At 44.6% G+C, this 72,089-nt stretch overlaps 1 protein-coding gene across 6 annotated transcripts; it reads left to right on the top strand.

Moving 5' to 3' along the window:
- Window positions 1-14,037: 14,037 nt before the first annotated feature.
- On the top strand, window positions 14,038-69,902 carry GNB4 (G protein subunit beta 4). 6 transcript variants are annotated; one of them, XM_053307365.1, is made up of 10 exons: window positions 14,038-14,214; window positions 52,406-52,512; window positions 53,053-53,091; window positions 54,239-54,345; window positions 55,938-56,001; window positions 57,382-57,544; window positions 60,047-60,113; window positions 60,217-60,418; window positions 61,125-61,341; window positions 63,129-69,902. In XM_053307365.1, the coding sequence occupies exons 2-10, from the start codon at window positions 52,456-52,458 to the stop codon at window positions 63,233-63,235; spliced, it is 1,023 nt and encodes a 340-aa protein (XP_053163340.1). In that variant the 5' UTR covers window positions 14,038-14,214; window positions 52,406-52,455; the 3' UTR covers window positions 63,236-69,902. The 6 variants fall into 6 exon arrangements, with proteins under 6 accessions (XP_053163340.1, XP_053163338.1, XP_053163341.1 ...); XM_053307363.1 differs by having other exon boundaries at window positions 52,403-52,512; XM_053307366.1 differs by having other exon boundaries at window positions 14,038-14,310; window positions 52,403-52,512.
- Window positions 69,903-72,089: the final 2,187 nt, after the last annotated feature.

Here is a 72,089-nt window from a genome sequence, read left to right as displayed (position 1 = left end):
ACTGAGGAGCTTTTAGTGAGAGAGAGCAATGTCAGGCCACACATGTGGTGTTGAACCTATTCACCTTTATTTCTTCCACAGCAAACCAAGGCGCTCTTCTCATATCAGCTCAGTTGTTTTTCTCCTCGAATTCAAAACATTTGTGATTATGCACTTGAATCATAGCGTTGGTTTCAATGAAGAAGATTTGATTGATATTTGTGGGAGACAATATGAACTCATATGGACACTTGATAAAGTAGTTGGAAACATCTTTATTTAGGAGAGGGAGAGCACCTGGCCCTATCCAACCCCAGCACACCATCCCTCCAGTGGTTGTTGCTGGTGTCTTTCTTATGTTTCTTTTTAGATTATGAGCCCTTTGGGGACAGGGGACCATCTTGTGTGTGTATGTATTTTATTTTATTTATTTATTTAAATTTGATTTCTATACCACCCTTCCAAAAATGGCTCAGGGTTCCAAAAATGCCTCAGAAATGGCTTACACAGAGAAATAATAAATAAGTAAGATTTATGTAAACCGCTTTGGGAACTTTGGTCGAAAAGCGGTATGGAAATATTCATTGTATTGTATCTTATCACCAGGATGCTGTCACTGCAGGATGCTGTCACCGCCTTGAGCTATTTGGAAGGGTGGTATAAAAGTTGAATAAATAAATAAATAAGTCAATTGTAATATCTATTACAGACTACCTAGTTCTCCTTCCTGATCAAATATCCTTTAGTGTATTATGTTGTGTTAGCATTCCTGCCTCGCATGATCCATCATTATCCTTTATGTTTATATGACTTTATAATTTACAATATCGTTTACATTTATATATTCATTCCTTATGTCCTTTCCCCCAATTGTATTACAGGATCTGTTGTGTTGTGTCTTGGTCTTCTAGTCCAGCCATTTCTTCACTGCACAGATCTGCCACAATATCCCTAACAGATGGCTCTCCAGCCTCTGTTTGAAAATCTCCAGTGAACGAGAGCCTACCACTACACAAGGGAGACTGTTCCACGGTCAAACAGCTCTTACTATGAGAAAATCCCTTCTCATGCATAGCCTGAACCAGCTTCCTTGTAATTTAAAAGCAACAGAGAAGACCTCCACTCCATCTATGTAACAGCCCTTCAGGTATTTGAAGATGGCTATCCTATTTCCCTTTAGCCTTCTCTTCTCCAGGATAAACAAACCTAGCTTCTTTAACTATTGGCGTTCAAGGCAGGGCAAACTGCCCTGGGGCCTCACAATGCTGAAAGTCTCCAACCTATTGGTTCACGAGGAGAGCTGGTCTTGTGGTAGCAAGCATGAATTTCCCCCTTTGCTAAGCAGGGCCGTTTGTATGTGAATGGGAGACTACATGTGAGTGCTGTAAGATATAAGGCCACTCTGGGAAGAGCACCTGCCTGCTTGCATGCGGAAGGTTCCAAGTTCCCACCCTGGCATGTCCAGATTGGGCTGAGAGAGACTCCTGCCTGCAACCTTGGAGAAGCCGCTGCCAGTCTGTGTAGACAATACGGAGCTAGATGGACCAATGGTCTGACTCAGTATCAAGCAGCTTCCTATGTTCCTATATCCCCTCAGAATTTATCTTGCCCCAGGTCCTAAGTTACCTCTCTGTAGCCTTGGAAATTGTTTTTACCTCTCTGTAGCCTTGGAAATTGTAGCCTTAGAACTTGGTTTCCAGACTCCTCAACATCTTTGTTGCCCTCTTCTGAACCCATTCCAATTCCTTGGTGTTCTAAAAATTCAGCACCCAGAACAGGACATGGTAGTCTAAATGTGGGCTGACCAGTGCAGAACACAGCACAGTTATTACTATTTGTGATCTGGGCACTATGCCTCTGTTAATGCAACCCAAGACTGCATGAGCTTAAACCCCCCCCCCACACACACTTTAAACAATATATGAGAGAAAGCAGCAGGGTAGACACAGCTGCGTTGTTGGTGCTCCTATAATGCATTGGAAAAGGCAGTGGGAAGCATATCCCACTTCTTGCTAGTGCAGATCAAATACCTGTGAAATGTTCCTCACTGCAGGATCAGAGGCAGGGCACATGGCGACAGACCAGCATTCAGTGGACACAGCAATCCGATTCAGACATTATGCTGTACAAGTGTACAGATGTCTGTACACTCACCCATGCAGAGGCGCTCTCACTCCCGGACCTTTGGCCCCAGTCCGTGGCCTCCAAGGTCCGGGGGGCTCCAAATGGCCGGGGGGCCTCCTACAGCCGCCTCCACCTGCCCGCCACACCGTGGCTAACATACATGCTGGTGGTTTTTTTAAAAAACAAAGCCACTGCACAGCTGAGGGGTGGCTGCAGGGGGCGGGTGAGCGAGGTGAGTAGCCGATCTCCTCCCCCCTGGTGGTGGCAGCAGTGGGGGGAGTGACCATTGGGCGCATCCCCTCTACCCAACAGTTGCTGTGAACTGCGAGGCATGCCTGCACAGTTCACAGCAACCACTGGGCAGACAGGATGCACCCAGCGGTTGCTCCCCCCATCGCTGCTGCCACTGCTGGCGGGGGGGGGGAGGCTGACTACTCAGCTCGCTTCCCCTCACAGCCCCCCTCGGCTGCATGGTGGCTTTTAAAAAAAACAATGGTACATAGGTTTGCCGCAGCAGGAGGCCCCTCAAAAGTAGGGGGCCTTGCGGTGGGGGGGGGCTTCTGGAGGGGGGGGCTTGTGGAAGGGCTGGTCCAGGCACCAAAATCATCTAGGTGCGCCATGTGTTTGTGTGAATGACTGTACTGCACCTGGTTTCATTTTAAAAATGAACCTGGATACAGGCCTTTCAAATGGATGCTATAGACAGGAAGTGTACTTCTGTACCTTCGTTCAGCATAACAACATACGAATGACTGTCCCTGTGTACAGATCTGTTCCTGTGTACACTATACACTCATGCAGATGTTGAACATAATGTGTGAATGTCCTAGCATTCTAATGCAATTCCCTAAAGCAGATGAATATTGTCTTTATGGTATGATCTCCTCCATCGAGTGACTTCCAAATATAGACACCAGGTGATTACTATCGGTTATACATTGAAAGGGAGAGTAGGAAGCCTGGCTGAGGCACATGCAATGGAAAAGCACCTAGGCCAGGGAGGGTCAGCCTGAGATTCTCCAGCTGTTGTTGGACTACAACTCCCATCATCCCCAGTTGCAATTGCCGCTGCGGATGATGGAAGCTGTAGTCCAGCCGTAGCTGCAGAGCCTCAGCTTGGCCCTTCCTGACTTAGGCAATGGCTTTTACCCAATTAACCATCAACAGGCACTTAGTCACAGGTAATATCTGTTACAAATGCCACACATTCTTCATCACTATCCCATATTTCTCTTGTCTTTGCACAGGAAACCACAAAGCCATTCGACAGGCAGCAAAGGTAGCTTATTTCCTGTTCTCCCCACCATGCCATATGACTCACAAGCAGAGTCTACAAGAGCAGCAAGGAGCACTGAGAAGGCAGCTGCTCCAATATAGAAGTTGTAATGTTTGAATATGACTTGTAGAGTTAAATATTAAGCATTGAGCATATGGGAAGGGAGCTAAGGACTCCACCCTTTAGATGGTTCTGTTCGTTACTTTCTTTTTCCCATTCTGTGGCCTGGTTCAGATGTAACAGCTAACCGCAGTTAAAGTTGGCTGAGGCAGCGGTGCACCTAGGTATTTTTGGCACCCGGACCTGAGGCTGAAAGGCTTCTGAGGGGCCCCCCCCTGTGAAGGCCCCCCCCCACTGTGAGGCTCCCCTTAATTTTTTTCCAATACTTCTTGGGCGGCCGGCTGCTCCACCGCTGCCCCACCACTGCTGCCTGCTCCCTGCACTGTGTGCCACTGCTATTTCCCCCTCTTCACCACCAGGGAGTTGATTGAGTGAGTGGAGCAGGACACCACCCCCACCCCCGCCGGTAGCAGCTGGCGGGCGCAGGCGGGCCTCCTCGGCCTGTGCAGTTGGAGTATGGAGTGTTGCATCTTGCACGGGATGCAACACTCCATACTCCAACTGCGCATGCACACAGTTCTGAAGAGGCCCTCCTGCACCTTTTGCCACCACTGGGGGAGGTGGCCTGCTCCACTCTGGTCAGCTCTGCTCACCCCACCCCCAGCGGTGAAAGGGGGGAAATAGCAGCGGTGAGGGGAAAATAGTGGTGGCATGCATTGCGGGGGCCGGGCAGCAGTGGTGCGGGCTGGGCAGCAGCGGTGAGGCAGTGGGGCTCTGGGGAGACCCCCCAGTTTGGGGGGACTCCCAGGAGGCAGGAGACCATAGACCCCCGCCCTGTGTCCGTTTCTAAATGCGCTACTGGGGCAAGGTTCCAGTTCTTAACTCCAGAATGCACCACAGACGCTCACCAAACGCCAGTTACAGGAGAGGGGAGCCCCTCCCTGCTGCTTGAACTCTGAAGCTGATCCCACGGCTCCATGGCCAGACTGTGGGCAAAGTGTCACCGTCTCAACAGGGTGGCCATGATCTTGAAGGGGCATGCTGAGCGCAACCATGCGTTTTCGGAGTGCTCTGCCCACCCTAGGCAGGGAAAGAGCGTTGAAAGCTCTTTAAATGCCCTGCAATGCCAGCACTACCACTGCTGCCTACCCAATAGCCCTGCACCCTGAAAGCACCACTCAAGGATGAATTATCTGGTGGTTTTGGGGTGCAGGGGTGGGTGGGTGGAATCCCGCTTTCATTACAGGAGGGATGGGGGAAATCCACATTTGCTAGAATGGAATATCCCAGAGAGGGCCACGGTCCCACGAGCTCCCTTCTATAAAGTTGTCATGCATCTGCTCTTACAAACACCCACACACATGTCAATTCTGTGCAAGTGTTCAATGGGGCTTAATCCCAGGGAAGCCTGCACAGGATCGCAGCCTTAGACTCCTTTTCAGTTGGGGATGAGAACTAAGGAGTGAGGCCAAAGGCTTTGACACTCCAGGCACTAGATGGATACTGCATTCCACAACAGAATGAAACAGTAGAATGTTGTTGTTTCTTTATGAGACAACAGGGTACTGAAGACGGTCTGGATGCTTATGTTGCTGCATTAAGGACACTTGCTGCATCCTGTAACTTTGGAGGAACTAACTGACTCTTTAATCTGGGATAGAATTGTGTGTGGAACAAGAGATCAGCAACTCCATGGAGTTCTCCACACAGCAGGCTTTACACGAGTTTTCTGGGAGGCTTTACTGTGAACTTAAAGTTATCTCAAAAACCCGACACAAAAAGTGGCTTTTTAAAACCCTGGATATAAATCAGGCTGCACTCTAATGCACAGCGAAAAACCCAAATTGTGTGTGAAGTGCTCCCCGATTGCTCACAGGGGACTTTGCGGTAAATCTGCCTGATATGTGAACGCACACCCTCCATTTCAGAGAAGATGCTAACTGGGCAAAGAGGCACCTTTTAATGTGGTGATTCTGTTTATTTAGCAGGGGGAGAGTAACTGGCCCTATCCGCCCCCAGCAGCATAGTACCTCCAGTGACTGTTGCTGGTGTCTATCCTATATTACTTTTTAGATTGTGAGCCCTTTGGGGACAGAGATCCATCTTTATTTATTTGTTATTTCTCTGTGTAAACCACCCCGAGCCATTTTTGGAAGGGCGGTATAGAAATCGAACAAATAAATAAATAAATAAATAAATAAATAAATAAATAAAATAAAATAATTTCAGAGAAGATGCGATTTAAAGGGCTTTAAAAGCCCTTTGTGAAAAACGTCCATGAGCGATTGCAGATTAAATCTGTGAGAAGCAGATTTCACACTGAATCGCTGCCTGGAGATAGGGAGGGCAGCAGAAGCATCTAAAAAAGAGAGTAAAACTACCAGCAGGCACACCAGACAGGCAAGTGCATGCTGTCCAACAGAAGTCTGGGTGCCACCAAGGGCTGAATCGGCAGCCTCATGAAAGGATGCTCAAGATACAATGCCTATAATGTGGGGAACATCGTGAAAAGAGAAAAGAAAAATGCCCCACCTTCTATGGGCAGCAGTGCAAAAGGTGTGGCAAGCCAACCCACTTCCAAAGTCAATGCAGAAGTATTAAGCGACCTCAGAGCCTAAGAGTGAAGGGGGTGTGGGCAGCATGAGAGGAGGGAGGCCAGCGGCGACCCGGGTCCAGCCCGCCGCCATGGCCCCCCTAGCCCCGCCCCCTCAATCTGACAGCCCCCTACAAGGCAGGGAAAGTCACTCCCTCGTGGCCTCATATGTGAGCACACTCCCTGGCCAGCGTCACGTTCACAGCCTTTTAGGCAGGGAGAGCCACTCTGACTGTGCGTTAATGCAGCGCTGGCTGGAGATTTTGCCTCCAAATGGGACCACGCGGCCCTGTTTGCAAGCAAAGCTATGTCCCCTATATGGGTGGTGATGTCAGATGCAGGGAGTGTGGCTGGGGCACCAGCCGTGGCCCCTTACTGACAGCGGTCCAGGTTCTTTGAACCTGTTTGCTCAATGGTGGCTCCGCCCCTGGGGTGCAGGATGGGGATGAATCTGAAGTCTGTGAGGATGTCCTAATCCTGACCTTGGGATCACCATGTCTTGGTGTGCATGTAGTGGTGGATACTGGGGAAAACAGTACGTACACCATGACACTATTTGCCATTATGCTGTTAAACAAAAAGCCAGTTCGTTTTCAACTGGATTGTGGAGCCACCTGCAATGTGTTGTCACTGGTGGATGAGCATGCTGAGATTGAACCCTGTGGCCAGTTGCTTATTGTGTACAACGAGAGTACCCTGAAACCAATGGGCAAATGCAGAGTTAAGGTTCACAACCCAAAGAATAATAAGCTCTATCGCATAGAATTTGTTAGTGGGAAAGAAGAGGACTACAGACCACGGCTGGAGAGTAAAGCAGTGCAGGCCATGCAGATGATTCAAGTACAACATCCGAGTATTTTGAATGTAGTGCAGACCAGTGAGCAGAACCATCCAGCAGCCTTGACAATGGACCAGACACTGTAAGAGTTTGGGGATGCTTTTCAGGGTGAAGGATGGGATGCTTGACGGGAAAACCGAAACTTGTGGTAGATCCTAGTGTAGAACAAATGAGGACCTCAAAGCGGAGGGTTTCCTATAGCGCTGGCAGAATCACTGAAGGAGGAACTTGCCAGCCTACAGGCAAGAGGCATATTTGCTCCAGTAGATACCTGCACAGCATGGATCAGCAGACTGGTCATTGTACAAGAACTGTGATTTGCATTGATCCTAAACCCCGAAACAGAGCGCTAAAGCGCAGCCATTACCCACTACCTACCATTGATGATGTCGTATGGGGTCTATCCTGAGTGAAAAAGATGGGATCCTGACATATAGAACTAGACTCAGATGCAAGTTATCTGACCACTTTTGCAACTCCTTTTGGCAGATATTGTTGGCTCCATATGCCAATGGGCATAAGTCCTGCTCCAGCCATGTTCTTGCACAGGCTGAACCAGGAGCTAGAGAATATCCCAGGCAGGGGCGGATTAACCTCTTTGCTGCCTAGAGACAAAGAGGATTTTCCTGTTGCTTGTGGCGGGGGCACGGGAAATCCCCCCTTTGCCTATAAAAATGGCCGCTACCACAGCGGGATGGGGTACAGGCTCACCACTCAGCTCCGAAGCCGAATGAGCCCCCTTTGTAAGGAATAATGTTACTGGAGAGAAGGGGCCACTGGGCTGCTGGCCACCACCGCAGAGGAGTTATCTATATGGCACTTTAAAAGGTAAAGAATAGGGGGTACTCTTCCCTCCTTGCCCCCCTCCACCCTCCCTGCAGCCAGCCACCAACACTACACCCCATCCCGCCAAGGCAGCAGTGATTTTTGTAGGCAAAGGGGGGGGTGATTTGTGCCTCCTCCCCACAACTACCACCGCCCCCAGAGAGGTACGGCAAAATTTGAAGAGCAGCAAAAGTTGCCGCTCCTCAAAATTTTGCTGCCCCTAGGCAGATGCCTCCACTGCCTATGCCTTAATCCGCCTATGATCCCAGGCCCAAAAATAATTGCAGATGAGATCCTAACTGTGGGGAAATAGATGCAGCAAGAGATTATGACAACCAACCGAGTATTTTTTTGGAGCAATGCATGAAAAGAAATATAAAACTGAACCCAGACAAGGTCAGATTAATACTAAAGGAAGTGCCTCATATTGGGCATCTGTTGACTGCAGAGGATCTGAAAACTGACCCAGGAAAAGCTGAAGCAATTCAGAAGATGCCAAGACCTGTGGATGTGAAGGGAGTCCAAATATTCTTACGAACGGCAAACTACCTAGCAAAGTTTCACAAAGGGCTAGCTGAGCACCGTGAGCCACTCCGGCTGCTGACACTCAAAGAGGTAGAGTGGGAATGGTCAGAATATCATCAGCAAGCCGATTAAAGATACACTAGCCAAGGCCCCTGTATCGAAGTACCAGATGAACAGCTATTGTTGCAGGATGACGTATCTGAGTCAGGGCTAGGAACTGCCCTGTTAACAGAATCAGCAACCAATTGCATTTGCCAGCAGAAAACAGAAAGGAAATGCAAAGAGGTTAGGCACAGATTGGCTGGACTATTTGGAATGGAACGATTCCATCAGCTCACGTTTGGGCAGACAGTGCATGTCCAATCAGACCATAAGTCACTGGAAACCATTAGGCAGAAGTCATTACTGAGTGCCCCAAAGAGGCTTCAGAGAATGCTAATGCAACATCAGAACTATGATGTGCATATCCAGTACCACCCAGACAAAGATCTTGCACTGGCAGATACACTAAGTATAGCTTACCTCACAAAGCCCTGTGCAGTGGGTTCAGTAGAGAAGGGCATAGAATCAATAAATATGTTGCAGTACCTACCAATTTCTCATCCTAATTTGCAGGCAATACAGGGAGGCACAGCTCAGGGCAAGGACCTACGGATAGTCAAGCGTGTTATCCTTGAGGGTTGGCTGGAATCGAAAATGAGCTACCAGTAGAGGCAGCACCCTACTTTGCAATGAGGGAGTCGCTCAGTGTTCAAGATGAGACTTTTTTCAGTTAGCAGAACTGTCATCCCTACACTCAGACACTGTGAAAAGGATATACTCCTCACACATGGGAACTGAGATTTGTCTCCATAGAACAAGGGAGTGTGTAAACTGGCCTGAAATGAATGTCCAGTTGAAAGTATTCATGCAACAATGTGAGAACTGTTGCTCACTTGGAGACAAACAACAAAAGGAGACTCTACACTCACATGAAGTACTAAGCCAACCCTGGGAAAAGGTGGGCGTAGATTTGTTTTCATGGCAAGAGAAGGATTATCTCATAACTGTAGATTATTACTCCAGTTTGGGGGAGATGGATCCACTACCAGATACCAGAGCTCAGACAATAATATGGAAGCTAAAGTGCCATATTGTCCACTATAGCAGAGACTCTATTCTCAGATAATGGACCACAATTTGTGACGACAGAATTCAGAGCATTTCAGACATAGGGACATAGGAAACACAGGAACATAGGAAACTGCCATATACTGAATCAGACCATTGGTCTATCTAGCTCAGTATTGTCTTCACAGACTGGCAGCAGCTTCTACAAGGTTGCAGGCAGGAATTTCTCTCAGCCCCATCTTGGAGAAGCCAGGGAGGGAACTTGAAACCTTCTGCCCTTCCCAGAGCGGCTTCATCCCCTGAGGGGAATATCTTGCAGTGCTCACACATCAAGTCTCCCATTCATATGCAACCAGGGCAGACCCTGCTTAGCTATAGGGACAAGTCATGCTTGCTACCACAAGACCAGCTCTCCTCTCCTCAGTGGGAATTTGATTATCAGACATCTTCATCTGCTTATCCCCAGAGTAAAGGGGACATTGAATCACCTGTCAAAATGGCTAAGGGAATTCTGACTAAAGCCAAGAAAGCTGGGACTGATGCATATCTAGCAATCCTGAACCACTAAAACACCTCTTCACAAGGTTTGGATGAAAGACCAGAACGGGGTCTGATGGGTCCATGGACAAAAACTTTACTGCCTATGTGAGGAAACTTACTGCCGTCAGAGGGCCACAACTGAACTTTTAACAGAACAGAAATTAAGACACGCTCATTACTGCATGTCAGCCAAGGACCTACCCGAACTCCATGTGGGTAAGTTTGGATTAAACCAATAGACCGACAGAATAAAGAGTGGCAGAGAGCTGAGGTCCAAAGACAAGTGAACATGTGATCATTTGAAATTATGAAGAATGAAGATTGTCTTGAGAAGACACCTGTGGAGCAACAGCCAACCCACAACAGACTTGGAACCAGCTGGAGAGAGTGAGGGGAGGAAACTCCAGGAGGGAAAGGATTCCACTCCACTATCTGAATCTCCCATTGGAGTCAATCCAGATTCCCCTGCCCAGGTGAGCAAGAGGGTGACTGGCTCATCTCGGTCTCCCTCAGATGCCAGCTATTGCCAGGAAGAAATGACCTCTTCTCTAGCTAAGCAGATCAGAACAGACCCCACCACCTAAGAGACTATGAGGTCATTCACACAATCAAAAACTGTGTTCTACCTAGGTTTGGAAGCTGTGTATGCTCCCAATTTTTGGTTGTGTGGAAGCAAGGCAAGAGGAAAACCTGGGTAGAAGTGATTGTGTGAAAGATCCCAGGTTTTCCTCCTACCTTGCTTCCACACAATCACTTCTACCTAGGGTTGCCAACACTACATTGGCAGAAATCGGGGCAGGGACTCCGAGGGGGCCGGGGGCGTGGCCACCTAGAGGTGGGATTACAAAAACAACAACTTTTAAAGCCACTGCTGACCTGCCGCACATGCGCAGAAGTCTGAAACCAGGCCATCTGCCTCATTTGCAGGCAGGCAGGGCCGAGGAAGGGAGCTTTTTGCTTGCCCGCCTGCCCGCCTTCCCAACTCCTCCCCTCCCTCCTTCTCCAGTTACATATAGTTGGACTCAGTGAGTGGCTGGCGGCCATTGTGGTGAGAACTCTAATCCGAGTCCAGGCTTGGTTTAGGCAGCACCATGTGCCTGTTGCCACTCCCCAGGGCACCACCCGCCCCAGCCAGCCTGGCCGCCCCTGCCCCAGAGAGCCATTCCCTTCATAGTTTGGGAGGCGGGAGAGCTCCTCTTGCCACCGCCCCGCTCCGCGGCGGCTTTAAACTTTTTTTTTAAGTGTCAAAAAAGGACGAGCATTTCCTCACTGAAAGTCGGGACGTCCCACACACTGCGGGACAGTTGTCAACCTTACTTCTACCCAGGTTTTCCTCTCACCTTGCTTCCACACAGTCAAAAATTGGTAGCACACACAGCGACTAAACATGGGTAGAACACAGTTTTTGATTGTGTGAATAGCCAGCGTGGTGTAGTGGTTAGAGTGCTGAACTAGGACTGGGGAGACCCGAGTTCAAATCCCCATTCAGCCATGATACTTGCTGGGTGACTCTGGGCCAGTCACTTCTCTCCCAGCCTAACCTACTTCACAGGGTTGTTGTAAAAGATAAACTCAAGTATGTAGTACACCGCTCTGGGCGCTTTGGAGGAAGAGCGGGATATAAATGTTAAAATAATAAAATAATAATAAAATAATAATATTGACCTCTATGTCTAAACAATAGGGATAAATGGGATTGTCTTGTGAAATGTTATTGTTAACTTTACTTCCTTTTTTAAAAGGTTTCTTTTTGTTAATGCTATCAAAAAGAAAGATATATCAATGTATGTGGAACTAAGTAGGAGAGATGGGACAGCAGTCAGGAACATTAACACAGCAACACAGGGGGAAGACAGAGGGAACAGCTACTAGGAAGTGCTTGTTATTACAACACAAAGTAGGAGCAGGAGGGACTCCTCAGATGGCTGTTGAAGCTGACCTCTAATAAAAGACTTTTGTTATTTACTCCTGCTTGATCCTTTAATGTGTGCAAACCCCACTTGAAGCAGTGATGATGGTAGTCCAAAAAAACGTGAGGACCTGAGAGACTGGGAAACTCTGCACTGCAATACACTGGTTGTACTACTGGCCTCGTCCTTCAATCAGAACACTACTGTCACCGGGGGCGGGGGGGGCGGTGGCGTGGGCGGCGTTTGCAATGCCATTCATTCAAAGTGTGGTAAATTTGCCATCTGAATGAAATGTGCCCTATGAAATTGGCCCTCTTCACTTCAGAAGCCATTTTGGAAGGGCAGTACAGAAATCAAATAATAAATAAATAAATAAATAAATAAATAAATAAATAAATAAGGTGTGAAGATGAGGAAATGTACAGGCCTTAATGCTGGCATACAATAATCAGCATGCATGGGTAGGGCTACCAACTGTCACTCATTACACAGGATGTCCCACATTTCAGGGAAGAAATGTTGGTCTCTATAGAGACAACATTTGTCCCTCATTTGTGCCTCATTTATTCAATAGCATATAATTCAATTACATATACGTCAATGACACTCAGGCTCTTGATTACTACTGCATACACCTCCCAGCCCCGCCCCCCATTCAGCCCCCACAAACATGTGTTCCTCATTCTGGCAATGAAATATTGGTGACCCTATGCATGGGGGAGGTGGGGAGGAATGTTCTTGCTAGCTGTGTCTCCCATGTCATTCGGGGCTGCTGCACCTTGGGTACAGATGGCATCGGGAGAGCCGACTACCGTGCATACTTATATGCCACTTTGCAACAAAAGTTCTCAAAGCGGTTTACATGAGAAAATAAATAAATAATAAATAAGATGGCTCCCTGTCCCAAGAGGGCTCACAGAAAAATAAGACAGACACCAGCAACCACCGCTGGAGGGATGCTATGCTGGGGTGGATTGGGATGGACTCTCCCAGTTTATTTCGTGTGTTTGTTTGTTTGTTCAATTTATATACCACCCTTTCTAAAGTGGCTCAGGACAGTTAATATTAAAAAAAACACACATAACAAAACAAAAAAACCATTTAAACCAGATTAAAATTAAAACTAGATATTAAAAGTCAGGCTAAAAAGATGGGTCTTTGAGACTCTCCTGAAGACCACGAAGGAAGAGAATCCTCTTATATCCATAGGGACTGCATTCCACAACTCAGGGGCGACAAATAAGAAGGCCCGATCTCAGGTCAGCACCAGATGAACCAGTGGCACCCAAAGACGGACCCCTCCTGATGATCTTAATGCATGGTGGGGATCTTGTAGAGAAAGGCACTCTCTGGACCTAAGCCATTCAGGTAATAACCAGCACTTTGCCCAGAAACATATCAGCAGCTAGTGCAACCAGGCATAATGAACAGGCATAATGTGTTCTCTCTGGGGTACCCCAGAGACCAATCTGGCTGTCGCATTTTGAACTGAAGTTTCCGAACACAAAAACATGTATTTCCCTACAGAAATCTGAATGCAGGGGCAGCATAAAATGGACTGCTCTGGAATACCCATCCGGTGGCCATCCGCTCCTCAGTCTCCATCACCGTTTTCAGAAACCACGTGAAATCTTGGCTTTTTGCCCAGGCTTTTATATGATTGTTCCTATTGCTGCTGTTTTGTATCTTCTATGGTTATATTGTTCTTGGATTTTTTTTTAACCTTTTAATCAGATCTGCATTTTTATATCCTAGCTGATATTTTAATGGTGCGATTTTTGTAGTCTCGTTTTAACTTTTGTGTGAACCGCCTTGAGATTGTTTTTAATGAAAGGTGATAAGGTATAGAATTTTAACAACAAACAACAACAATAATTAATGTCTGAACAGGGCTCATCATGGCTCCCTGAACCAGCCACGTGTCAATGTCCCCCACGTTTTGATAGTCTGCACAAAGCACAGTTTGCAAAAGACTGTGGGTGGGGAAGAATCTGGGTACGTGGTTGACGCGTTCCCTTAGGAATCTGGGTACGTATTAGAGTAGTTCTCCTTTCCCTCGAATAATTGCCCTATGGCCACACGCTCGGGCAGCTAGAGTTTTTGGACGACGTCGCCCTCAGGGCCTCCACACTGCGAGCGAAATCCTTTCTGTCTTTGTGCTCCTAGGAGGGAGTGATCCCAGCAGCCAGGAAAGCTCTTTCTCTTTAATGTCTTTGACGTCAGAGATGCGAAACCATAGCAACTGTCCATCACGTTGGGCGAGCACACGAGGGAAGGGGGAAGTGGGAGAGGAACTGCCCCAGTTCAATCGAGGCTTCAGAGCGGTCGCATTGCACAATGGACGCATTTATTTTGTGACATCGCGAGCGGAGCCTTCAGCGCGACCATCGCACAGAGCAGCGCCGGCGCCAGGACCAGCAACGCCCGCAAAGCGGCAAGTATCGTGTGGATCGCCTCTGCTCTGTCCGCCTCTGTTTGCACGGCCGTGTTCTTGATCGATGCGGGAAGCGCGGTAGAGCGGAAGGGTCTGGTGAGCTGAAATAGCAGCAGCTGTCTTGGGGTGTAGGTTATGGAAAGGGGGGCGCGCGGCTCGGGTGCAAAAAAAAGAATAATAATGCTGCTCTCTTGCGTCATAGACCGGAGGCTGGAAACGAGATCCAGATAGAACGCGAAGGGAGCAATGCAATCTGGTTTTAGGGGCAAGAGGCAGTGCGGATCAGGGGGAAGTGAGAATCGCGAACCGTGGATTGCCCGCCCCACACCGTTCACCAAAAGCACAGGCACGGCTCGGACTGCTGCAATAATCTGACGACGCCCATAGGGGAGGGGAAAAAAAAAAGACTAATGGGAAACCCCAGTACTAAGAATGGAAATCTCCGCGCAGTCCGCGCCGTGTACGCATACGCGACCTCTTCTGTTGCAAACGCAGAAGGAGTTCAGTGCTACCCAGCAGGTTGCGACGGCTAAAGACACACCCAGACAACCGGCTCCCTCCCACCCCGGGGCTTTCTCTGCAGCTTCCCGCGTTTCGCGGAAATCCCAGGGGCGGATCAGGGGACAAATGTGGGCGTGGCAGTGGCACACTGCAGCAGTGAGTGGTTGTGGCCGGACCGTATGTTGTCGATGATGCCCCACCACCCCACCCGCCCTGACTGACTTCCCTGTATCAGGGGTCCAAATCCACGAGCAAATGTATTTGTGCTTCTCAGGCTTTGCATAAAAGATTTGCCCCTTCCAAAAGTTAATTGTCTCCTGCTTGGTTATGTGTTATGTGCATGTGCAGTTGTGATTAGGATCCATGCTGTGATGATGCACCAGCTGATGTCTAGGGAAAGATGCACCTCCCCTCATCCCTATGCACACACACTTTGGGTGTGTGTGTGTTATTTTTTCAGTTTTCATCTTGTTAACTTGGAATATCACCGAATGAGACTCGGGCCGCGTAAAGTATATACCTACCTTCCTCAGTCTGTTTTCACACATTTCACCTTTCTCAGACCGCCTGATGCATGTGATTTGAGGTTGCTGTCCTGAAGAGCCCAGACCACAATAGTTCAGTCCCACCCGCCTCGTAAGAATGAGGGTGCCAACCCATGATCTATGCATGATGAAAGCTGGCAAGCGCATTGAATTGTTGCATGTGCTCTTCATGCGCAAAAGGGTGCTGCACTGCGGGAGGGGGGAGAAATCCTACGACAGCCATAATAAGGATGTGCACATGACAATCCCAACTGGATCAGGTCTTCAAGGGAGGTCACCACTGATTGCCTCTTTCACCTGCAGCCAAGCCTCGCTGCCCACTCCTGCCACCAAACTGGTGATAGCCATGGGTAGAGCCAACAGTCCTGGTCATCTGTTTGATAGGTACATGTGTGGAGAGATCTCGATGTGCAGCAGCTTGTATGCAGGCTGGTTCTGTGGATTGGGGCTCTTGCATGGTAGTACGTGCTAAGCCGTAGATCAGTGGTAGAGCATCTGCTTTTCATAAAGAAGGTCCGAGGTTCCTGGTGTCTCCAGCCAAGTAGGGCTGGGAAAGCCTCCTGCCTGGAGAACCTGCTGCCAGTCAGTGTAGACAGTAGTAAGCTAGATGGATCAATGATTTGGTATAAGGCAGCAGCATCCTATATTCCAATGCTGTTAGGACTGGGGCAGGACTTAGTATCTGAGGTCTTGTATCACTTCATGTCTTTTGGGTATCACAACTATTCAGCTACTCTTCTCTATTACTGATTGAAATCGTATGCCCTAGCTGCAGTTGATTATAGCTTGCAGTGGAAATTAGGGGGAAACCCCCTCTCTTTTAATTTAGATTTTATTTCCCCCCGATTGTGGAGTTAGTAGTCCCTGGCGCCAAAAAAAAAAAAAAGGATGAAAGTCTTCTCTGTGCAGTTAAAATCCAAAGGCGGACAGAGGCTTCTAAGAGAAGCAATGACATCTGCATATTGCATCTAGTAAACAGAGCAGACTTGTTGCCTGTGAATGCTGGGAACCAAATCAGTCTAGCAAGGCAGCCAGGTTGCTCTTCAAAATGCAGAGATGTGCGTGGACAACATGGTGCCAGTTTTCAAACTACAACCACTCCCGGCAGGTATGATGCCGCAGAGGTGCCCCGCTGTGTGGGTACATCATGCTGCCACTCCTAGTGTGACACAGTTAATTTCTACTGTGCTGGTTCCAGAGAATATGGGATGCAAACTGGATGGGGTTGTTAAATGTCTTTATTGGATCTTTACTGCATCTTCTCCAGTCAAAGGTGCTGCATTCTCTTATGTCAATAAATTGTGTCTAGGGATGATGGGAGTTGTAGTTCAACAACAGTTGGAGGGCCAAGGTGCACTCCTATCTGCACTGTGCATATAGAAGAGAAGTGAGGAGGAATCTTCTACAGGTTGAGTATCTCTTATCCAAACTGCTTGGGAACAGAAGTGTTCTGGATTTCAGACTTTTCTGGATTTTGGAATATTTGCATACTGTAATGAGATATCTTGGGCATGGGATCCAAGTCTAAACATGAAAGGTTACTGTACACTGTATTTTTTTAAAAAGTTTTTTATTTAAAGTATAAAAATAAATAAGCATTGAATTTACAATAACTACAGGTAGCTGTAAATGTAATGAAAACTAATTGCGAGAAAATGTTCAACTCAATAATGTTGCTGGTCATGTTAGACTCAAACATGGCATTTTAGGTGGAGATGAAATTCAGATTTCATGTGAAAATAATGTTTTGTACTTACTAAAAAAAGCTTGATCTCTGTTTACAAAAGAAGATTAATGCAACACCAAATACCAGAACTACTTATGGATTTCCCTTCGGATTTTGGAGCAATCCAGATTTCGGATGTCCGGATTAGGGATACTCAACCTGTACTGGATTTCTTACTGTGGTGAATACAAACAACAAGGGACCAGGGCCTTAACAGACAATTGTTTTGTTGTGACATATGTGCACACTTCTTGTTCAGCAGTTGTAGAGCATCCAAACATCTTTCACATAGTGAGCATGCTTGCTGCAGGAAATAGTAACATTTTGTTGCTGGGGGGAAATTGGCATAATGTTTAGTGATAGGCAGTGTCTCGGCCAGTTCATGGCTGGGAGAACAAGGGCCTAACTACACATTTGCGCAAATGCTTTTTAAGAGGCGTGCTTAAAACCAGGAGCATCTCTTACACAAAAAGCAATTGTAGGGGGCCCAATCCAGATTGGGACACAGCACAGGGATGAGGAAGGTGAACACACGGCTTGAGCCATGGCACCTAGAAATTTAATTATGATGGCGCCTAGACTAGGATAATCAGAGGTAAGTAATAAAATCTTTGTATGTCCCAGACAGCCCTGTTCCTGTTCTAAGAATGTTACTTATAAAGGAGATAAAGAGAAGCCCATTTACCGTCCCCCTCCACAGTGTCCATCACTAAGTCCAGTCATTTTGTCAAGTGTCTCTTGTCTGGCTCCTAAATTGTTGGGCTGGCTCCTAGATCCAAAGATGATTTGTCAAAGTCTGAGTTAACGCCTTCCCTGGTGCTGTTTTCTTGCTGGAAATCCACTCCCCAAAATTGCTGTTGGTTCCTGAAATTGCAGTTTGCTGCAGATAACAGCTCTGGGACCATTTTTAGCAGGAAAATCCTCCTGAGGGGAAAGTGCTAACCCGCCCCCCTCTCCACATGCCACAGTTCCAATCAGGATTCTATACCCCTGCTGCGGCTGCTTTTTGTGAAATAAGAGATGCTTCCAGTTTTATGCCTGCTTCTTAAAAATGCATGTCGGTTGGATGTGCAGTTTGACCTTAAACTGAGCTACTTCTATTTTAAAAATATCAGAAATAACTTGGCTTATTTGTCCAAGCCAATCCAATTCTGGAAGACACCCACTCCCTGCCTCCTTCCCACCCAGCTTTCCTGATTTTCGCCAAACTCCTTCCCTTTAAGCAACACTTGCCGGTCCAGGGTAGCAGCAGTGGTGGCTTTCCAAGTGAGGGAAGAAAGGGGACCTGAGCTTTCTTTTTGCCTTTCTTCTGGTGTGCTGGTAATGCTCCAGGAAGGAAGACCCCACCCCCGGCACTGCCCCTTGGGAAATGTAGCCATTGTAATAGGCCTCATGTATGAACCCAAGGAACTGCATTTGCTAACTAACTAGGGGATGATTTGTTTATTTGTTATATTTGTACTAGGGGTGTGCACAAATTGATTTTTTTGATTCGATTTGTGCCCAGAACAAATTACCCCTGATTTGTTTTGTATCCAAATCTACCCCCTCCAAATCACCCCAGATTTAATTTGTATTTGCTTTGATTCGATTTGGATTTGGATCATTTTGGACCACTTAACAAGGTCCTAGGGGCACCAAATTTGGGTGGTGGGTAGGTCCCCATGGGTGCCACCTACCACCCAAATTTCAAGGCAGTGGGACACTTGATTGATGTTGTCAGAGATGGGGAGGCTCTTATTTCAGTAGGGAGAGCATTCCAGAGTCTTGGGGCAGCAACAGAGAAGGCCTGTCCCTGTGTAGCCACCTGGTGACAACTGCAGAGAAACCTCTCCGGATGATCTCAGTGGGCGATGGGGCTCATAGTGAAGAAGATGTTCTCTTAAATACCCTGTACCTAAATTGTTTAGGTTAGCTTTATAGGTTATAACCAGCACCTTGGATTTTGCCCAGAAATTTACTGGTAGCCAGTGTAGTTCTTTTAATATAAGAGTAATATGGTCTCTCCGAGATGACCCGGAGACCAAACTGGCTGGCGCATTCTGTACCAATGGCAGTTTCCAGACTACATACAAAGGCAGCCCCACATAGAGCACATTACAGTAATCAAGTCTGGAGGTTACCAGCATATGTACTACTGTCCTGAGGTTGTTTATCTCAAGGAATGGACACAGCTGGCGTATCCGCTGAAGCTGATAGAAAGCACTTCTGGGCACCGCCTGAACCCAAGACACCAGAGAGAGATTTGGATCCAGAAGCACTCCCAGACTTTGTAACTGTTCCTTCTGGGGAAGTGTGACCCCATACAGAACCAGCAGATCAAAATTATCTCCTGAGTTCCCACCCCACACAATAAGCACCTCCTTCTTATCTGAATTCAGTCTCAGTTTGTTATCCCTTGTCCAGCCCATCACTGCTTCCAGGCAGGCATTTAGGGAAGTTATGCCATCCCCTGATGATGACATGCAGAAATAGATTTGGGTGTCATCAGCATATTGATAATACCCTGCACCATATCTGCTGATGATCTCTCCCAGTGGTTTCATCTACAGTAGATGTAAGAGCATTGGAGATAGTATGGAGCCCTGGGGGACGCCATATAACAGTTCATGTTTTAAAGAACAACAGTCTCCAAGTGACACCATCTGGAATCTCCCTGAAAGTAGGAATGGAACCACTGCAAAGCAGTTCCTCTGCCTGCCCCCAACCCCCTCAGAAGTTCCAGAAGGTTACTATTGCGGATAGTATTGAAAGCTACTGAGAGATCCAAAAGGACCAACAGAGTCACACTCCCTCTGTAAATTCCCTGTTGAACATCATCCATCAGGCTGACCAAGGCAGTCTCCACCCCATAGACCACTTGAAAAACAGTTTGAAATGGGTCTAGATAATCAGTTCCTACAAGACTGCCTGGAGCTGGGAGGCCACCACCCTCTCAATTACCTTGCCCAACCCTGGAAGGTTGGAGACAGGCCTATAGTTGCTTAACTCTGAGGGATCCAATTCAGGCTTCTTCAGAAGAGGCCTAAAGATTGCCTCCTTAAGACAGGAAGGCTTCCTGCCCTCCCTCAGATAAGTGTTTATAATATCTACCAGGCCTTCTACAAGAACCCCCCTGCCAGATAGTATAAACCATGTTGGTCAAGAGAACAGGTGGTAGGCCGCACCATTCCAAGCAGCTTGCCTACGTCATCAGGAGTCGCAAAATGGAGTTGATCCACCCTAACCACATAAGAGGAGCTGCTGGACATCTCCATATTAGACTCTGCAATAATTGTGGGGTCTGAGCCTAAGTCAGCCTGAATATGAGAGATTTTATCCACAAAGAACTCATAAGAACTCATCAGAAACTTCACAATGTGTAACTGATGGTTCCAAATCCTAATTCAAGGGAGAAGGGGCATGTACTAGCCCTCTCACAACCCTAAACAACTCTGCTGGACGTGAGCTTGCAGATGCAATATGGGCAGAAAAGAATCGCTTCTTTGCCACACGTATTGCCTGAGCATAGGTCTTCAAGTGCTCTCTATGTTGTCATCTGTTGGATTCACGTCGAGTCTTTCTTGCCGGTTCAGCTCCCATAGTTCTTCCTTATACCAAGGATAGTGATGTGCATGGAACCGTGGAGGCACGGTTCGACGCCGGCAGCGGTCTCCCTTTAAGGGCGGTGGGGGTTGCACTTACCCTTCCCACCGCTTTCCCCCCGCCGGCACTCTATTAAAAAATAAAAGGTTTTCGGGGCGGCAGCGTTCCTCTCTGCCACCCCTGCCCCCGTTCTTGCCCAGAAATACAGGAAGTACAGGCTGTGCGTGTGCCCGCCGCCCACATGCCCGTCGCACATGACGTGCGCATGCAACGTGTAATGTGTGCAGCAGGCGCGCGCGGCAGCGTTAGGCGCATGCACAGCCTGTACTTCCTGTATTTCCGGGCAACAACGGGGGCAGGGGTGGCAGGGAGGAACGCTGCAGCCCCCCCCCCACTTTTTAAAAAAACGGAGCGCCAGTGGAGGGAAAGCAGTGGGAGGGGTAATTTCAAACACCCCCCGCCATGAAAGGGAGACACACACACCCCGCCGGTGTTGAACTTCGAACCGGCACCAGCACAAACCGGTTTGCAGGCCTCTTGCATGGCCTTTGGACCAGTTCGTACACATCCCTAACCAAGGAGCCAATTCTGAAGCATGTTGGAGAGGAAACTTAGGAGCGATCATCACTACTGCCCTGGTGAGTTTGTTGTTCCAGTTCTCCATCAGGGCATCAACAGGATCACTGGCCAAGCCATCAGTAAATCCTTCCAAGACTTCTTGGAATCCTATTGGATCCAATAACCTTCTCTGGCGGACCATCCTAATAGGTCCCTCGCCCCTGCGGAGGTGGGAAATGATTGTGAGTCCAACCATAACCAGATGGTGGTCTGTCCATGACATTGGGGAAATCACAGAAGTTCCCATCCATGGAATACCACCCTGATGAGAATAAAAGACCAGATCAAGCGTGTGGGAGTTGATGAGGCAGTCCAGCAACATCTGGGGATCCAAGTCTGAGAACACCTAAGTTAGAGCAAAGCAGATACCAAAGCAGGATCAAACCATGTCCTGATTCTAATTAGTTAACAAACCACAGTTCCTGAGTTTGTACATGATGCAGAACTGCAGTTGGTTCTAAACTGAAAACCAGAGAGTTAACTCTTCTTCTCCAGTGCACAGAGGAGGAGAGGGGAAGGGGAAGCATGCATGCCTGAAGTGTAGACTGTAGTCTGAACCAGGCCTTAGTCTTACGTCAGGAGAAAGTCACTCAGTCAATGATTTTACTTTATCACCTAATGGCGTAGCAAGGAAGTGACTTGACTAGCAAGCCAGAGGTTGCCAGTTCGAATCCCCGCTGGTATGTTTCCCAGAGTATGGGAAACACCTATATTGGGCAGCAGCAATGTTGGAAGATGCTGAGAGGCATCATCTCATAGTGCGTGGAAGATGGCAACAGTAAACCCCTCCTGTATTCTACCAAAGACAACCACGGGGCTCTGTGGTCACCAGGAGTCGACACCGACTGGACGGCACACTTTACGTTCACCTATGATGAAGTCACATTAACAACAAGTGTATACAGTCATCCCTTGCCAACCACAGTTTTACCAAACACGATTTTGAGTATATGCAAATAGGAAATTGTGACAGGTCTTGCCAACTGCGACCTGAGTATTCGTGGTTGGTGAGGTTTTTTAGTGATTGTGGGGGAAGGATTTCAGGGATTTTTTGGGGGGGGGGTTCAGAGGTTCAATCTGCTCATTCCTCTTGGTGACCCTTGATGTCTCTTGCTAATTTAAAATGACTTTGAGTGATTTGGCAGGGTGGGGGGGTGGTTCAAAAAATTTCCAGATGTTCAATCTGCTCATTCTTCTTGGTGACTCTTGGTGATATTACTGTTTTTTTAAAGCCTTTTTTTTTTTTTTTTTGGTATTCTCCCCTTTATTTTTAGGTCTTTTTGCAGTTGCAGTTCCCCTAACCCTGTTTCCCATAGACTTTAATGCCTTGCCAACCATGAATTTGCCAACAGTGAGGTTTTGCCAGAACAGTACCCTAGCGGTTGGTGAGGGATGGCTGTAAATGCTTTATGGGGCAGAAAGGAATGTGAACCCTATGGGAGCTTCAAGGGAAAAGGCAAGGAAGAGAGAGGTGCACCAATAGATATTTATTTATTTATTTTAGCCTACTTTCCAGTAGGCTTATGAGATCACCCGGCATTCTGTGTGTGTCCCCTGCCCCTGCCCCCCCCGCTCCCACAATCAACCTTGCAATGCCTGGACCAATATGAACCAAATTGGGTACAGTTGTAGGGACACCTCAGTGGTGTAGTTCATGATGATGCCATTCACCCCAATTCAAGATGGCGGATGTATAAACGTTTGAGGTGCAAGTGGGCTAACTTGTGGACTGTCTAACCGATTTGAACCAAATTTGATACAGTTGTAGTGAGTGACACATAGGATCATTTCAGTGGTGTAGTTTGTAATGATGTCATCCACACTGATCCAAGATGCTAGACGTTTGAACATTTGAGGTGCAATTGGGCTAACTTGTGAATCGCCTAACTGATTTGAACCAAATTTGTTACAGCTGTGCAGACACATAGGGACAGCCCAAAGTCATAGTTTGTAATGATGTCATCCACCCTGATTCAAGATGGCAGATATGTGAACATTTGAGGCACAAGTGGGGTAACTTGTGGACCGTCTAACCGATTTGAACCAAATTTGGTACAGTTGTAGTGAGTGACACATAGGGACAGTTCAAAGGTGTAATTTGTAATTATGCCATCCATCCTGATTCAAGATGGCGGATGTGTGAATATTTGAGGTGCAAGTGGGAACCGATTTGGACCAACTTGTGAACTGCCTAACCAATCTGGACCAATTTTAGGCCAGTTGTAGAGATAGTGAAAGTCAGGTAGACAGATTAGTTCTTAATAGAACAACTTGTTTATTTTAATTGTCAAATTTGTAAACCTCCCCAAATATCTGTCTCTGGGCGGCTTAGAACATAAAACAAATTAAAAATGAAAACCTTAAAGCTATCTTAAAGAACGCTTCTTCTGCATGATCCCCACTGCATGTTAAGGTCATCTGAGGTCTGTCTTCAGTTACCACTGGCAGGTCTGGTGGCTACTCAGAGGCGGGCCTTCTCTGTAGCTGCTCCTGGGCTATGGAATGCACTCCTGAGTTCATTGTTGGCCTTCAGGAGAGCCCTTAAGACCTGTTGGCCTGGCCTTCCAGGGTTTTTAAACTATTTTTAAACTATAACGGTTTGGCCTGGTTTTCCAGGGTTTTAAAAATTGTTTTAGATGTTTTAATAATGTTTTTTATGTTTTTATAGTTTTTTATTTTAACATAATTGATTTTAGTTTTATTTTAATGTAAACTGCCCTGAGCCATTTTTGGAAAGGCTGTATCGAAATAAAATAAAATCAAATCAGTATATAAATAACAATTTAAAACCACAGTCCAGTTAAAAAGCTTGGGTGAAAAAAATAAGTCTTTAGAGACTTTTTGAAAGTTGTCAGAGATGAGGAAGATCTCATTTCAGCAGGGAGCGCATTCCAGAGTCTCAGGGCAGCAACAGAGAAGGCCCGTCCCTGTGTGGCCACCAGATGAGCTAGTGGCAACTGCTGAAGAACATCTCCGGATGGTCTCAATGGGAGATGGGGTTCATGGCAAAGAAGTTCTCTAAAATACCCAAGGCCTAAGCTAAAATATGCTTTTAGAACCCACACGGTGAAATGTGCAACAATTTAAATAGCAGCTTCTATGTTATGAAACAACGTGTATCACATTTTCCATATACACACACACACACACACACACACACACACACCACTACCAAAGAATAGAGTTCACACAGGAATATAGGGAGCTGCCTTCTCCCAAGTCAGACCTTGCGTAGTATTGTCTACACTGACTGGCAGTGGCTTCTCCCAGGTTTCAGGCAGCAGTCTTTCCCAGCCCTAGCAGTGTTCCCTCTAAGGCGTGTGCATGTCTGCACACACACATGTTTGTTGACTAGTTTGTTGACTAGTTACTAGTAACCCCTGTTGGGAACCCCTGCTCTATCTTTGAGCTATGCCCTCATCCCTAAAGGTAGAATACATGGGTACAAATGGCCTGTTGCTTTTATTTTATTATTTATTTATTTAACATATTCCTATACCGCCCAAAACTTATGTCTCTGGGCAGTTTAAAACAAAACAAATGACAACAGAAAAAATTAAAACATTAGCTAAAATAAGTGACAGCAAAAAAGTTAACATTATACAACAATTCAGAATTTTAAAACAATGATAAAAGTATTAAAAGTATTTAATATTATTTATTTAGCACACTCCCGCCCTCCTGTATTCTACCAAAGAAAAAACACAGGGCTCTGTGGTTGCCAGGAGTCAACACCGACTCCACGGCACACTTTTACTTTTTACCACCCCACCTTCAGAACTTTTAACCATGCTGTGCAAAGCTCACAATCCGTATAGTGGAAAGGGGGATTTTTCTCCTGCTTGTAAGATGTGCTTGAACGATTGAGTAGAGGACCAGCAGATAGTAAGTGCTAATAATTTGAGTGGCTGCCAGTTTGTTCAGGATGGTGGACTGAAATAAAAAATACCCTTGTCAGAATCCCCTAGGACCCTTTCCCATGAACTGTAAATTTGGTTTGTAATTGTATCAGATTGTTGTTAGGGGGCTCAGACAAACACATGGACAAAGTAATTTCATATGCCCTCTTCCCTTCACAAAGTTCGCTAAAAAGCATACTCTATTTTTATATAATCCATGCATCTCAGCAGGCATGCTCTTGAAAGCTATTCCCTTTTCTCGTCCATAAAATCCTGTTCGCACAGATGTAATGTGTAAGGTCTCACATTTTAGGAGACTCATAGCCAGGTTTATTTTGAAAATTAATCAGTTATTCACAAAAATGTACGTACAGTACATGTGTAGCCGCATGCACAAACTACGTAATGTCTGAATAGGGCTATGGAGAACACCTTTAAGAAAAAAATAAATCTGCTACCTGATTGATTGCAGGCAGCTTTTAAAGAAGTCAATCCACATATTTTAAAAACCCATTAGTCTAACCAATTACTTGACAGAGGTTAGCCATACTTCTCTGCGAGAAGACCCCATTGAATGCACAGGGTTGCCCTATATATGCCAGCGCCTTTACTCAGCCATGAAACTCAGTGACCTTGGACCAGTCACTCTTTTTTAACCTAGCCTACCTTGCAGGGTTGTTGTGAGGATACGATTGAGGTTGGGACCTATGAATGCCAACCTGAATTTCTTGGAAGAAGGGTGGGATGAAAGTATAATAAAGGGGGCAGCATCCAGGCTAAGTCCTACTGAAAATAATGGGACATAAGTTAGTTAGCGTTAACTTGTCCCACTGATTTCAGTGGCGCTGAGTCTTGACTAAAAGTAATCTGGACGTTGCCAAGTGAGCCCATTGACTCCAGTGGGGTTCTTAAGGAATGGGGAACATAGGATTGCAACACAGCCTGGATCTGTGTGAATTTACTCAGAAGTAAGCCCACTGAAATCAATAGGGCTTACTCCCTTGTCAAAATGCATAGGTTGGGGCCGTAGCAGCCCCCGCATTAAACCAAAGACCGGCGCGCTCATTGTATTCCCGCCACCCGTAAGCCACGTTCTTTCAGAGAGATGCGGATTGGTTGGCTACAGGAGGAAGCCTCCCCCCCACCCCTGTGGAAATCGGCTCGTCCTACTCGTTACTTGTCCCAGCCTGTCAGTCGACTATTCTATTAGAGCGGCGGGGGGGTGCGTGGGATTCTAAGAAAGGAAGCTTGGGCGGTACCACAACGCGAAGCTGGGACGCCGGCGGGAGGTGGGAGGGAGAGAAGCGGAGGAAGGAGGAAAGGAAGGAAACCAACCAGGCGACCCTCCTTAAAGCTCGTAGCCGCGGGCGGTGTTTTGATTGGCTGCTTCGGCGTCGCCGAGAGGGGATGAGTGACGGGCCGCGTGGCCACGCCCCCTTCCCTTTCCTCGGCACTCTCTGGCGTTAGGAACGTGAGGCCCAGAGACTGGCCTGGCCTTCTTCCTCCGTCACTTCACTGAGGTAAAAGAGAGGGGCGTGAGAACCGGCCCCCTCGGCTCTATCTAGGGTGAGGGGAGGCCCTTTCCCGCCCTTCTTGATTTTGGCGTCGGGTGGGGGTGGAGGAGGAGGAGATGGGCGGGGGTGGCGGCTTCTGGTTACCTGTGGGGATGCGTGGGTGGGGTAAAAGGGGTGTGTGTATCTATCTAAGGCTGTGGTGGGGGTGAGCATATGTGGACGTAGAAGGCGCTGCGGGTCCGTCCAGCTCCGTGTTGCCGGCCTGCCTGGCAGTGGCTCTCCGGGGTTCCAGGCAGGGTTCTTCCCCGGCCCTTCCTGGAGACGCCAGGCATTTAACCTGGGATATAAAATATAAATAATAATAATAATAATAATACATAATTAACCTGGAAGCTTCTGCATGCAGGCCACTGGGCTACTACAGCCCCATCCCCTCCTGAGAGGGCAAAGAACTATATGGAAAGAGAGGCAAGAATGATGTGTGAGAGGGACTCCTGCACCCCAACCTTAGGCACGTTCATCCAGATTTGGAAGAGAAGCTCTCCCCCCCGCCCCCCCTTATTATTTGGCTGCCGTTCCTGCCACATCAACTGGGTCGTGTTCTCGAATCCTGCCTTGCTCCATCAGGAAAAGGGCTGCCCTTTGCTTCCACTGTGGGCGTTGTGTGGTTGTGGGGCTAGAACCTGCCTTTAAGGTGATGTGGAGAGAGTGCTTTTTTAAAAGGCTACCTTAATGTGTGCAGAAGGGTATTGAGTATATGCCCTCAGATGTTTGAAGCAGGGTGGAGAGGGTGAGTGGGTGTGTAGGGGGAGAATCGCACTGTGCCTGAAAGAGGAATGGGGTTATCTCGGTTAAAAACCTTGCCTCTCTCATCCCACAGCGGGGAAGCCTGTTGGGCTGGCTACGTGCATGTGTGCCAAGCATATATCCTTCTGTCAGATGTACATGAGTGGGAGGCAGGAAAGCAATCCCCACTTCTGTAGTCTGACTTTTTGAAAGCTGGGTAAAAGTAGGTTTAGGCCGCAAAGAGAGGGACCCATGCACACCTCACAAATAAATGCAACTGCAAGGCTTGTTTGCATGTTGTGTTGGGCAGGGTTTCAGAAAACAGGGCGCCTGCCAGGCTCACGGGATGTTGCAAGCCGGGTAGAATCAGATTGTAAACTGCCTTTAGCTTTCTGCACAGCTGCCTGAGGGAAATGGATGTTGTGTGTGTCTGTCAATTGATTTGCTTGATGGTGCTGTTCCCTGCCTGAAATGTGCGGGTTCACCAAATCCCACAATCTCTGAAGGGTAGAGGGAGAACTTGCCTTTAAAAAGCAATAAAGTAGAAACCTTTGGTGTTTGGTATTGTCCTTAACTTGTCAGTGGGTATATATACACTGAGGAGCAAGTGATGAGCTAATGCTAACACAAGACTATATTAAGCCTCTGAAGGCACTGTTTGAGGCAACTGGTACTCACAACTAAAATGCACAAAATCCCTGGTGTTTGGTTTGATTTTGAAATTTCAGCACCTTAATAGATGACACCTTTGAGAGGCCAGTCTTTCTCGCTTTGCAAGGGTACCACAAGTCCAGTCCAAAGTACTAGTTCCATTCAGATATGCACAGATGAATCTCATCCATCCCTGCCAACGCTTCATGCAATTTTCTTCTAGTCTGCTGATTAGAGAAGCAAGCAATACTGCAGTGTTGAATAGGAAAGCAGAAATTGGCATGGCTCTGTCCTAGCTAGGCCCACAAGCCTAGGCCCGCAAGGTGGGGGGTGATGGTGGCAGCTTTCCAAGAATGACACCAGACCTTACTGCTTGGACCACTTAAGCCATTTCTGTTGCAGGTTAGCCATGCATGTGATAGCTGCCTTCAGCATCATAATTTTTTGGAAGATACAAGCTTTTTTGGCTGCTTCTAAAAACCATCTTTTTACCCTAGCCTATGCCGATTCATCCTCTGCTTTTACATTTCACTTCCTCCCTAATGTCTTATCTTTTTCAGCATTGATGTTCTTTAATTTCTGTGTAGTGCTTAGACATTCTAAGCATATTATTATTATTATTATTATTATTATTAATTTATTACTACTACTACTACTGGTGGTGGTGGTAGTAGTTTAATAATTCCACATATATTAATTTACATATTAATATTAATATATATGATTAATATATTAATCATTCTTTTCATAAGGAAAGGCATAGCATTTAAGTATGTGAGCTGTAAATTAGAACCATGCCTTGCAAATAAACCTGACAATTTTTGAAAATCTCACCTGTTATGACTGGCTTATAGGCTTCTGCTGGTCTTTCCTCATACCAGCTTAGCAGAAAATAAAGTAGTAGCCCTATTTAGTGATACCTCTTGTGTAAAATTCCTAGTGAGGAATGCAAGGGAAGACTTTGTGGAGTGGATTATTTCATTTCTAGTTCAGAGCATACTGTAGAGGGAAGATGGCTAACTAGAGATGTGCCCGGAACTGTTCTGAAGGTGGTGGTGGTGTTCCCTTATGGGCAGGGGAGGGTGCACTTACTCCTCCCTCTGCATTTCCCCTGCCGGCACTCCATTGTAGCAAAGCCCCTCGGGGCGGCAGTGTACCTCCCTGCTGCCCTGTTGCCATCCTTGGCTGGAAGTACCGGGCGCACGTGTGCCTGTTGCGTGCATGCGCACACCCATCTGGCATGCATGTGTGCACACATGTGCCCAGTCCTTCCAGCTGAGGACGGCAATGGGGCAGCAGGGAGGTATGCTGCCTCCCCGAGGGGCTTTGCTACAACGGAGCGCCACCGAGGGAAATGCAACAGGAGGGGTAGGTGCATCTTCCCCCGCCCTTAAGGGAACACCCCCGCTGCCTCCAAAAGCCGAAACAGTCCTGGTGGCCAAAACGTTTCAGAGGTCTCTATAATGGCCTCCGAAACGTTTCGGGCTCAAGCCTATGGCCAACTAGCAGCCTGGATTCATCACTGCACCAGTGACCCTACCACAGGGCTTGACAAATCGAAGGTTCACTCCTAGATCAAAAGAAAATTTGGCAAGATCTACCCTAACAAATTTTAATTAAGATGGGGGGAAAAACTTGCTTAGTTCTACTTGTAAGAAAAAATGCATTTTAAAGGCAAAGGACCACTGCCATCCTGCCTCTTGAGGGAATGGTTGAGGAAGGATATTTTTCTTGGCTCCACCCCACTGATGATCATATTATCAGAGCACATATGCTTTGTATCCATAAGATCCCCTTTATTATACAGCTACTGCTCTGGCCCCAAGGCACTTGATATTTCCCTTTACTCATAGTCTTAGTGTCCTTTATGTTAGTTCTTGACAAATTTTATTTGGATCTAGGAGCCAGCTAAAAAATTTAGAAGGCAGGCAATGAAGACAAAATTGCTGAACTTAGTAATGCACATCATGGGAGTGGAAGCATAAATGGGCATCTCTTTACAACTAATTTATTTAGAACAGAAACAGGACTGCCTGGGACAAATAACAATTTTATTAAATATCTATCCCTCTGAATATCCTGATCTAGGCACTACAGTTAAATTTCTAGATATCATGACTCCCTGGCATCTGGGATTTGTGAAGTCCTTCTTTGTGTTCAGTATTAGTGTTGCCATGGTTTACTGCAAAATGTTTGCTTTAGGGCTAGGAATGGAAAATGCAACTAAAATGTGCAGATGCACATTTGCATCTTAGTGCTTTGGACTGAACTTGTGCGTGGAATGTACACTGATTGTCCATGTAGAGAACAATATCCTTCTCTCTTACATGTGTTTCGGTCTTGATGAATCATAGCAGGCCACTCTGCATGTGAAAGATTCACAGGTACACGAAATGTTAGTACAAATATTTATTTATCTTGTTTGTCTTTAGAAAACATGTTTGAACACATAAGGAAAATGATTTATAAATACTGAGTTTCAAAGGTGGGGGCGTAACTTTCTAGCTAATGACGTTGCTATTGCTTAGGTGTGAGCCTTTCCCACAATGTCTTTGCAGGATCAGGCCCCCATGCTTTGCAGTCAGGAGTGTTTTGGTGAGGCCTGGGAAGTTAGCCAGCAGAAACAAACAAGAACATAGTCATGGAAAATCAGGTTTGGAACCAGTAAAGTAGTCCAGTCGGCTTGTTTATGCAAAGGAGATCCAAAGTCAGGGTTGAGTGGGGTTGAGGTCACAACTGACTAATGGGAGGCAGGAGCAGGAACTGGCAAGCAAGGAACAATCCAGGAATAGTAGAGGCAGGCAGGCAGCCAGGGAATCAGGATAATCTTATTGAAACACATCAAAATAGGTTGGGTTATAAGGATGATGGTGGATGTGAGCCTAAAGGGTGACTAACGGGTCTTAATCAATGGGAACAGGAGCAATGAGTCTTGTTTTAAGCAGAGGGTCTGCAGTTATTTTATGGAAGCAAAGGTGGTGGTGGTGTGTGGTTTCAGGCTCTTATTGTTTGATCCTGAGTTTGTATGTTTGAGACCCTTGGCACGTGACACCTGCTTGTCTAGAGCATTAAGGAGTTGTGCAGTGTGTAGGCAGACCCGCCTCTTCCTGATCAGGTTAATGAAGGAAAAAGGTGTCACAGTCTAGATATCTTTGGAAATAACTCCTGCAATTATCAGGGGTTGTTGATCCTCTAGAGGTTGGAGATTCCATGCCGGGCTGCTCTCTGTGGTCCTGGCTTGCCTCAGCCTCTTGCTTGCTCTCATTCCTTGTACTCATTTGCATGTGGAATCACATTTTAGTTACCCATATCTATATATCTCTCAGGATGCGGACATTCCTGTTCATGTCTGAAGACCTAGCTGTATTGTCAGGCCTTTATTTGGTGGTTTTATGGTGAATTCTGTTTGATTCTTCATTGTTTTGATAGTTCTTTGCTGCTTTAAAAACTTTTTATTTGAAGTAACTCTATTTATTATGATTTTTATGTTCATCACCTTGAGCTTTCTCTGAATGGAAAGGTGGGTTAAAAGATTCCTGAATAAATAATAAATAAATAGATGTTGTAACCTCCTAGTTATAAGTTGGTGAGACTTGCGTGTACTGTACTGTACAGTGACATGGAGGCTACTTGTCCTCAGAACCATTGTGGAATGTAACCATTGTGCAGTGCTAGAGGAAGAATGGGATTTCCCACTTTTTATGTGATTAGTATGCTCTTGAAATATCTAAAATTAATTGGATGATTTGATACAACTTGACTTTATTTTTACACTGTAGTTTTATATTACAGGAAAATGCAGCTTGAGTGTTGACTAGAACAAGGTAGCAAAGTGTTTAAGGCACTTATTAATGCTATGATACATACCAAAATTCTCTTTCCCACCACCATGTTCTTCCTTTATCCACTCATTGCTGTATTTATCATTTAGGGGTTTTACGCATTTTTATGCCTTTTATACCTTTATGTCTTGTATGCCTTTTTATTATCTTTTGTGTTTAAATGCTTTTAAATGTTTCCTTAGGCCCTTTAATGTATCATTATGCATTATACTTTGCACTGTGTAATCATCCCCTGTATTTTATGCTGGTCTGTGACTCTAATAAAGATGATTGATTGATTGATTGACTTCTCTTTCCCACCAGCACGTTCTCACCATGTTTTGATTCAGTGCAAAAAATACAAGTGTATGGGCACTGAGGAAGACTAGCCTCAAGACAAATTCTGAAGGAACCTATTGTTGTGTTTGCTCCCTGCAGATTGATCATACTCTGCTTTGCCTGGACTTGTTACCAGCAACAGGCTCCTCTGTTTTCAGTGTAATCTGCTTCAGCTCCAGCACAAGCCTCCGCTCCACAGACTGTTCTTGTGCTGCTGTTTTATTACAAGGATCCACTTAATAATCGCAGTCATAAGAAACTACCAGATGCACCTGGAAGGGAGTCTCATTCAAATGTATACAAGAAAGTGCACCAAAATGGAAGCTTCTCCACTAAGGGCCTTCAGAAGAAAAGAGGCTCCATTAGTTTCAGTGGAAAATCTCTCTGAATTGGATGTTCCAGAGCCAAAATAACAAAAATTATAGCAATGCTCTCTAAATTTACCCCACATATGTGAAAGGCAGTAGTTTGCTTCAACTGAGGCAGCATATTCAGCCTTTGACAAGTTTTAGTTGTGTGAATCTGAACACAAACTTCCTATCTCCAGTAGGCATACACTGAAAAAGCTGAGAAAAATAGTCCCCAGTTAGTCACAGTGTCTATGTGTGCACTGTGCATGTAGGGGGCCTTTTCACAGATTGGAACAAAGCTGATGATATTTTAAAAAATCAGAATGATTTAAACACAATTCTGAGCTAATTACTAAGATCCAAATTGAAGATGAGGAAATAATTTATGCCATTCACAGGAACCAATGTGGCAGAGAGTGCTGTGGTGAGAACCATTTAGAATTTTCTTTGATTCAGCAGAAGGGCCATCGGCATGTGCACACAGGTCCCCTGCCTTTAAATTCATTTTGCATAACAACGATAATGAAGTATGGTAAAGAGGGCTGTTTCTCAAACTTTTCAGCACATGCTTATTGGAGATGGGGATGGGAAGATTGTGTTCAGAGCGTTAGCAGCCCTGTAATTATAACTTGCCAAAGGTTGAAATATTGCCCCAGTTGTAGCAAACCACCCGCTGTCATAGACAAGGGTGAAATTGGGGCTGTTACCAGTGTTCCTTCTATCAGGGAATCCTAGATGTTGTTGACTACAACTCCCATAATCCCCAAGCAAAAGCCATTGCGGTTGTCAACAACATCTGGGAATCCCTGTTAGAGGGAACATTGGCTGTTACAACTTTTTTTTAAAAAGGGCTCTGCTTTAATTTTATTTTTCAGTTATCGCCACGTGACTTGTAAGAATGAATCTTCATCATAGCCTAATTTTATTTATATGAATGTCTGCTGCCTTAAACAGATTCCCTTTAAGTTGGTTTTGGCAAAGATATTCTTTATGGAAGCTCATGTTTTGTCTTCCCTTGCTTTTTTTTTTTTTTTTTAAAGCGTTATATATTGTTGTCCCTTGCTCTTTTTGGTGGCCATCCATTTCCTGTCATGTCTGTTGTGAACTTAATAAGCCCACATTACATTTTTGGCTTCAGCTGGTTGCGTCCTTGCTGCACGGTGTTGCCATACAAAACCTCTTGCCAAGCCTGCTGTGTCCAAGCAAGCTCCTGCCGTGTCCCTCTAGCTTCAAGAGAGGCACTACAAAAGGAGCATATGCTCACAACAGTGCTTCCTTAGATGCTTTTGGAGCAATGCAAAAGTCATTAGTGTTTGTTACAGCCATGGTTCACTTGGAAGATTTATGTATGACGACTCTGCCATGGCTATCTGCCAATCAATTTACGGTGCTGTACTATTCCATTTATCAGTGGAATGGACTGATAATGAGAGAAGAAAAGAGATAAATGAATATTTAAATGACTGAACAGGTCTCCAATTTATATGACATGAAACAAGGTATGATTTAAATTAGCATCATCACAAATTTGGTAAAACATTGAATTTAATTTAAGACTTGATATGCCCCCTCCCCTTAAGCAAAAAGGCCTCGCACATAGATGCCAGTCCATTTTAATGCAGATGAAACTACCTTTGTGAATGGCTTTTAAAGTATGGAATTCTGTATGACCTCGTATTTTTATAAGGTGTCAAAATACTTAATATTCAGTATATACTATAATACTTAATATTCAGTATATTTGTGAAAAGTCATTGTTTTGAAAATCATTGACATAACACTGTGGCTAAGAGTTTGAGCAGTGAATTAGAAAACCTGGTTCTCACCTTTGCTGTGAACTCAGTAAATAGCCTTAGGCAAGTCTTGTGTCCTTGGCACTCCAAAGGCATTATAGGCAGGATGGATAAAAGTCAATGGTGGGTTTTTTGAGATATACTAAATATCTCATTTTTAAAATAACATGATTAGCAGTCCCTTGTTGTTTTAATAATGTTGTTTTTCATGATTATCGAAAAATAACATGATTATTAAAATAACAAGGGACCACCTTAGGATTGTTTTAATGAAAGGCGGAATATAAATTTAACAATAAATAAATGATTAAAATCTCATCAAAAACATGGTATACCTATGCTTAAGGTAAAGTGTGCCATTAAGTCAATTTTGACTCCTGGTGCCCACAGAGCCCTGTGGTTTTCTTTGGTAGAATACAGGAGTGGCTTACCATTGCCTCCTCCCATGCAGTATGAGATGATGCCTTTCAGCATCTTCCTATATTGCTGCTGCCCAATATAGTACCAGCAGGGGTTTGAACCGGCAACCTTCTGCTTGTTAGTCAATCATTTCCCCGCTGTGCCACTTAAGATGCCTATGCTTAACAGTTGCTTAAAAATGAATGAATAAATACAGTCTCTTAAAAATGAATGAATGGCTGTCACATTATTATTTCTTGTTTATACAGTCAGACGGGTGTTATTGACCGGTTTGTTTTATCCAGGTATTGAGTCCTTCCCAAGGACCTGGGATGGCTGAGTTTTATTATCAATGTTGTTGTTGTTGTTGTTATAGATATCATCACAGAATATAGGCTGTTCCCAGTGAAGTTGTTTTTTGTAATTGGCTGATGGTGATTTCTGTGGCCCTTGTGGTTTTGAGGTGCTCCTCAAGGTGTTTTGGAATTGCACCTAGGGCGCCAATTACTACTGGGATTTTTTTGGTCTTCTGCCACAGCCCTTCAATTTCAGTTTGTAGATCTTTGTATTTTGTTGTTTTTTCTATTTCATCATCATCATTATTTTATTATTTTATTATTATATAATATAAATTGAGTTTCCTACCTATCAAACATGGACATTCATCCCACTTTAATTGTATGAAAATGGCTCTACTCTACCCAAAAGCTACCAGCTTCTGCTTCTAGAAATTGCTGGACTTTTCATTTCTGTTAATTAATTGCATCTGCCACTCAATAAGTGGCAGTTTACAGCAAAATAAAATGTCCAAACAAAACAATTAAAAGCAGTTATAATTATAAATGTTAGAACAAATTTGAAATCAAGTTTAGTCACACTAATATCATTACAGCTTTGTCAACCATTCTAACATAATTTACTGTTCATGGGGATGGGATTCACCATTTATAGCAAGCATTTCCAAGTTGCTGGAAGGGGTTTGTCCCACATTGAGTTCTGCTGCTATTAAACACAGGCCAGAACCCAAAGAAATGTGAAACTATTTCATTGAGCAGAAGGTGGTTTTGGATTCACTCTGGCAACCAAAATGTTTCCAACAAGAGGCAAATCACCCAATGTGAAGACCTGTTGCTTATAGCCTGGAGTCTGGACCATAGGCTTTTTTTCAGGGCAGGAGGAAGGGGTGATGGGTCCCCCCCTTCTGAGTTTAAAACTGAATGCACACTTCACTCTTGCATTCACACACCACATTTAGTCTAAGCTGTCACACGTGCAAAGACACAGGCTGGTTGGTAGGATTGTTGTTTGTAGTGAGGCTGGGTCAAGGCAGAGCAGTTAGTTAAAACAGTTTGGTAATATCCACGATTTTCAATCCAGAATTTTCACTCAAGGCACAAATTACCAGGCTCAAACTATCCTACTTTGGACACATTATACAAAAACCCAGCTTCCTTGAGAAGTCCATAATGCTGGGGAAAGTTGAAGGAAAGAGAAGAAGACGACGGCCAGCAGTAAGGTGGATGGACTCGATTACGACAACAATGAATGCACCACTGATAGACTTTAAAGGCCAAGTTGAAGACAGATAATCTTGGAGATAATCTATCTATGTGGTCGCTAAGAGTCCACCGACTTGACGGCATCAATCAAAATTCAGGATAGTGGCTGGGAATTGAAAAAGCAGAAAAACTAATAGTTCTGTTTAATCTATGTATAAAAATGATAGTGGGAGTGGGCTCTAGTTTTAGAGGACAACTTTTAGTGTTGTGATTACTTGTCTTTTTGAGTTAATAACATTTGAAAATAAGAGTTTTAAGAACAGCCTAGGCAACTCGGGAGGCTGCTACATTTGCAAATGTGAAACATGTATGTAACATTTAAGATTATTTAGTTCAATAAAATGTAACTAGTTTTATGTGTATGTGTGAGTTATTTCTTACCTTAATGTAATGCTGCTACATCTACAGCTTGACACAGGTAATGCATAAAGGTTTCTGTTACATTAAAAAACAGGTATTGTAGCTATTTCCTAAATTAATTGAGTTATCTAAAAGTTATGCAAAGAATAGCCTCCTAGAAACTGTAAATGCTCTAGAGTTGTGCATTAACATGTTTTAGTGTCAGATTTGCAAAACTGTTTAAGGAATATGTAAAGTAGTATCTGTGGGGAAATTGATTTAAATCAAATCATTTGAATTTAGTTAACATAATTTTACTTACTAACTATAGAAATTGTTGCAGAAGGCTTGGTAGATACTATAAACACTTCTCTCAGGGAGGGCAGGATGCCTCTTTGTCTTAAGGAGGCATTCATTAGACCTCTTCTGGAGGCTCTTGCACTGGACCCCTCTGAGTTAAGCAAATATAGGCCTGGCTCCAACCTTCCATGGCTGGGCAAGGTAATTGAGAGTGTGGTGGCCTCACAGCAGACAGTCTTAGAGGAAACTCTCTGGAGCTGGGTCTAGATAATCAGTTGATTTCTAGACTCATTTCTAACTGGCTTTGGGGCAGGCTATGGGGTGGAGACTGCCTTGGTCAGCCTGATGGGATGATCTCTAATTGGGAATTGACAGAAGGTGTGTGACTCTGGTCCTTTTGGATCTCTTGGTCACTTTCAGTACCATAGTATCCTCCTGGAACTTCTGAGGGGGTTGGGAGGCACTGCTTTGCAGTCATTCTGCTCTTACTTCTAGGGCAGATTCCAGATGGTGTCCTTTGGAGACTGTTGCCCCCTCAAAATCTGAACTTTTATATGGTGTCTCCCACGGCTCCATACTGTCTCCCATGGTTTTTAACATCTACATGAAACTGCTGGGAGAGATCATCGGGAGGTTTGATGCAGGGTGTTATCGCTATGCTGATGACACCCTAATCTGTTTCTCCATGTTAACATCAGGAGAAAGCATAACCTCCCAAAATGCCTGCCTGGAGGTGGTGGTGGGCTGGGGAGGGATAGCAAATTGAGACTGAATCCAGATAAGGCAGAGGCACTTATTGTGCAGTGGTGGAACTGAGGAGATGATTTTGATATGCTGGTTCTGGATGGAGTCACACTTCCCCAGAAGGAACAGGTATGCACTTTGGGATTGCTTCTGCATCCAAACCTGTCCCTAGTGTTTTATGTTGAGGTGGTGGCCAGAGGTGTGTTCTGTCAGCTTTGGCTGATACGCCAGCTGTGTTGCTTGAGATAAATGACCTCAGAACAGTTTGTTTGTTTGTTTATTTATTTATCTAACTAGCAAATCTGTATACTTCCAATAATTTATGTCTCTGGGCAGTTATGCTGGTAACCTCCAAGTTGCAATGCACTCTTGTAGTGATCAGCCACCCTTCCCTTAAAGTGTTAACCAGAAGTCAACCCTGCCTTGACTGAAAGGCTGGTGAACTCCAGAGCTCAGCTAATCAGCATACCAGGTAGGTGGGACCCAGAGAGCCATTGGGAGGAGGGAGTTCTTTGTTAGAAGAAGCTGTCTGGCGGGCTGGGCAGAGGAGGATATGTAGAGGAAAATACTTCTGCAGGTCCTGGGAAGCCAGGAGGGCAGGAAGCTTGAATCCTCAACCAGAGTTTAGGAAACCAAGGCTTTGGGAAGTTAGACTAGGGAAAAGTTTGTTTAGTCAGACTTTGCATTAGACTTTCGGTTTCTTTGTGCGCACGCTTTGTATATCCCTGAAACTGTTCTGTGATTGCTTACCTGTAATGTAATTAACCTAAGAAACACTAGCCTCCACCTGTCCAGCCCACCGTTGCAAAAACTCTGGAAGCTTTTAAGTGTGCTTTTTAAATTTTCCTACATACCTGTTCTTTGCAACAGTGTAACCACGATTTTTAAAGTGTGCCATCCCAACATCATGTGGGGTGCTTTTTGAGGTATTCTGGTAACCTACTGAGTATTTTTACCTGTAACTAAAAGCCGAGAAAGCCACAGATGGAAGCAGTCTGTAGCATTTGAATAAAACTGTTTTTCTTTCTGTTCTTTTCTTTTATAAGCCTCTCTGAGTGGGGGTTTAATTCAGGAGAAAGGGGGGGGGGTCTGAAAGGGGTTTTTACTCTGGTGCAAACATGCTTCAGGCAGTCTACAGCTATTAGTTTTCTCACCATGTGCAGGCATACACATGGAAGATTTTTGTACTTTTCCAATAGGAACAGAGTGTTTTCTCTGGGAATTCCACCACTAGTTATTTATTTATCTATCTATCACATTTTTATACCACCCAAAACATGAGTTTACAAGACAATAAAAACCAATAAAAATATTAACACATTAAAATTTTAAAATGCTAAACTATTAAATACAATTAAAACAATATCTAATTAAAAGCCTGGGTGAACAAATGCATCTTGACTGCCTTTTAAAAAGTTGTAAGAGATGGGGAGGCTCTTATTTCAGCAGGAAGTGTGTTCCAAAGCCTTGGGGCAGCAATGGAGAAGGCCCATCCCTGAGAAGCCACCAGACGAGCCTGTTATAAAGAGGGGTGGCGGTGGCAGCCATTTTTTTTAACCTACCAAAAAAAATACAGAGGAGTTATAGGAGAAGCCTAGTCATGCAGCTCAGCAGGGATGATTCAGCATTTCTTTCCCTCATGTGAGCTTGCTCTGAGACAAAGGCTTTAATCCACTACAACTCTATGTGGGGCTGCCTCTGTACGTAGTCTGGAAACTATAGTTGGTACAGAATGCAGCAGCCAGGTTGGATCCTGGTCATCTCGAAGAGACTGTGTTACTTCTATATTAAAAGAACTATACTGGCTATCAAAAGTTTTCTGGGGGAAATGCAAGGTGCTGGTCATAATCTATAAAGCCCTAAGCAGCTTAGGCCCTGGATATTTAAGCAAACATCATCTTTGCCATGAGCTCCACTGAAATCATCCAGAGAGGTTCGTCTGCAGTTGCCACCAGCTCGTTTGGTGGCTGTGCCAAGATGAGCCTTCTCTGTTGCTGCCCTGAGACTCTGGAATTTATTTATTTTTTTTACATTTATATCCCACTCTTCCTCCAAGGAGCCCAGAGTGGTGTACTACATACTTGAGTTTCTCCTCACAACAACCCTGTGAAGTAGGTTAGGCTGAGAGAGAAGTGACTGGCCCAGAGTCACCCAGCTAGTATCATGGCTGAATGGGGATTTTAACTCGGGTCTCCCCGGTCCTAGTCTAGCACTCTAACCACTACACCACACTGGCTGAATGCTCTCCCTGCTTAAATAAGAGCCCCCCCATCTCTGACAACATTTAGAAAGTCTCTAAAGACACATTTATTCACCCAAGCCTTTTAACTAGACTTTTAATGTTTTAATTTCTGTTTTAGTTTGTTTTATGTTGCTGGAAACCGCCTATAGATGGAAGTTTGGGGCAGTCTACAAACTTGAGAAATAAATACTTCTCACCTAGCTACACCGTCACTATTTTGCTTCAGTTTATTTCAGTAGGGGTTCAGTAGCCCCATGAAATGAATGCTTGGTGATTTTGTGCCTGAAGTACACCATCTAACTGCTTAATCCTCAGTGCCCTGCCATTATTCTCGGTGACTAGCATTGTGCAAGCACAATTGTGCAATTTTAAGTTTAGGTACTAGAGTACTCTTCCGTAACAGTATTGGTGTTATTTTAGATGCCCACAGCAGCGTGAGTGTTTCAGAAATGCTCACAGTAAGTTATGTATCGTGTCATCCAGTTTCTCCTCTTGGTGTATTATTGCACATTAACTACTGTGTGGCACATGAATCTCCTCACTGTGTCTATCTCCTGCAAGTTATTCAGTCAGATGTGTTGTTGAGTATCCATGTGGAAAGATCATCACAGGGATCCATAGAAGTAGAGTGTATTTTTCATTATTTTATCCTACCCTGTATGTATAATCCACCACAAGATTCTTATGCCTGTGCATTTTTTTTAAGCATTCCTGTGGTATCTCAGGGGCAGCAAGCACTGTAGAACCAGAACAAAAATACTCAACTTGCAGAATGTAATTTTGGGGAAGCTTTTTCTTCTGTTAAGAGTGAAACATTTGAAGTAGTTGGCAAACATTTGGTGCAGTTCCATTCAGTTAAATAAGAACAGGAGTTTTATTGCTTGATTTCAATAGGAAGTCCTTTGTAACTTTCTTGATCTCTTTAACTGCAGTCTGAAATAAACTGTGGTCTCAGTATTTCTGTTTACCAAATGTTAAAAAGTAACTACATAAGAAAGTTCAAATGGCTAAAGGTAAGGAGATCATGTAATGAAACCTCCATTGATTCTGTAGGGTTTTGGGATCGACATTTCTTGCTGAAAATTTCCCAAAGTGGAAAAAATTCCCATACTCAATTTTTCTGTGGAAAAATGTCAGTTTCTATAATTTCATTGACTGACATCTAGACTAGCATTGCACACATTCAGCAGGATGAGTTCCAGGCTACCCCTGCACTGTCACTTGAGTGGGGGAAGGTGTGATTTTTGCCCATCTTCTCTTCACTCTGAAACCAACTGTGTGTCACCAAAATATGTCCTTGAGGACTCATTGGTGCAATGGGCTTCAGAGGGAAGGAAAGATTGGCAAAAATTGCCCCTTCGCGTGCTTAAGTGACCGCATAGCTGTAGTGTGGAACTCGCCCTGCTAGATGTGTTTATTGCTAGTCTGGATGTGCAGCATTGTTTCATAAAATTCAGTAGTAATAGTGAATGGATGCCAATGCAATACTAGGCACATTCAGCAGTTTTGAAATTGTAATTATTGTTTTTTCAGGTGATAATACCTTGGATGTGTATGACTGAGTATTCATAAAAAGAAATACTTTCTACATAAAGCTTTGAATTTGTTTCAGTATAACAATTAAAGCTCATAAAGTGTCTTTTATCGATTCCCCTGTCATCAAATGTTTCAGTTCAACTACCTGTCTGCTTGAAAAACTTTTGATACAGGGTGGGAAGTTAACATGATGGAGGTGGTGTTCTTTTTAAACTGTATAAATAGGTCAAATAACATGCCACATCAGATCACAATCTATTTAGGGCATCAGGAAAACTTGTATAGTATTGCGGGGGGTGGGGCGATGTCAGTGCAAATGAGGAGGAAACTAGCATGAAATAAAATTCCATTTCAACGATTTCTGGAAAACCCACGTCTTTGGTTCTTTAAGGTGGTGATTAGTCCTTTTGTTGGGGAGAATCATTATAAATTGCAGCCATAAGCTGCTGTGTACATCCAAGTGCTTGACTGGACATGCAGTCCAAGGCCATAGTACAAAGAATGTGAGAGCATCTGTTGTGACCAACAGACAAACTAGACAGTTCCTGGTTCAGATTTCACCTCTATGAACCCTAGCAGCCTTGGGCAAACTGCTGCCTTTTCCTTGGCTCTCCAGCAGTGTTCCCTCTCATTTTTTTCATCTGTGCGGAATGAGTTTTGTTCTGGGCAGCAGTGACAAGACAGTGTGTGTGCATGTGCATTCAAAGTGGGGCTTTCTTTGATTCAACCTGAGTAGGATCTAAAGTTGACTGAGCGGACATCAAAAACTGTGTGACTGCGTGTTCATACGCCTTAAAAGGAACACTGCTCTCCGGCAGCAATGGGGGACAATAGTACTAACCTACCTTACAGTGCTCTTATGGAGATTGTTGGAAGGAAAAGTTGGGATCTGGTGGGTTTTGGCATGTCAAGCAACTTTTTAAAAAAACCTTTAAATGGCAGGCCACTTGCCATACCACAATCAGCCTTTGGAAAGCTTTTCATTTTCCAAACAGGTTTTCTATATGAAATAAGGGGAAGCTGTTGTAACAAAAACCCACTTCCAAAGCTCCCTTTTTAAAAATAGCTTGTCTTTTTGGGAGTGAAGGATGCAGGAGACTTACTGTGTTGCTTGTCTGGGGAGGAAGAACCCAGAAGTGGTGTTAGTGTTTAAATCTTCTGCTCCTTCCCCATCTGATGATTTGGTGATGATTCACAGGTCAGCATTGCAAAGGATACAGGACTTGGTGTCTGTCTGCCACCCATAGATAGAAGATGTAACTGTGACAAAACCCCGTGGGTTCAAGCTTGTGGCTAGATTGCTTGTTGTTGCTTTCTTTATCTAACAGCCTTGTGAGAACTTTTGAGTCATGTTGCTGTTTATACCAGTAAGTTTTCTCCTTGTCATATTTAACTATGATTCATTTGGATGTGATTTACTGATTTAGAAATCTAAATAACATCCCTTATCTCTTATTTGAGTTTGTACATTGGGTAGATTTTATTTTTCAATACACTGCACTTCTTAAAATGTTAATCTCTTGTTTATATTTGCTAAAACGTACTTTAAAAGACCATAGGTTTGTTTTGGCAAAGTGGCTTCCTGTTTAAATTTGTATGTAGAGGAAATCATTGACTCAGTGCAGATGCAACTTATCACTTAGTACACCAGTCTCCTTCAGTTAAGGCAAGGGTTCCCAACCTGTGGCACTCCAGATGTTGCTGAACAACTCCTCCCATAATCCCCAGCCACAATAAGTTGTTGCTGGGGTGATGGGAGTTGTAGTTCCAACAACATCTGGAGTACCACAGTTTGGGAACCCCTGAGTTAAGAGAAAGAGCTGCCAGTTTGTGTTCTCTTCTCCTTCTCTGGCCCAACATAGCTTCTCCTCTTTGTTTAGCATTACGTGTACACCAGTGCCAAACATGGTTCCCATCGTAACACTAAACTGGTTTGCAAACCCTGGCTAAATGGAAGTTTGGTTAGCGTTAACCATAGTTAGCATCTATGCAGATGCATATAATGCTGAAGCTGGGAATGGAAGTGGTGGTGGTGGGGAATTCACACTGAAGGGGAAAGGATTAAAAGAAGGCATTGAGAGTATGGTTTTAATAGTGAAAATAGGGTGGGGGGAGGAAGGGAAGGGCTCCATTTAGTGTTCTGCTTCAGGCAGCAAAATGTTGGCTCTGATGCAGTACTCCATTCGACCACCATCTATGTAAAATAACCACTTTGTAAGGAAGCTTCCACACAAGCCTTCTTTAGCTTAATTCATACCTAAACAGGTGGTTTCTGTTGTAAAATTGGTTCCTGATCTCCACCCCCTCCCCCCCCCCCCCCGGCCAGTGCCCCATCAAGAATGCTGTCTGTCCTTCAGGCTAACAAGAAACAGCATTGTATATTCTCTTCTTTATACATTATTTTCCAGCACTCACTTCCCTAGCCATGCCAGTTCTAGTACATAGTGTAATAACTTGCTTTAAGGTATTTTGATGTCTTATTTTAGTTGCTGGAATTATGAGGTGCCTTTTGGGGGTGGTACCCTTTTGTAAAGATGGTAGTTTTGAGCCATCTGGAATTTTAAAGCAAAGCAAGAACAAACAGGATGAGAAGATATTGCGCATAGGGCCTTGAGTTATTATAGAAATAAGGAACATCTCATAGAAATAATGTTATGTTCTTATGGGAAGTCGTTGATTGCAAGTCTTAAAATATTTTAGATGCCTCTATGCATAGCCTAATGTACACTTAAGAATAGAGGAAGCTCTCTTATGCCAAGTCAGACTATTGGTCCATCTTGCTCACTGTTGTCTACACAGATTGGCAGCAGCCCTCCAAGGTTTCTAGCAGGAGTCTTTCCCAGCCCCACTTGAAGATTCTGCCAGGGTTTGAACCTGGGACCATCTGCATGCAAAGCAGGTGAACTACCACTGAGTTCTCTCCCCATCCTGTGCCTTGAGTGCAGCAATCTTCTGTGACTTGCAGTTTATCCCTGCACATACATGTGGATAGCTCTGTAGCTGAATTAAGGGAAACGAATCATTTAGATACCAGTCTAATTTCTTTTCAAGTGAGTTTAGAGTTGCTTAAATCAAGTTGGTGCCTTTCGGTCCAGAACTCCATCTGGTCATTGCAGTGCGCGCACACACACAGGAGCACCTGTTCCACCAAACTTCCTCAGTTGCTTCAGTGTCCAGTAGCACTGTGTGCAGTAAACCGAGTGAAGGGAAGTCCTTATGTGTATTGGAAGTCCTCATTATCCTTATCAAAAAAGCGTGCTTGCATGCAGTGGCAATATAACCCATTTATTATTGCCTGGGGGCAATTGTGATTTGCCACAGGTGACCAGATGCATTCCTCCTTGCAAAGATATCAGTGCTGAGACTAAAATTAATTTAGGAACTGACTGTACAGTGAGGCCAAGGTTCACCGTCTTTTATGGTTAGCCTTTTAACCTTTAATTTGCAAAAGAGAAATCCTGCTGTCCTATTTAGTTTTTTAAAAGGGGGAAAATTTTATTAGTTGGCCAGTTTAAAAGCCAGTAATAACTGCCCCCCCCCCCATGCTAGTCTAAGCTGTGGCAACTTGTGTTTGCAGAGCAATGGCTGTTAATTATTTTTGGATAATCAGTGGCATATCAAAAGAAAGGAGTTCTGAATTTCCCATTGTGCTCTCTGAGATGTTACAGCTGTGTACTGAATGTCACAGCTGCATGATGATGCAAGCTGTCTTAATGTTGCCTTTAAAATAAGTGCCAGAGTCGTGTGCGTTTAGAAGCATCAGAAATGCATCTGATACTTTTCCCGGATTGGCTGTAATCCATTCGTACACTGCTCCCTTTCAGCTATGTGACTGGTACTGCTGGATAAGTTTCTGTGCTCTAGCTCTAAACTGCCTAAGAATGTTAATTGCTTTGTCAAAGTTGGGTGGAAGCAATTTGGCAAGTGCTTCATAAGTATGATAGACCTTTTTGTGTGTGTTTAAGTCTGTACATTGGCTGGGAAATGTAGAGGCCAAATTTTGACTCAAAATTGCTGAGTGTTTGCATTGTACAGAAGGGATTGATAGCTGATGATCCTGCAGGCACTTTCTGTACATGCTATCATCACTTCATAAATCACTGGCATCCCATCTTTTATTTAGGCAAGAGGTTCTAGCCATATTGGGTGGGGCTGTCTTGGCTCCAGCAGAGATGTGGGTTTTCTGGACAAGTCTGAATGGGAATTAAAAATTCCAGAACATTTTCCGATACACATTTCCCCTCATTTGCATAATATTTGCATTTCCCCCTTCAAAAATTACTGTGCAAATGTTGCTAATGGCTTAAATAGATTGTGAACTGATTTGGCATGTAATTTGATCTATTTATACAGTAAAAAACCGCACACACCTCCACCATATTAATTACCTCTCATTGTGTATCAAACGTTTTTCAAGTTGCCAAGCAGAAATGTTACAAATGGAAAGCTTTCCACCCTCGCACACCTCTGGGCTCCAGAAATAGGTCTGAAAATGTGTTATCCTGAAAAATTTGAAACAAGTGGGCGATAAAAGTTAGCCACATTCCTCACGTTCAACTCCAGTGACTTGTGAACAAAGATAAAATGTTACACATGTACAGTGTGTCCACTGATTGTATTCTATATCTTCTAAGTTTGTGAAACTGGCATGCAGACTTGTTGATTAGACAACTAAAATAGAAATTTGTTGTAGTCCTTTGACTCATAATTTCTAGTATGGACTGAAGTGCTAAGTCAGTTGTGAATCTCAAAGCTAGACAAGAGACTATTAAATACAATTCCAGGTTTGCTTGAGTATCCTATTTGTTTCCCGATACCTCAGATTCCTGCAGAGGTATATAAGAAGGAATTGTCTTTTGAAGGAGATACTGAAGTGTATGTAAAACTAGCAAAATGCTGAGGGTGCATGGTGATTCTTTGTGTTCTGTTTATAGACTCATTGCTTGTATGTGCACACACCTTGTGGGGTTCCTGTTGATAGAGGCTGGTCTGTCCTGTGGGGACATTTTGCCCTCATCAAACCCAGTGTCTTCATTTTACTTCCTTCTATGTATGCATATTGCTGCCATTCATTGCTGTGAAAAAAATAGAGGTGTACCTGGAGGCACCGCTGAAATGGGATCTAAGCCTGTCCCTGGGGATCCCAATGTTTGGAGCTCTCCTTTGGAACCCACACTATCCTATGTAATTCAGTGGAGTCCTTGAGAACTTAGCCAATCCCACCTGCAAGCCTCCCCCCTGTTCTTAGCTGTGCTAGAATGGGCAACAGCTTCCTGTGTTTTTGTAGTTCAGCTGCAATGGAGGCTCATTGTTAAAGAACCCTTTGAAAATCTCTTCAACCTTAAAAAGAAAGGTCACACCTAGGTCTGTTTCCTGGGTGTGTATTTGAGGAAACAAAACTTTGTCAAAACACTAAAGCAGTTTTTTCATGTGTTCCAAATGTGAAGGAGTGCTTGGGTATAAACCTGATATAGCTATAAAGCCATAACATTTCTCATCTGTATGGTAACGATTCCCAGTAGCAAATAACCTCCAGTTTGGTTATCTTCTGTTTTCATAGCTGGGATGATAACGTGGCAGAATAATTAGTTTGGTAAGTGTGTGTGTGTGTGTGTGTGTGGCTGCTGTCTTCACATGATCTCTTTTGGGTTGTAGTACAAATGATTGGGTGGTACTTGAAAGATGAACACATTAAATCCTGACATGAGCATTCATAGAGTCACCTCTTAATTAATCTGAAGAAGCAGATTCTTGTTGTCTATAGAACCTCATAGTTTTACAGACTAACACCTACTCTTCTGGATTTAGTAGATTAAGGACCAATAAAAGAAACACAGATATTAACTTACTGAATTTGCAGCCACAAGATGTGGTGATGGCCTAGGTGTTTTTAAAGGGGATTAGAAATATTCATGGAGGATGAGTCTATAAATGACTACTAGCCATGACAGTGAAATAGAAATTCTGTGTTTTTCCTGCTTGTTCTCTTTCGAGAAGCACGCCACTGTTGGAAACATGATGCTGGATTAAGGGGAAAATAGCCCCTTGGGATGTGGTTCTGCACAATGAGATATTTAGGACTTGGGTGTGTGAGTGAGTGTTAATGAGACTGAGTTAGGTACTGAACCACTAAAGTCAATGAAAATGTTTTTCATTTACTTGGGAGTATCCTCAAGAATACGCTCTGATAAACAAAATGACTAAATTGTCTAATGGTTGTAGTGAAGATGGAGAAAATGCACTTCTGTTCTCTCTCTTTAAAAACTGGAAAACCTATTTTAAAATGAGGATTAAATCAAGGCTTTGAGGTTGCAGTTGACCTGACAAATCAAAGCCATTCTGCCTGTAGAGAGATGCAATAGGAGCTTCAAATTGAGCTGCTTCAGATTCTTCTCCCATCCTCCTGACCTTGTGAGCTCTTTTGCTGTGTGCTTCTTGGAGTGGCCTGTCAGGAGTCCACTTATGCCCCTCCATTCCCTACATTGGTTGACCCAATGCTGCCCAAAGTGTGGAACAATCGTGTGGGCTAGAATGAAGTACAAGCAAGGCTGCAGGATACAGGCAAGAAGGTGTGTATTCTGCAGCTCTACAAGCATACAGAAGGTAGCATTGATGTAGCATCATCGGAATTTCAGCTTTTCAAAAAAATTGGAATTTGGTGGGGTTTTGGTATCCCTCCCCATGACTTGCAACATAAGGATAAAATGATGAAAAATAAGGAAAGCTAGGCTAGTGTGTGCAACTTGCATAACTTGTCCCATGTGCAGAATTCAGTTTTATTTTGGTGAGAAAATTTCATTTCCTGCATGCAGAATGCTAATAGTTTATCAGAGAATACACACAACCATAGCAATTGGATTTACACTTATATCCATAGGCAAAAAGGGGCTCTGTGTGCCTGTGTTGGCTTGCCCCTGTGTTGGCTTGCTTGAAAAACAATTGGAGAAAATAACTAAGTACAAGGACCTTCAGATTGAAATTGAGCAGCTCTGGAAAAAGAAAACAATAGTGGTGCCAATGGTTGTTGGTGCCCTTGGTGCAGAACCAAAAGAACACATCTTTAACAATCTGCATGTAGAATAGGAAATGTAATACATTATTCTTAAGCATTGGCATCTGTGGGAGTAGCACTGGAAAAAATGGTTTAAAGACTGCAGGGCTGCTTTTTCTTGCGTAATGGAAACAAGAGTTCATTCCGTAGTGTTTGAAAACTTAAATTTGTCCCTTGTCAATGTTTGCACATTAATATATTGTGCCCCTCATTCTTGGGGAATGGGGATATGTCCAAGACTGAAGGAGCAAACATTCATTGCTTCTGGAAATTGTTAGGAGAGCAAAGGTCTACTTCCAGTACCTTAGGGTAGTTGCCAGCATGAATTGAATTCTGTCTTGCAGCTCAACACATTATGAAAGCTTTGAGGAACATTACTCCTTTTAAATGTTTAACTTGGGAACCTGAATTCCACCCCCTTTGGTGTTTGTTTCCTCCCATTCTTGGGAACATGTTCCCAGGTTTAAGGTTTCTAACAACACATTCACTGCTATGTGAAGTTCATAGGAGAACAGAGAGCTTACTTTCAATAGACTGTGAGTGTAATTAAACTCATGTGCATGACAACACATCAGTAAGGGAGTGACCACCAAGATGAAATGATATGTGGAATAGTTTTGCTATGCCTGTGCATCTAAGGAGAAAACCAGGACAAGCAGTAATCACTTTTGTACTGTGGCAGCCCTACAGTTTCTTACAGAAGTGAATAGGGATGTGCACATGAACAGGTTTGGCATCGAACCGGTTTGGTGCTCCGAGGCACTGCTGGGGGTGGGGGAGCCATGAGTAGCAAGTGGCATCTTTAAAAGGGAGTACAGCAGGTCCTTACCTGCTCTCTGCCGCCCCTTGTGGCTTCCTGCTGTGACAGTGCTCCCTGCAACAGCCTGTGCGTGACATTGGCATGCACATGGCCTCCGCACATGATCAGTGTGGCATTGCTGAGGGGAGTGCTGTTATAGCAGCAAGCTAGGGATGTGCACAAAGTGTGCTGGCCACTTCCAGCATTATGCTGACCAGGGTGGCAAGAGGGTATACAGCCGCCCTGTGACAGTGGTTTTGGAAGCAGCGCCAGAGGGGGAAACATGGTGGGGGAGGTAAGGACACCCTCCCCGTGCCTTAAAGCTGCTACCCCCATACCTTCGAAACGGCTCAAACACCGGTCTCTCGAACCAGTTTGGCAGTCTGTGAGTAGACTGCCAAACCAGTTCGTGCACACCCCTACAGGAAGCTTCATGGGGCGGCAGAGAGCAGGTAAGGACCTGCTGTACTCCATTTTAAAGGTCCTGTGCAAGGTGGCCCTTTCCTTGCTCCCTCTGTAGTAGCACACAGAGTTCATAGGGGCTGTACAGGGGCTAGAAAGGGGAGCTATGGTATCAAAGAACATAAGAACAGCCCTGGATCAAGCCCAAGACCCATCTAGTCCAGGATCCTGTTTCACACAGTGGCCCACCAGATGCCACTGGAAGCCACAGGCAGGAGTTGAGGGCATGCCTTCTCTCTTGCTGTGACTCCCCTGCAACTGGTACTCAGAGGCATCCTGCCTTTGTGGTTGGAGGTGGCCTATAGCCCCCCAACTAGTAGCCGATGATAGACCTCTCCTCCGTGAAGTTACCCAAATCCCTCTTAAAGTCATTCAGGTTGTTGGCTGTCACCACATCTTGTGGCAGAGAATACCACAAGTTGATTTTGCATTGTGTGAAAAAGTACTTCTGTTTGTTGGACCTAGATTTCCTAGCATTCAGTTTCATGGGATGACCCCTGGTTCTAGTGTTATGTGAGAGGGAGAAGAATGTCTCTCTTCCAGATGCCACTGGAAGCCACAGGCAGGAGTTGAGGGCATGCCTTCTCTCTTGCTGTGACTCTCCTGCAACTGGTACTCAGAGGCATCCTGCCTTTGTGGTTGGAGGTGGCCTATAGCCCCCCAACTAGTAGCCGATGATAGACCTTTCCTCCGTGAAGTTACCCAAATCCCTCTTAAAGTCATTCAGGTTGTTGGCTGTCACCACATCTTGTGGCAGAGAATACCACAAGTTGATTTTGCATTGTGTGAAAAAGTACTTCTGTTTGTTGGACCTAGATTTCCTAGCATTCAGTTTCATGGGATGACCCCTGGTTCTAGTGTTATGTGAGAGGGAGAAGAATGTCTCTCTTCCAGATGCCACTGGAAGCCACAGGCAGGAGTTGAGGGCATGCCTTCTCTCTTGCTGTGACTCTCCTGCAACTGGTACTCAGAGGCATCCTGCCTTTGTGGTTGGAGGTGGCCTATAGCCCCCCAACTAGTAGCCGATGATAGACCTTTCCTCCGTGAAGTTACCCAAATCCCTCTTAAAGTCATTCAGGTTGTTGGCTGTCACCACATCTTGTGGCAGAGAATACCACAAGTTGATTTTGCATTGTGTGAAAAAGTACTTCTGTTTGTTGGACCTAGATTTCCTAGCATTCAGTTTCATGGGATGACCCCTGGTTCTAGTGTTATGTGAGAGGGAGAAGAATGTCTCTCTATTGACTTTCTCCACACCATGCATGATTTTATAGAGCTCTATCATGTCTCCCTGCAGTCGTCTTTTTCCAAACGAAATAGCCCCAGGTGTTGTAGCCTTGCCTCATAAGGAAGGTGCTCTAGGCCCCTGATCATCTGGGTTGCCCTCTTCTGCACCTTCTCCAGTTCAACAATGCCCTTTTTGAGATGTGGTGACCAGAATTGTACACAGGTAGTGTGCCAGTACTTGGGCCAGGGGATGCATGTTGCTGCTGAAACCAGGCCACTTGTAGCATAGCTGTGGCAGAGGGGCCTTTCAGCCTCATCTTATAGAGCACTGAACCACTGAATTGTGCAGGAAGCGTGTTGGTGAAGAGTCTTGTGTACAAAAATGCTATTCTTGACAATACTTGGTGGGCTTCCTTTCCTTGAAGCCTTTTCAGAATGCCACAGTATGGTTGCTTTATCTGACTGACTCTTACCTGTCTCTCTGTAGAACTTCAGGTTGAGTTCAAGGCTTTGTTGTGGTTTTAGAGGTTTCTACTGATAAAGGCCTGGGTTTCTTGACAGTCTGATCTTGTTTGACAGCATTCAAGCCTGTCACAGTAAACTGGCTTCCAGATGTTCATATAGTGTTTTTTTTTTAAAAAAAACAAGCTGAAGATAAAGACTTCAAGTGCTTTTTCATAAGGGAGGAGGTAGGCACAGTTGCTGGCTCCCTGTCTTCTCTAAAGATAGAGCACAAACTGGAATCTCAATCAAAAACCATAATACAAACATGCATATGAAAATGGATCTGTATGGATGCTACAAACAACTGCAAATACAAACAGTGACGTGTGTGTGTGTGTGTAAGAGAAAAATATATGTTTGACATCTTCCAAATAATTACTTGTTTTGATACTTTATCAAACATGTAAGGTTTTTTTATATGTGTAGAAAAACTCAAATGAAAAATACACTGAAATTTTTCGCTCAAGTGAAAAGTGACCCACTTGGGTTTGCGGTTCCAAAACTGAGACTATATGCAACTGGTTTCTGAAGTCCTGAACTCACTAGATGTCCTTGGGCAAGCCAGTATGCCCTCGGCTCGGTGTGCATCACGGAGACAATCCTGACCTATATTTACAGAATTGCTGGAAAAATTACTAAGGCAATGAATGTGAAGCATGTTGAACACTTGAAATGTAGCACATGAAGGCTTAAATATGTTGAGATGGTGTAAAATATCTTCAGTGATACTGTGGAGAGTAGAAGGGATGGACAGCACAAAGATAACAACAATTCTACTTATTAAAAATGCAGTATATTTAATGAGTCACATTTTCAGCTTCAATGATGTGTTGGGAGGTGGACGGTGTCATATCCATAGAGTTGAAATTTATTTTCTGTACTTTTCCCCCTTTGTTAGCAGAGTTCCCTTCACCAGTACTGTAACAGTGGGAAAGAGATTCATTTGAGAGGATGAGTGAATTAGAACAGTTACGGCAGGAGGCAGAACAACTCCAGAATCAAATCCGAGTAAGATATTTTATTCTTCTCAGCATTTGTTTGTTCCTGATGGCCCTAAATACTGATAAGTGGGGACCCACATACCACATAGATTTTGCAGTGGGAGAAGTAGGGCAATGGGAAAAGGTAGCTTTACCACTTTGATTCTACTGATTATAAAACTGGCCCCTTCTTACATGCTGTGACAGAACAGCTCTTTCATGATTTCAATATTTGCTACCACCACTCGGAGTTTTCTTTAACCTGCATCTCTGAGTCTGGGGTTTTAATCTGATAAAGCGGGGGGGGGGGGGGGGGGTTAAACCCTTTCCCCAGCACATTCTGGTGTAAAAGGTAGTGCATTCAGCTACTTTCAGTTTCAATATTGTGTGTGCAAAATTTGGTGTCCATAGGTAATCAGGAAGTAGAATTTTATTTTGCACAAACTCTTTAAAATATGTAATAGATAACAGATATGTAATAATCAGCTAGGGTATAGGCTCAAACTGGCTTGCAGTATTGATTCTAGTTATGTCTCTACAGACTAATTTTTCCCTTTTTCTTTTAAAGGATGCAAGAAAAGCATGTAGCGACACAACTCTTGCTCAGGTATGTTCTCTGGTATGTTGTTCGTCTAGGATATTTCTACATGGCAATAAGTTCCATTTCTAGGGTGGAGGAAACATTGTAAACAAAAGCAAATTATATGACACTTTTTGTATCATTAACTTTGTTAGGGATGACTAAAATGATAGGTTCCTAAGGTGCTTCAAAGATATTGGATGCAGTCCATGGGGAGTATCTCCTGCATGTTCATTTAATTTCAACAAGGGCTTATATAAAGAAATTCACTGCGAATTGTGCCCTTTACTTTCCAGAACAAATAGCTTTAGTACTGGTATTAGAGGTTCTGTTACCACCATGGCAGGCACTTTAAAAATACCTGTTCTAGCATGCCTCTAGACCAGGGCCTCTTCACACCTTGTAGAATTTCTATAGGGAATGTCTATGGTACACCCTAAAATATGCTCCCCAAAATCCTTTGCAGTATACGACTGTGGCTGATTTGCAGAGGTTTCTCAGCTTGAGAAAACTTGAAAAGTTTTCCTTGAAAGTAGAAAACTTGAAAACCACTCATTTAGGCCATTTGGGTGGGGTGGGTGGGACTAATTATGTTGGTGATAGGTACACTACTGGGTAGAAAGCTGCTGGTTTGAGGACACCCTGGGGAACAAGTAAGCCCCTCGTGAGTAGCCCTTAAAAATAACAAGGTAGCTCTCTGCATGAGTGGTTCCCCACCTGGGGGCCTCCAGATGTTGCTGAACTACAACTCTTATCAGTCCCAGCTACAATTTATTGGAAATTGGAATCCCCCAGGTTGTGAATCACTGCTCTACATCCCACAAGGCTTTGATAGTATCCATCTTTTTGCTAGGACATTAGTTCTGTGTCCTAAAGATCTGCTAGCAGCGTTCCCTAGAGGTTTCTAACATCTTGGAGATGGTTCCAGGATGGTTCACCTTGTCAAAGCTGCTTCTCAATGGCATCCGTTCACAGCCTTGGATCTCACTAATTGTCACCTCTGGCTCATGTTTGGAAACTTTGATGCCAGTTCTAGATCATTCAGGCCCCTTTTCAAATAAGGACATGCTGATATAAGCATTGTTTGTGAAAGTGACCTAAGTATTCAAATGTTTTGAATCCTTATTTTGTCTGGGAGAAGGTTTTGAATAACAGTTTCCTCCCTCCTGCCTAGATCACCACAAGTCTTGACTCAGTGGGTCGAATCCAGATGCGTACAAGACGTACCCTGAGAGGCCATTTAGCTAAAATTTATGCCATGCACTGGGGATCCGATTCAAGGTTTGTACAGACAATTGACTTGCAAGGCAGAAGATCTTTCTTTTCATAGTTGGAAACTCTCAGGATGCGCTTTACCTCTTAGTCCACAAGAGCACCTATATGGAAAAAGTTCTAAAATGTAGTTATACAATATAGCAAACAAAACAAATCTGTGTGCTTTAGAAACCACTGGTAACATTGAAGATTGCCTTAAAGGCCCCTTTGGACTTGCCTAATCTCTACTAAATGAGCAAAGTGGCACCTTTCAAAATGGTGGTTCTCTTCTGTTTCGCAGGGGGGAAGCAGCTGTCCCTACTAACCCCAGCCCAGCATTCCTCTAGGGGCTGTTTGTGGTTGTCTAATTTTATGTTTCATTATAGATTGTGAGTTCTTTTGGGAAAGGGAACCATCATCTTTCTTTTTCATTGGAAACTGCTTTGAGAACCTTTTTGTTGAAAAGCAGTATGTAAATATTTGTTGTAGTCTCAATAAGCTGTAGCATCTTTGGGAACTGAAACAGTATCGACATATTCAAGGCTTAACATTTAAATGGGTTTTTGGAATATTATGTTCTTCTTGCTTCTGAGAACTGGTGTATGTAGTCGCTAAGAGATTGAACTGTGAACCGGGAACTCCCTGGTTCCAATTTCTCCTCCACCCTGAACTCACTCGTGGCCTTAGGCAAGCCACACTGCTCCTCAGCTGCAAGATGGAAATAATGCTTACTTCCCTTACAGGGTGGTTGTAAGAATTATGACATCATACATGTTGAAGTAGTTTGAATACTCAAAACTCTGTACAAATCCATTATTATTATTATTATTATTATTAGTAGTAGTAGTAGTAGTAGTAGTAGATCTGGTTCATACAGTCATTCAAATCTTGATGATTTAGTGTGAGTCCCGACATCAGTATGATTGTGTGAACCCATGCCAAGGCAGGGGGATCAGATTCCTCACTGGCCATAAACCACCTTGGCATGGATTCACAGAATCATGCTAATGTCAGTAACCTGCATTAAATCTAGATTCAAATTATTGGGTGAACCAGGCCATAGAGGAGGAGTCCTGTGAGTTATTCTTTGGGGTTAAACACTGCTATATTTAGAAGACAGGTTACAGGACTCTGTTTCTAATGTCATACCAGGAAACAGAAGGAAACATTTTGTAGGAAGGGGCTTTCTCAGTTGTTCTTCTCAAGACTGGAAGGTAGTATAATGCCTACGTCCCCACCCTCCACGAGAAAAAGAGGTCACCTCAGGCAGGGGTGCAGAAAACAAGAAAACTTGCTTGCTACCTCTGACACAGGGTAGTGTGTTGCTCCCCACTCCTTTGGACACATTGACAGGCATTTTGCTAAGATTTAATAAAAGAAAAGTGGGATTGAGTTTGCAACCTGTAGCCTGGATATCTGCTACTAATGGCCCAAAGCCTCATGACTGCTTTTTTCCTTGTTTTAAGAGGAAAAGACAAATTTACGGGTTTTGGAGAATGGTTATGCACTTGTACATGATGCTTTTTCAACTTGGAAACCAAACCTAGAAAAACACAAAGTTAACTTGCTAATCTTTTTTTGTGTGTGTGTGTATATGTGTTTTCTGTGGTTATCTTTAGGCTACTGGTGAGCGCTTCTCAAGATGGAAAATTAATTATTTGGGATAGTTATACAACAAATAAGGTAGAGTTTTTTGGGTTTTTTAAAAAGTAATTTGGGCATTTTGCTGTGCCTTTGCTGGTGGGTTTTGCTTTTTGTTTCCACTGCTACTTTTAACAGTTTTTCACCCTCTCTCGCTACCTGAAGCACTGATTTCCTGTTTTTCTTTATTGGCTCTTTTGCTTTTATCTTTTTGCCTTTTTATCTTTATCTTTTTTCTTTTTTTGCTTCAGTATAATTCGATGTCTTGCTTTCATGTTTTCTTTTTAAAAAAACTAGCCTATTCACCCAAGCATCTTGGTGACTATCTCATTTCATTGCTCTTAACTGTGGCTCACTTGTGTGGAGAAGACAGACTTTCAGGTCTCTGTTAACATTACTTCTAGAGAGGTGTTTTCTGGTGGTGAGGGTTGCATGAGCCTTTTGAGAGCTGTAAGTTTCCTTAAAACAAAACAAAAAAAATTGCATAGTGATCTGAAAAGAGCTTGTTAGACAACCTTGTGTTTTGAAGTATTTTCTACTCATAAGTTTCCCAGATGAAACTACGAAAGCTAAGCGCCCCCCCCCCCCCATGTGCTAGTGGTGTGATTTGTCGGGGCAACCATCCCGATGTTCTTTCAGTGGTAGGCAACATCAGTTGTGGCTTACTTCCAAGGAGGAGTCCACTGGCTTATGGAAATCTTTGGTATCACCTGGAGTCACAAACATGAGATTAGAAATGGCTACAATTTGGCAGATCTATCCATCTTCCATGCTGACTTGATGGCTGAGGAAAGTGGTGGGGATTAAATAATAATAGTTTAAAAAACAACTCCTCCCGTGACACATGGCAATCGGGAAGGAGATGTAGGAGATGCTGTACTTGGTGTAAAGCAGAGGGAAATGGTGGCAGTGCTGTTTGGACAGCATGTCATATTTGCTGCTTATAATGGGCTGCCATGTCAGAAAACCTTTGATTTGGCCTCTTATTGTGGTTCTGTGCTCCGCTGGTCTACTGAAGAATTTTGTAACTCCAGGATTTACCAAGAAAGAGAAAACAGTAGTTGAGCAGTTTGCTGTAAAAGAGCTTTGCTGCTTCATATGGAGAACGTCAGTACCTTCTAACAGTAGCCGTGTTCTGTCGATGGCTTCTTGATCTTCTGACATTTAGGACTGTGGGAAAGAACCCAACTAGAATCAAAGGAGTTGCAGTTCAAGGGAGAAACCAAGCCAAATACTTGTTTGTTTCCTTATGCTTTTCTTTCGCATGTCTGACTTGGATTGTCAAGTGAACTGTAGAAATCCCATCTCAGCAACAGGCTCTGTGCATAGCTGCCAGGCACCCCCTCCGGTTTGCACAAGCCTGGCCCTGGGCAGGGCCCAACTACTCTCTGCCTCACAGTGTTCCTTTCTCCTCCTCTGAAGATGCATGCCATTCCTTTGAGATCTTCCTGGGTGATGACCTGCGCGTACGCCCCGTCCGGCAACTACGTGGCATGTGGTGGATTGGACAACATCTGCTCTATTTACAACCTGAAGACCAGAGAGGGCAACGTGCGAGTGAGCAGAGAGCTACCCGGCCACACTGGTCAGCTGCCTTTTGCTTTTGCTTTTGTTTTGATGAAATGCTGGCTGATCCAGACTTGGGTTGTTCCCCAAAGGCAAAGAGCCGAGATGCAGCAAATAGTGGAGTGTGTAGAATGATGCAGAGTCTGTTCCGAGAGAATCAGTAATGCTCTTTAGGTTCCATGTTAAACAGCCAGGTTTCTAGCTTTAACAGCTGCTAGCTGTATTTCCATTAGGGGTGTGCACGAACTGCGGATGCCATGTGCATGCTGGCACCACGTGTGGGTTTTGGGGGGCAGCACAGCAGGAAGCTGCATGCGACAGCGGTGGCAAGCAGGTAAGGAACCTGCTCTACTTTTTTTTTTTTTTTAAAGATCACGCTTGCTGCTTCCCTCCCCACAGTGCTGAACCTGTGCATGAGCCTTGGTTCGTGCACATCCCTAATTTCCATCTTATCTCAAGAGCTAAGTGAGTGCCATCTGCCAAAAGTTACTAGGTAAGCTATATAGGTAAGCAGGGGTTTGATGAGGGGGCCCCGTATCCAGATCCAGTGCCTACCCTGTGCACTGCATTGGTTGCAGAGAGGAACCCCATCCTTCTCTCACTTTCAAAATTTCAGTCAACTTCTGCCCAAGACTTAGCAAGCAGAGGGAGCTTGGGTGTGGAGAAAATTCGGCGTCAGGCCACCCTAAAGTCTGCACCAAGAAAAGCTGAATTCTGCAGTCTGGATAAATTAGATGAATTGTAGAAGTGTGCTTATATTCATTTTGTGTAACTCTTCTTTTCTGGTGTTGGGGAAGTTACATGCGTAGCTGTGTAAGCATCCATCCTTATCCCCTGGGTAGGGATGTGCAAAGAACCACAGTGGGGAGGCTCGAAGGAAGCAGGGGTGCTGCTTTAAGGGCGGGGTATACTTATCCCTTCTGCCGCTTTTCCCCTGCCGTTGTCCCTATTTTGAAAAGCCCATTGGGTCGGCAGTGTACCTCTCTGTGCCCTGTTCTCCCTGTTTTCCTGATACGACCGGAAATCTCTTGACACACAGGCGTGATGTGTGCGCACCTGTGCCAGTGTGCGCAGGCGCGTCGGAGACTTCCGGTCATATCCAGACAATGGGGGCAGCAGGGAGGTAGGCTGCTGCCCCAATGGGCTTTTCAAAAAATGGACACCAGCGGGGGCAAAGTGGCAGGAGGGGTAAGTGCACCCTCCCCTGCTCTTAAAGCTGGACACCGTCAAACCGGCGGGACTGCCAGCTCCATGCACATCCCTACCCCTTGGCTGGCTGTCCTGCTCAGACCACACTTGCTGGTATCTGCTGAAGGGGTTGATCCCACCAGCATGTGAGGCTTGCAGTGTTTCCCCCTTCCTGTTAAATGTATTTCTTGATGGCTTACATGTTCTTAAAAGGTTATTGTCAAACACTTCTGCACATCCAGCCATCTTATCTGCACCACCTGGAATTAGTTTCATTTTTGAGTGAAGACCTTAATTCACATGCTTTCTTTAAAAAGAATCAGCTGTCCTCTTAACTAATGAGACCTAAGCCCTATTGGGACATTATGTTGTACGAGTGTACAGATGTCTGTACTCTTCTACATTTTTCCTGGATGATGGTGCCTGCATTTTATTTTAAAAGTGAACTGAGTACAGGCCCCTCAAATGCATGGTACAGATAGGAAGTGTACGAATGGACCTGTGTCCAACATAATGTGTGAATGAACTGTTCCTGTGTACAGATCTGTACCCGTACACAGTACACTCACTATACAAGTGTTCAGCATGATGTCTGAATAGGCCTCCAGTTGCAAAGGAAGAAAGTTCTGTGCTTGAATTGCATGGAGGCCAAGGGACAGCTGCTTGAAACCTCTTGGACGGTGTGGTGCAGTATGGTCAAGATGCTGCTATTCCATAATACTTTTAATTTATCTACTAGGGATGTGCAAGGAACCGGTTCAGAGGCCCTTCATGGTTCGTATGGCAGGTGGTTCCACTGGTTCAAAGTGGGGTGGTGCATCTTTAAGGGCAGGGGAGGGTGCACTTACCCCTCCCTCCGCTCTCTCCCCCGCCAGACTTTTTCTAAAGTGACAGCTGGCGGGGGGGGGGAGCAGAGGGAGGGGAAAGTGCACCCTCCCCTGCCCTTAAAGATGCGTGCGTGCACACACACACACCCCACCTGCCTTCAAACCGCCCCTGCCTGGTTCTGTGTTACCTACTTGGCCTCTCCTCTGGCTCCTGAAAATCATCATCTGATTTGAAGCGTCTGAGTCTTAAGAAAATAAAATTTTCTTTTTTAAATAAAAGGTGGATTTCCCCCCAATGTTGAATTCTGCAGCTTATTTGAAATCCTAGAACATACACATCCCTGTGTGTATGTGATTTAAAATGGAAACATTTTTAGATTGCTTTTCCTAAGTAGTAGATTTTGTATTTATTTTTTATTTTATTTAACACACTTCTATACCACCCCAAACAGTCTCTGGGCAGTTGACAATAATTTACATTTACAACTTTCATTCTGTGTTTTTAGGGTACTTGTCCTGTTGTCGCTTTCTAGATGACAACCAAATAGTCACAAGCTCAGGAGATACTACCTGGTGAGTTTCCAGGAGGGGCTTGGATTTCCTTTCATGATTGTTCTAAAGATGCCCAGCGAGGTATCTAATCTGCCATGTCCAAATATATGTCTTTTCCTTGCAGTGCTTTGTGGGATATTGAAACTGGTCAACAGACTACTGCTTTTACTGGGCATACTGGAGATGTGATGAGTCTTTCTCTAAGTCCAGACATGAGCACTTTTGTTTCGGGTGCCTGTGATGCCTCATCCAAGCTCTGGGATATTCGAGATGGAATGTGCAGGCAGTCTTTCACAGGGCATGTGTCTGACATCAATGCTGTGTGTGTAAGTTACCAACGTTGTTCTCAAACCTATGGCGTGGGAGAGATTTAAATGACCGCCCTCCCAGCAGTCCTAGATGTTGATGGAGCTATTGTGGAGCTGTGGAATATTCAGCATCATTCTAACGCTTGGAAAGATAATAGAATATTGTCTGGTTAGCTTCTGTGAGGGAAGCAAAAGGTCAGTTTGATTGGGAGGAAAGAAGATCTCTCATTGGCCTTCAAGTTAGAAGGGGCTATCTCTTGGGTACTGGTGCGAGTTAGTCAAGGGGATCATCAAGCTTTCCCCCCCTGTTGTCAGTCTTCCAAGTTCAGTAGTTTAGCCCCCAAGTCTCTCATTGGTCTAAACACTGGTGTTGAACCTCAGACTGGTGAACAAGTGGAAGATTTTTCAATTGAAAACATTTTCAGGGTTTTAAAAATTTTTTTAACAGAGACTCTGATTCTGCAAGTGTGTTAAAACTATAATATTTAACCAATTAAGGTGCCAAGGGTCTCATTTTTTATCATTTCAAACCACAAATCGTTTAGAAATCTTTTAAGTGATTGTTATCCACTATGGATTTTGCTAGTCCAGCGCAGAAAGCAGTCCTTTTGGAGGATAGTTCCTTAGCCTGCTCCTCTTAATCCTTTTTCTTTTAGGCATCCTCTCTTTTCCCCAACCTGTTACATCTGTGGGGTGACTCTTGTTTGTTGTTTTTAATTCCAAGTTCTTCCCCAACGGCCACGCCTTTGCCACTGGCTCTGATGATGCCACTTGCCGGCTGTTTGATTTGCGAGCAGACCAGGAGCTCATGATGTACTCTCATGACAACATCATCTGTGGAATTACATCAGTCGCCTTCTCAAAGAGCGGCCGCCTCTTGTTGGCAGGCTATGACGACTTCAACTGCAACGTCTGGGACATGCTGAAGGGAGAACGAGCAGGTGACTACAGCTTCTACTGTGATGTGTATATGGCTTTTCAACAAAAAAGTTTGCAAAAAGGGCTTAGGAAAAAAATTTGTGGGGAACAGGTCTATCAGTGGCAACTAGCCTTGATGGCTATAGGCTACCTCCAGGCTCAGAGGCAGGATGCCTCTGAATACAGTTGCCAGGGGAGTAACAGCAGGGGAGAAGGCATGCCTTCATCTCTTGCCTGTGGGCTCCCCAGAGGCATCTGGTGGGCCACTGTGTGAAACAGGATGCTGGACTGGATAGGGCTTGGGCCTGATCCAGCAGAGATGTTCTTATGTTCTAACATCCAGTGGTGTTCTAATACCCAGGGTGCTGTGCTGGGGTTGGATAGGGCCATTTGCTCTCCCCCTGCTCAGTATAAGCGCGTTGCTACTTTGAATGGTGCCTCTTTGCTCAGGGAGCCTGTGGGTGTGCCCTGCCAAATGGAGCAGCTCTTTCAGTGTCGGCCCTGGAGGAGGTGCACACCCCTGACGCGCTCTTCTACCCCACATAGTCCTGTTGGTTGGGGTGGAATCCTGGAGCTGCCCCTAAATGTGCATTTTAAATGCTATGCGACTTCAGGGTAGTATTTAAGTAGCACACTTAGGGGCAGTTGGGACATTTTGCCTCTCATTTGACTGGGGACGGAATGATGTGCCAGATGGCTAGGGGGTGGTGTGGGGAAGATGTGTCCCCCACACATACCCCTTTTCACACTGGCCTCTGCTATCGTCCAGACTAGCACATTGTGAGGATGTGATGGTCTTTGTTTTATTATTAATAATAATATTTATATGCCACTTTTCAACAAAAAGAGAGTTCTCAGAGGAGCCTTACTTAGTCCCCAAAGGGCTCGCAATTCAAAAAGAAACACACGGTAGCCACCAGCCACAACCATCGGAGGGATGCTGTGCTGGGGTTGGATAGTGACAGTTGCTCCCTCCCTGCTAAGGAGAACTGTCACTTTAACTCATTTAGCAGGGTTTCATTGCCAAGAGCTTCTTGGAGGAAGGGTGGTGTATAAATGTGACTAATCAGGAGACACACAATTTTTAAAAAGGGTTTCTGTGACTGTTTTAAGCTTCCTGATGATACCTTTGGAACTCCCTGCCTCAGTAGATACACACATACCTGATGGCCTTTGCTGCCTTCTGAAAACATTCTTGTCCCGACAGCTTTTGATTGAAGTGCAGTTTGATTTTTATCTGGCCCTCTTCTTGTCTCAGCAGTATCCAGACTAGCGTAGTGCTCGCCCAGTGCTGTTGCACGGGCATGAGGCAGTTGCATGAAGCAAGTCACCTCTAGTTTAAGCCTGGGGGCCTTTTATTATCACTGGGGATGCTGGGAGTGACATCTGGAGGCTCCCAGGTTGGGAACCCCTGCTCTAGTTCTTGCACTAGTGGAATACATTGTGGAGTCTTGAGTGCAGCGCAGTGCAGTGTGCTAATTGATCATTGCACAGCCGGTTGCACTTCCTCATGTATGTCCTGGAGAAGGTCTCATGCTTGCAGTTGCACAGCTGTGCTGAGCACCACCAAATGCGTCGAGCTCCATCTACTCTCATCCCGCTAGTGCAGTATTGTTTTTGAGGCTGCATTTAACTTGGTACTTGCTGTAGTTCAGTTTGCCGCTTTGTCTGCTGCTTAATTTGCTCTATGATTTTGTGTTTATTTCACCGTTGGTCATCTTGGGTGGGTCAGTATTGGAGCGGAACGGTTGGGGTAGAAATGATTCCATAAATAAACACGAACCTCTCTTTCCCCCACTCTTACCTCCAGGTGTTCTTGCTGGCCATGACAACCGAGTCAGTTGCTTAGGAGTCACTGATGATGGCATGGCTGTCGCGACAGGATCTTGGGACAGTTTTCTCAGAATTTGGAATTAATCTGGCAGCCCAATGGCATAGACAGACACGCACACCTTCTCCACTGAGATCTGGAGAGATCAATGCTGCAGCCTATTGCTGTGAAATAACATTTCTACCTTGTATTTACAGGTGAAGTTTTTCTACTCACTGATAATTGCATAAATAGGCTTTCTGTAAATGAAGTTGAAAACATAATTCAAGTGAAGAAGTGGCAGGTGGGAGAAATCCGTGACTCTTTTTTCTCAAAGAAAAAAAGGGGGAGTGGGGCAGCATGTGTTCCTGGCGACTTGCGCTAAAAGAGAGTCCGTCTTGTGTTTTGAGGTTTGGCTAAATTGCCCTGGAGGGATTCCTGCTTGTGCCCAATCCTGCTAATCCTGTACCCCTTTTTGTACATACCGGAATATACACATAGCAGCCAATCATGTAACATTTTGTCTGTAAGTAAAGAAATAATGTTTGCATTTTTTTAAGGAACTGCATTTATATAGCTCTACATTTAACCTGAGATGTGTCTCCTCCTCCGCCTGAATTCTGCAGCGATTCAATTAGATTGCTGTTCTAAAGATGTGGGTTGTTTTCTTTTTCTTTTTTGGTGAATTTTCTGTAGATAAAGTGTGAAGTCAATGAGCTGTTTGTGGTTTTTATAACCAAAGGTGTTTTGAATTACTGCTCGATCTGTTGTGTGTATGTGTGTATGTTTAAAAGGAAAAGGAAAAAAAGGCCCCAATTACTCCTTGTGACACCTAGAGCCTTACTTGCTCGTTGACCTGTTTGTTTAAATGTGAGGTTTGATCCCTTAACGCTGGTGGTTCCTGATGAATCCATTGGCAGCCAGGGACTCCAAGCACTAAGGGGTTAAATAGGTCTTCAGAAGCATCCTTCAAAAGTAATCAAGAGTGGAGAATTTTTGGTGCCGAGATTATGAGCTTCCTTTCAGCAGCCTCTAAAGTGAATTGACTTGGCCTGCAAGTGGAGGGGACCATGACTGCTGTTGCTAAATGGCTGAGCTGTGAGTGATGGATTAATTTAAATGAGATAATTATATACAGGAAGTTTCTGGTCTGCTATAAAACTATTGGCCTGCCCTGTTTTGGTTAAGATGGATTTTAGATATTCAGTATACTCTTTGTGGAACTGTCTGGCCTCTGAGTGCACAGTCCATTTGAATACACTTCCCCCTCTCAAGAATTAACATTCCTCTGCATGTGTGGAGGTTTCATCTGTCAAGAAGAGAACTTCTCCCGGACATACTGGATTTGCACATGCAGAGGAATGTTTCAAGTAGGGATGCATTCAAATATACAGTCCTCCCAGCCTGGGGATTCTGGGGTAGTTCAGTCTTCTGAGGGCTGGGTCACATGCCACATTCACATTCGAATTGGCGCGTAGACCCTTAGTCTCGTCATTGGCTGCTACTCCAGGATGTATTGCAAGTTCATGCAGAGTGGCACGGTGAGTTACCCAGACATTCCATAGCAGCATCGGGTGGCATGTGTGTCGGCAAAACTGTAGGACATGGCAGTGTTAGCTAGGGAATCCTGCGTTTCTTTAGAATTTTGTATCTGGATTGTAAGACCCTGATCCATTCGTCGCTGTATCCTCGGCCTTTTGTTAGGAGTTATAGAAGAGCATTGCAGTGAGAGAGCCAGTACATTTTAAATTCCCAGCCTCTTAAAAGGAAGTTCATCCAGCGGCAGCTCCTAAGAACTGTCCACAGAAGAATGGCAAGGGGGTTGGTCGGTCAGAAACAGCTCTTTTTTTAAAAAAATAAATAAATACAAGCTACTGATAAATTTTTGGTGCTGGTAAAAATGTCCCTCTGCTTGTAGCAAATACTTAGTAAATCTGGTTCTTATGGAAATATTTGGGGAATGGGTTTGGATCCGGTCCTTAGTGAGTATGCATCAGTGGGAAGACCGCTGCTGAAAGTTAAAGAGGTGATATATACCCCCTTACCAAAGTGTTAAGCTGTAGTTAAAATATCCCTGGGAAGTACCTACAACAATATTAGCACAGATTTGTTGCTGAGCCATCTGTTTTGTCAAGTTTCAACTGAATTTTTGTTCCTAATTCCAGCCTTTCCAGTTTGTCTGTGTTTTGCAGTAGTAAAGGTGCCAGTTTGTGTGCCAAGCTCAGTTGATTTAGTGCTGTAGCTGCTAAAAGGAATCTAGCACATGTTGATGTGTGAAGAAGCACATTCCTGCACAAATGGCTTTTACATACGCAAGGCCAAAATTGCAAGCACCTAGTCATACTCTTCTCCTTTTGCATTAAGTCCAGGTTCGGTATTGATGTTATCTGGTTCTGAGGATGTGGCGACCAGGCATTTATTGTCTTTGCTTTGTTCTTTGTGCCCCCCAGAGCTGCATTCTGAACTTGGTAGGAAGTCCTTCATATGGGGGGTGGGGGTGGCATTTTGGTCTCCTTTGTAAAAACATACACACTCCTTTTGAAATAACCTTAAGGTTGCCATACACCTGTAGGAAGAATGTGACTTTTCAACATAAACATAATATAGTTCCAGTTTGCTAGCTACACAATAGCAGCAGAAGAACTGTGAAGGCAAGAATAGATGTTCTTGTAAACTGAACCTTATGCAGCCTTCAGGGGCTTTTTTAATGTGCCATTCGTATCACAGATGCTTTGTGCCATTTGAAAGCTAACATTGCACATCCATGTACATAAGAACAGCCCTGCTGGATCAGGCCCAAGGCCCATCTCGTCCAGCATCCTATTTCACACAGTGGCCCACCAGATGTCTCTGGGAAGTCCACAAACAGGAGATGAAGGCATGTCCTCTTTCTGCTGTTGCTCCCCTGCACCTTGTATTTGGAGGAATCTACCTGTAGGTAGTCTATAGCCATCAAGACTAGTAGCCATTGATAGCCCTGTCCTCTATGAAATTATCTAAGCCCCTTTTGAAACCAGCTAGGCTCGTGGCCATCTCCACATCCCATGGCAGAGAGTTCCACAGTTTAATTATGTGCTGTGTGAAAAAGTACTTCCTTTTGTCTATCCTAAATTTCCTGGCAGTTGGTTTCATGGGAACGACCCCTGGTGTTGTGAGAGAGGGAAAAGTGTTGTGAGAGAGGGAAAAATGTTTTTCTCTCTATCCACTCCACGCATAATTGTCTACATAGACCTCTTATCATGTCTCCCCTTAGTTGCCTTTTTTCTAAACTAAAAAGGCCCAGTCAGATGTTGTAGCCCTGCCTCATCAGGAAGGTGCTTTAGGTCCCTGATCATCTTGGTTGTCATCTTCTGCACCTTTTCCAGTTCTATAATGTCCTTTTTGAGATACAGTCACCAACATATGTTGGCTTCCACATCTTGTGGGCTGAGTACATGTGGAAAATGTTTCGCTCAACAGATCATTCTGGCAGCTTGCTCATAGATGAGCCTGTAAAGGATGGCTTGCTTGTCCTCCTAGGATTGTCCAAATCATGAGGACTAACTCTTCCACTGATAACTTTTAATCTGAGAGAGTAACTCTGAGTTGATTTGGAGGGCCATTTCAAACGACTGCTTGCAAGTCTGTAAGTGGGGGGAAATGCCAGGGATATGTCGGGAACTGAACGAACATGCTCCTGGCTGGTGTGATGTCTGAATCCGCCCAAGTCTAGTTATCGCACTCTGCCCGACATTCTCTGCCCAACTTCAGATCTTGGTTACGGAAGTCAGGTGGTGTTTTGGAGCATGTCGGGAAGGAATCCTGGGGACTGAACTTGGGCAGGTTCAGACGTCATGCCTGCCAGGAGTGTAAGCTTTCGGTTCCCAGCATTCCCCCCACTTAGACCTCCTGGTGGTCATTTGAAGTCACCCAGAGTGACTCTGTGGAGATAAATGGTTACATATGAAACATTGGTTTTGAGAAGGTTGAACTGAAAATCAAGTGCAGCTGTTTCATGTTGTAGATTCCCAAGGCACACTGCTATTACTGATTGAGTGAGATTGTGTGTTTGTCTACACATTCCACACAGCTATAGACAACTGTGTACTTGTGGCATATTGATTTTGCATGTCTGTAGTCTTTGGCCTTGTTGCACAGAATGCACACCAGCGGCAACTTGCTGCTTGCTTTATTGTGAGCAGGACAGCTATCGGAAAGATAGGTCTAGCTACCTAGTAATCCTGATGCAGGAAGATTCAAGGACACCCAAGCCACACAGTTAACTTGAAAAAACCACATTCCCTTTTCACTTGTCAGATGTGTGATTTGAGAAGTGCCAGTGTCTGACATTCTCCCTTGGCAGCTTCATTTACTCGTTTGAACCTAGAACTTAGATACTAGAAGGATGTGCCTCCACAATTGTACCGACTTTTGGAATAAACCTGAGCTGTTTCCCAGTATCGTAATTTCTCTCTTCCTCTGAAAATTTTATTATTCTTGAGTTGGGCTGTATGTTAACAAACATAGCTTGTTTTCTGCCCAGGGCCAGATTGTTGAATACAGCTTGCCACACGTTGACGCCTTTGTGAGTTTTCCTGCTGGCAGCTCTAAGTGACGTGAAAGTTGTCACCACTAGTGATGGCGGTAGGGAAACCTGTCACTGAGCCTGTGCAGGGAAACTCGCTACTTGATGGCCTTAACTCATTGGGTGAGTTTTATACTAAAAGATACAAGGGGGGCGGGGCTCACCATATGGATGCTAATCATTGTGGCGAGTGTAAGGTGCAGACTAGATCATTTATTTAAAATACATCACAACTGTCTGCATTACAATGCCTACTTTGGTAACTTGAGGCCATGTGTTCTGAAACCAAAACACCATGTAATTGGCACTCTTATTTTTAGTATAGAGGGATAAGTTCCAAAGAGGAAACAAAATGCAGCATGTTCTGAAGTATCTCTCTCAGTTGCAACATGGTCAGTTACACCCTGATTTCCAAAGTGGGACTGAGCTAGGATTGGGCGAGTTGCGATTTGGAGAGTCTGTTGAAACAGTTTGCAGAGGTTTTCATCACAATGTCACACACAAAAAAGCTGAAAATAGTTTTTGAAAATTGGCTCCCCTCCATCTTACCAGAAAAGTCTGCCTAGCAGAACAGTTTATATGAGTATCCCAGGCCAAGTCAGAAAAGGAGTTTGAACAATCTTTTCTCCAAGGAAAGGGATTGTCTCTGACTTGGCAAAGCATCTCTTCCTAACATATTTACTGTAAACGTTTGGTACTGTTTCTGAAACTTCTCCACAGCGAAGGTCTACAATAAAATCACATTCCAAGAAAGAGATGCCCCCTCCTTACCAGGGTTCGGGTTGTGTGTTTTCATGTCAAAGTGGCTAGGTGTTGGTAGGTAAGTCCAGTTGTTGGTTTCGAGTAGTTTTGTGTATTGAAGTGACTGGCAGCAGCATTTCTAGTAAAAGTGAAGTCCAGATCGGCAGTGCATGCCCAGGGCTATGAACAAGCAACCATTTAACCGGTGTGAATCATCCTACATGACGACTCCAGCTGCATAGGCAGCACCTTGTTGGTGAACTTCCGTCACATGGTAAGCTAAGCCTGCCCAGGCAGCTACTTTCCTGTGGTGGTGAGGATAGGGCTCACCATGTGACCAGAGTCTACAGATCAACTTGCCTTGTGAGTGGATCCAAAGCCCTGGACATGCACTAGGGCTTTTTAGTGTTCTCAAAACCCTTCTCTATTCACTTTGCAGCCGCCTCCTCTCTTGAAAAAGGTAGCCCTTATAAAAATAAAAATTGCCGGGAGGGGGGCACTCCTGAGCAGTACTCATTGTAACATGAAGGCCTGTAGCCAGAAGGGCAAATCGCTGACTCCTCCACATGTGTGAGGAAGCACTTGAAGAGCATGACCAGGGCTCCTTGGATCCTAGCCATGGTTAGAACTGGCAGTTGGCCATTTCTGACCTCGGAAGCAGAGGATCTGTTTACCCCTTCTACCTTAATAACCTGGCATGCGTGCTGCCCAAATGACTTCTTCCACATTTGAGGCGCTGCAAGCCTGTTTTTTTTCCTCCTTTAAGCCAATTGCTAAGTGTAAAATACATGCACGACTGTTAAACGCGCAGTGATGTTATGGTGAGTATGTGAACAGTGTTACTAATGACTTACGATACGATTTTTAAATGTGCCTGACTTCCTAGTGCCGCACAATGTTTTGGTTTTGACTAGTATGGGCATCCTAGATATTTCAAGCAGTTTGTTCTTACAACCCAATGGTGCTCTCCTTGGTTCCTCCTTGCTGCGACGCACCCAAACGTGTGTATACTGCATCATCACGCAAAGGAACTGTGTCTTAATTGTTTTCAGAAATGGATGGTCTTTCCTTTTTCTCTAACCACTTATTCCAGTGTCTCACATCCAGAGTGTGCGTGTGTGTGTGTTACCTTCACTTGTTGCCAGCTTCTTATGAGGAAAATCTTCCAAAACCATTTCCAGGTACCAAGTGATTCTGCACTGCCTCTTGGATTGTGTATTCAGAAAGTATTAAATCCTCTTATTTAACCCAATTAAACACAAACCACCCAGGGACTTGTGCCATTTGTTCTTTAACAGTGCTGTTCTATAAAGACTTCCCTGTGGAAAAAAAACTTGCTATGAACTGTTTATAGGGTTTTTTTTTCCTCCTCATGATTCTTTCCTTTGTATTTGTACAGTGGTTCAGTGAAAGATGTTGCCCTGACTTGACATGACATTGTAACCAATAAACAACTGCTTTTAACTAGGCTTCCTCTGGCTGGTGTATTTCATCCCCCCTGCACCTTTTCTTCAGAAAGAGTCAAACCCCATTGGTCCATCTAGCTCACATGATTGCCCACTGAGTGACTGGTAGCAGCTCTCCAGAGTTTGATAATGAAGGAGCGGGTGGGTGCAATGACCCCTCCCTCCGCTCCACCCCCCGGCACTCACTTGAAAACCAGTCCAGGGGGCAGTAGCATACTCCATGCTGCCCCCTCCGCACCTTGAACCAGAAGAAGCTTGTCCCGCCTTGGAACCGCTGGTGTTCGAACCTGTTTGGAGGCCGCGAAAAGGGCCTCTGAACAGGTTCGTGCACATCCTTGAGAGGCCACAGCTTGAACCTGGGACCTGAGCACTAACTCTGGACTACGGTCCTTTACCAGTGGCTTAAGAGGAGGCATATCTGCTTAGCATCTACTTGTCCGGATGTTCTGTTTGTCATCCAGAGCATTGCCTGAAGGCACACACTACAGGATTGCTATTTAAGGCCAAGCAGTTCTGGCTCCAAGTGCTTGGATGGGGGAATCAGCTGGGAACGGAGTATAAGCTACTCGGCGGAAGAGTGGGGTATGTGTGTAATGAACCATCCTACTTTGTGAAATGGGTTGCTTGCTCGCCCATACTATGTGTACCTACTGCCACCAGTTGGTTCACATGTTTGTAATTGTACCACTTGAATATGTTAATCTTCAGCAGCTATCTAAAAGAAGTTGTTGTAAGGTTAGTCTTGCCTGTAGCCTCTTGTGCCTTTTCTAATGTTGTATACATCATATTCGCTTCCAAGTAATCCTAGGTAAAGTTTAGGTAGTTTCCCACCACTGTTCCTGCATGTGCTCACAGGTTTTCTGATGTCCACTCAATTAATTTTAGATCCCACTCAGGTTGAATTAGGAAGGCCCCACACTGTATGCATGTGTGTACACAGTGCCTTGATATTGCCACCCGGAACAAAACTCCTTCTGCACAGAAATGAAAAAAAAAATTAGAGGGACCACTGTTTCCCACTCATTGTCTGCAATAATTTGTATAAATTATGTTGCCTTAATGGCCATTTTTGAACAGGTATAAATTTTGATCCTATATTAAGGGTGTAAGCAACTAGTTTGACAAGGGCTAGTGGGCCTAGCTGGGAATGTACAGCCTGAACCCCCCTCAAAACCATATCTAGGTAGTGCAGTATATCCAGCTGAGCCCTACTGTACAGCTCGAAGGACAGAACCAGCTGTGTAGCTGCAGCATTTCTGTAGCTCTCCTGGGGGAGCAAACTATGCCTCGGTTAGATCTCCTTTCAGCTTGACATGACGCAAGCTGGTTCTTCCTTGTTTTTCTCCCCATTGCACAAAAGAATGGATGTACCAGCTGTCCCTCATTTACACCTGCTTAGCTACATGAACTTTTAACATGCACACAGTGTAGTTGAACTATAGTGAGTATACAATGAAGCATTTCTCAAGGAAAGACAAGCCAGCACACCTCCAGGTTTGCCTAGTTTATACCAGCATAACCCATGCCGGGACTAAAAACAAGGGCTAGCTAAAGAGGCCTGCACACAAACACACAGCATGGCAGGTTGGCTTGGATAAAGGAGGGGGAAGAATTGCAAAAGGGACACTGTAGTAGGGTTAGCACAGGACAGGCTTGAGATCTGTGCTAGCAGCCTATGTCATCCAGTGGATGCAGTAACTTTAGAGAGAGCACTTAATCTGCAAGCTCCAGCAATAAGAGAGCTGGTCTTGTGGTAGCAAACATGATGTCCTCTTTGCTAAGCAGGGTTCCCCCCGGTTGCATATGGATGGGAGACTTGGAGATTCCCCTTAGAGGATGGAGCTGCTCTGGGAAGAGCATCTAAGCTCCAAGTTCCCTCCCTGGCAGCATCTAAGACAGGGCTGAGAGAGTCTCCTGCCCGCAACCTTAGCGAAGCCACTGCAAGTCTGTGTAGACAATACTGAGTGAGATGGCCCAATGGTCTGACTTGGTATATGGCAGCTTCCTGTGTTCCAAATAGGGGTTTGAATAGAGAGACAATGAGGCAGGCTATAAACACTGCAAGACACTTTACTTCCATAGAAATCTAGAAGTTTATTTAGTTGAGACTCCCAACAGTAAACAGTTAAGCTTAGAAAGACAATACTGTTAAGTCAGGAAGTAATGTTTTAAACTCCCACTTGACCAAAC

Source organism: Hemicordylus capensis, chromosome 3 (genome assembly GCF_027244095.1).
Source record: "Hemicordylus capensis ecotype Gifberg chromosome 3, rHemCap1.1.pri, whole genome shotgun sequence".
Lineage (NCBI taxonomy): Eukaryota > Metazoa > Chordata > Lepidosauria > Squamata > Cordylidae > Hemicordylus > Hemicordylus capensis.
This window is presented reverse-complemented; position numbering and strand designations above follow the sequence as displayed.

Coding starts and splice junctions, on each gene's coding strand:
- GNB4 (XM_053307365.1), top strand. CDS start 52,456: ATGAGTGAATTAGAACAGTTACGGCAGGAGGCAGAACAACTCCAGAAT. Junction 52,513..53,052: donor AACTCCAGAATCAAATCCGA/GTAAGATATTTT, acceptor TTTCTTTTAAAG/GATGCAAGAAAAGCATGTAG. Junction 60,419..61,124: donor CTGACATCAATGCTGTGTGT/GTAAGTTACCAA, acceptor TTTAATTCCAAG/TTCTTCCCCAACGGCCACGC.